Raw genomic sequence first — 67,337 nt, 5'->3', positions numbered from 1 at the left:
AGGGTTGGTGCCACAGCCCGAGGCAGGCTGTGCAACTCACTCTGTGCTTCCTTGAGAGCACGCAGGCTCCCCTGAGGCTCCCACTGCCCCACCAGGCCTTCGCATTTTAGTTTAACTCTCACCATTTTACAGGACTTCTAAGTAACTGTTCCTGCTCCTCAGCACAATTCCAGTTCACATGCTCTTCTTTAATCTCTGCTCATCATTAAAGATCCCTTCCCCCAGAAACTTCCTAATTTCCTCATTCTTGTCCTCTCCAATTGCTCCCTCCAGCCATCACTTCTGAAGACAGAATTGCTGAAGAGATTGCATCCACTGGGACTGAATTCCTAAATGATGAGGCTTAACCATGTTTGTTTCAATTTCTATACCTTGAAAAAGAACGCACTAATTTCCCACTGGTGTCCCAGGAGAAGGTTAAGATCAAGTAAACAATGTTTGAAAAGCTTTTTGCAGATGGCAAAAGGAGTCCAAGCATTTCCAGAGATCTAGTGAGAGGAAACATCTTGTTAAGCTGCATGTCTCAAATCTCAAATAACAATTTTTTTTTTCTCTTATGGTTACAAGTTTATTTAAAGGCAAAAATAACGTTCAGGTTCTTTGGCACTTGCTGTTTGAAATTCATGTCTCTGTCATACTCTTTCAGCTTTTCTCTTGTGCTCATTACTATGCTCTCTAAGTGCTTAAAAAACATGAGCTCCTAGGACAGTAGAATTTTTAAATTACTCAGAATGTGATGTTCAGAGGAATTGAGGGATCTGGGAACTCCTTGGAATTTATTAGATGCCAGATATAAATGACACATCCAAGCTAGATTTTCACATTTCGAAGATTATTTTTTAACATATTTAAACAGAGCATTCAGGACTGAGGAAGGGCAATCCTCAGAGACTCTTTTAAACAGGAAATGTAGAAAAAGAAAGAATTGGGCAGAATTATGTTGCAACTGGCTTCTGACACTGATTAGTAATTAAATTGGTAGAAAATTAAACTCTTGAAATTATTTAAAATGCATGCACAGAGCATCCTTTCCCAAGGAGCTGGAGTGCCTTTTTAAGGATCCTGCAAAAGGCTGCAATGGTAATTCATTTGATTTAACTGATTTTGCCACTTTTCTCTGGGAGGTGATAAAGCAGGTTTGTCAAGACAGATAAGGGTGCTGTATTGTGGACTGTGTGCTCACAACGTTTTCCAATTTGAGCTTTCTATCATCAGGGCTTTCTCATCTTCAGGCAAACTCAAAGCATAACAGATTGCAATACTTTCAGTGTCTCAAAGTGCATCAGGCACATTAAAGATAGAGAAAGCAACGTGTCCCGAAGAGAGGATTTCTTAATTACTATTTTATTATGTACCTTATTATTTCCTAGAGGCTTTGCTCAATGCTTTGGCCACTGCAAATACAGAGGAAGTCTCTGTCCTGGCCAGGTGAGTTTATCACCAAAATTGAATGCAGAAGTACAGCACAGAAGAAAAGGAAGTTCTTGAATGGGGACTGGAGGCAAACACAGGAGTCCACACTGTGCCGGAGGCAGTCTGATTTCTATGTGTGATGTCTTCCCTTGCATTGGGACTTCTGCAGGAAAGACACTGAGCAACCTCATTTGGTCAGTGTTGCAAGAGCAGAAGGGATGGCAGGAACAGGAGGCACCAAGAGATTTGGCACAAGTCACAGCAAGAAAGCATCATTTGGGCCAAGAACAGATTTGTTAAGGGAATGGATTTCAAAACCCATCAAAAGACTTTTGAAGCTCATTGATATCCAATGGCAAGTATTTAAGAAAGAAGAGCAGTTGTGTATAAAATGGCCCAGAGAGAAGAAAACATGGGATAAATGCAGAAAAATCTTGAAATTGCTCAATTGAAAAGAAGATGCTAAGAAGTTTCTTGACTGAAAAGTTTTTAAGTTTAATAATTAAAAACCAGCCTATTGCCAATGATTCCTCAAGTAGGCTTTTTCTTCTTCAGAACTTGCAATACTTCACAGTTGTCTGGGAAAGCAAGGGTATTTCTCTTTTAAACTCTGATTGCTCTTTCAATACATGCTAGAGAAAGCTAGGCATGACTAAACTATGATTTGAAGAGTTTGTAGATGATTGTGGATCATAATTATATCCTTTTTAAAACATCCCTTGAGGTAGGGATGGAATAGGGTAATTTGTGACCCTTCTCTTGTCTTCAATTACCAATGACAGCCTGAACAAAAAAAAAAAAAGAGGGGAAGACTTTGGGTTTCAGCCACATGAAATACCTCTCTTTGCTAAAAAAATCACAAGCACCCCACTTTTACATTCAAGTTCAAGGTAAGCATGTGCTGGAGTGCCCTTGCTGAACCAGAATGGGAATGAGGTGAGCACCCCCTTACCTCATGGGTACAGGAGATAGCCTGTATTCTCCACTTAGAAATTGCTCTTCTTCCTTATGGAAAAGAAACACAGCTGCTCCTGAGCCTGGGCACCACTGCCAAAACAGCCAAATCCCCCAGCCAGGGGAGGGCTTTGTGGTGGGAGTCTGTGCTGCCCCAGGGGTGAGGCTGAAGCCTGGCTGAGCTGAGGGCACTGCTCTGGTAACTGCAGGCACCCAAGCTGCTCTTCAGTGCCCAGACATGCTTTAGATATTTTCTGTACTGCAGTCCCCTACTTCAGATTTACTTGGGATTTGAGATGTTGACACTAAATAGCAAACCTGATGCCTTGGACCATTAAAAACCACCAAAGTGGGGCTATTAATTTCAGTAGGAACCAGACCTTATGTAGGTTCCTTTTTTTCTTCTGTAGGAGGTATCCACTCAGCTATTCATGGAATTATTTATTTTTTCCAGAGTAAATTTTGTGATTTTTTTTTCAGATTGTAAGACATCCTGCTTATATGCTATAGTTTTAATAAATACAGATCAGACTTAGAGAGCTTCCATAAATGTCATTATTTTGAGGCAACCTACTCATTCTTCAGAAGTGGAAAGCCAGAAACACCTCCAGAATGAAACACCCACATATGGAGAGATTTCCAATTCCTTCTTTTATTCCCAAGATGTTGCCAAATGGAGAACTCCTGCTTTATAAGCAGGGATTCACAGCTCAACTGAATACTGGACATCCCCAAAGAGCAAACAGGAAAACTCTCAAGGACAATTGAACTATGGGCACCTCAAAATCAATACATGTATTGTGGGAGAGAGCATGAGGAAAGTGAAGGTTGCTTCTTTGGTGTTTCTTATTTTCACAGTCTACCATAACTGAACGTCAGTGTGTAACACCTCCTCTGGTGAGCACTCCTGCACCGTTTTCAGGTTAGCGCATGCAGTGGGTACAAACAAACAGCAACAGTATACCGAGTTGTGCTGAGGCTTGAAGACTTTTTTTAACAGTGATGATGTGTGCCCTGAGGAAAAAAAAGTGGTGTGGAGCTGAAGACAAAGAGAAGGAGCAGACAACCACTTCACACCTCCAGTAGCACTGGGCTGTGCAGCTGGGGTGGTCATTTTTCCACCAGACCCAGTCTCATCCATAGGCTCATGATAGCAATTCCCACCCCAGAGGGAGATCTCTCCTTTTGCCCTTCAGCTGGGCTTCCTGGCAAAGACCTACAGGATCCCAGCTTTGTCGGTTTGTCTCTTGCAGCTACAATTCCTCTTCTGAGGGCATCAGTGGGTCAGAAGCCATTCTTGGCACGAGGGGGTTCCCTGTCTGCAGGTGAGATGCTAAGCAAGGTTTGAGCTACGTACAGCACCACACTCTGAGCACTGTCGGCGATGGCTTTGCTCAGTGACGGCGAGAGCTGTGTGTCTAATTTGGGCAGCAGCAGATGGATCATTTAAGACAGAAAGAGACTGGCACTACCAGCAGAGCAAAGGGATAACGTGTTCCTTCTGCAGCACAAATCTCACAAGTGACTCATGACTCTTCTACAGCTCACGCTGGCATCCCTTGGTCTCTGTGACTGTAACTGCACATTTAAAGGTCAGGACATAGTTCTTTCTCCCTGGTACCTTGGAATCCATACAGGTGAGGGTTTTGCTCTGAAGAACCTCCAGTGTACATGGTGGTTTCCATATGGTTTGATCAGCAGGTTGCTCTTCTCCTTCTGGCCCAAGCATAGAGATTATGAAATAATCTAGCCAATAAACCTCTCAGTTTGATTCCCGGGTGCTCGTTGCATACATAATTATCATGTACATGACTAATATCAGGCAGGCCTGGTGCCTGAGCCACACCCACATTCCTTCTGCCAGCCCTCATTTCAGAACAGATTTCAATTAACTTTCATCAGATGTTTAAGGTGGCCTAAGTCTTTTCTTCTTTGTGTAGGTGTTTATATTTCAGTGCTTTATACTTAAGGATGTACTTCACTGCTAACTGGAACAGAGACTGGTTTGGGCATGCGCTTAAATGGTCTTTGGACTCCTGGTCTTATTTAGGTGGTATTTCCTCTGACAGCAAAGCCCTGGCACTAACTGAGCTGTGTGTGCAGGCTGCTCACGTTCATGAGTTAGTGTGCTATAGCTTGTGAAAGCACACACTGGTGGTTCACCTGTGCCAACCTGGAATCACAGGAATTTCACCACTGTCCTTGCTGAAACATTAGGAAGCCTGAAGCTGAATGGTGTTGAAAAAGCCCATTGCTTTCTTGCCCAAAATGGAATTGCCATCTAGATTGGGCAGTAGCTTTCTGTGCAAATTTCAGTTCTGGGTGCAAGGTGTCCTGATACTGCACAGATTATACCAGCCTTAACTCAGGCAGACTCAAATCAGTGCTGATGGTAAAATCCCACGGAGAATTACAGTCAGTGCAAGGAAACCACTGGCCAGAAAGAAGACCCAAAATATATGAAAATACCAGTGCTTCTGCACATTTAACTTTCCCCAAATTCTCTTGATAACTTTACAAGGAAAAAACAAACCAGTACAGACGGCCATGTGTTTCACAGGCTGGAACACTGCACTGAAGTTGAAATAGGCCTCCCTATTTTAGCAGCTTGGTAATGTTTCCATCTTTCACAGGTTTCTGAGCTGGATCCAGCTGAAAAGAGCAATAACTCACCTTTGACAGTTATGTAAAAGGTAGACTGCGGCCTCAGTTCAGCTTCCCTTGAACGGGGAGCTGAAGCTTGCAAGCATGTTTCATAACAGTACCTTCATTGGCAACCTTGCCAAACAGGCCTGGGATAGGTGACCTTTGCAAATGAATAACCAACAACTTTGACTTTAGAAACAGTCTTTCATAATGAAGCTGATCCTGGGAAAACACCCTCTGCCTACACTGAACTTTTTTTAAAGTAGCATTAAATCCAAAATTATGTTTAAATAATTTAAAATGTGCTTAAAGTTATATGTTTATTCTTACACTGAATACTAACACAATTAGGACTATGGGTCATCTTCTGCATTTAACTATTCATATTGAATATAAAATCCTAAATGTCTTTAATATGCAATTTTCACTGCAGACATGCATATTTAAAAAAGCGCTTTTTAAAACCTATCTTCAGTTTTCAAACAAAAGCTTGCTCAACTCCTGCTCAAAAAGTTTGAAAGAATAAACCAGCTTGAATATTCAAAATCCACCACAGCAATAAGAATTAAAAATCATGTAATAACAACCTATCCATTTGACAGGCTTTATTCTTTTTCAATTTCGAGTTGACACATTCTCAAGGCTTTTTCTTCCAGATCCCAGGGCTAAAAGGTAACTACCTCCTATTTAACGAAAGGTAAGTTACACAAAAAATCCCAGCTGTCATGAGATAAAGGACAAATCATGAGTCAGCAAAATCATTCCAGAGCTTTAGCAAGGAACTTATCTTTTCTTCCAGGTTGTTTTCTTTTGTGTGACATTTGTCTGACATTGCCTGAAATGATTTCCTTACACCTTGGGAGTTTGGCTGGGAGACCTGACAAGATTACTGACAGTGGATTAAACACATCTGCAAATTTGGTATAAAGAAGCAATTGATCATCCTACAGTCTGGGAAAGGGAAGAAAGGGAATAAAGGGGGGGGAAAAAGGGAAGAAAGGAAATACAGGAGGAAAGGAGGATAGGAAGATTTGTTTCCTTATTTATCTATCTTAGAGCCCCTAGTATGGGCATCTGTGCAAAGACTCTCACTGAGGATTTGTTACAGCCTTTGTTAAAAGTGAAAATACTTAGTAGCAGAGACACTACCCGGGGAACAGTATTAACATGAAAAAAAATATCTTGATATATATGAAATATATATTTACTACTCAACATGAAATATATATCTACATATCCTACAATGTCCCTATCTGATTTTTAAATGGGCCACAGATCTACTTCATTCCTGTTTTTACAAAACAATTTTAGCAGGTCCTTAGTAGCAGTAAATGTACAAACAAACAGAGACTATGAAACTGATTATTTTATATGTTGCTAAAAGAGAAGTCAGTATTTTCTTAAAAAGGATTAAAAACAAAAACCCAAAAAGAAATGTATGTTGATAGAGCTGAAGGTTGCTTTGTTGGTTCCTCCCTTGGCTTCAGCACTCAGTCCAGTTTCCCACTGTCTTAGTTTTAATTTTTCTTAATGGTTTTTCCCCCACCTAAAAGCATTGCTGGGAAGTTTCAGGCCTGCTCAACTAAATCCTGCAATATCAATGACCTCTTTGGAAGAATTTCGTGAGGAAGGAGGTGTCACTCAAAGGACATTGTGGCTGCCTCCACTCGGTGTGGTGGCACACGAAGTACGGGAAGGGTTTGTGTGTCCCCTGGTGCTCTGCACAGCTCATGCATCCCAGCAGGGGTGGTCACAGCCAGGTGAAGAGCTGAGCCAGCAGGCACAGAGAAGGACCTGTCTGTAAGGACATTTCCAGACTGGCAATGGAGCCTCTGTGCACTCGGGAAGCTCTGAGCCTTCGGTAAACAGGGGTTATGATGTACAGATGAAAAGAGAGCAATGGGAAGATTCAGAAAAGTCACTGCTCCTTTTGCTGCAAATCCAGTGGTGGCAACCACAGCTCACTTGGACACGGCTTCTTGCCCTTTGTCCTGGGGTGTCAGACCAGATCCCTGCTGTACTCTAAAGAAAGCCATTTCCCAGAGAAGAGGCTGCTCCTGAACCAGCAGCACTGTCCTGCTGTTCCTCTGCCTGCTCTGTGTTGCATCAGAGTTCATCTGGCTCTCAACTCCGACAGATTACACACATATTTTTCCCTCTAAGGCTCTGTACAGTTGCTCACCCTAAGTCAGCATGACTGTGGGCCCAAGTCATTAAGGACCTATGCAAGCTATGCATTTTTTTAAAGAAAACCAGGTTGGAAAACCTCCAGGGCACTTGCACTAGGCAAGATAATTTTATAGTAGCTTTTCCCATTGTACTAGCTTGTCAGTGTTTGAGCACTTCCCCTCCGTGTTCCCATTCCATTCGAAGTCCAGAGTTTCACTTTCATTTCTCTTGGGCACTTAAGTTTCAGTTCTCTTTCAGCACTGCCCTCTCCCTTGCTGACACCTCCCTCAACTACTGAATTACTTGTAAACCCACATGGAATATCTCTGTCTTCTTTTTGCTTTCTCATAACATTCCTTATCCTTTTTTTTTCTTCTTTCCTGACTTTGCATCTTTCTCATCTGTTTTCCTCAAGTATCATAGTATAAGCCATTAAGAAGGGAAAATTAAGAAGAGCTGAGTTAATTAGGTTCTTAAGCTTATTTGTGAAATAAGAATCAGCTTGGGAACTGTCACAAATAGGGATGGGCTTCAAGCATTTTCTGGATGAGGAGAGTATACATTTAACCACTACCCTCGTGATTTACCTTACCTTTGTGGATTTTTGAATGGACCAGCATACCTTATCTTTCTGCCCTCCCCTTCCACTCATTCCCACAAAAAATAAATTCCCTTTTCACTCTCCATGGTGTGATCTGTTTGGAACTATGTCACGTTTTATTTGAATCACAGATTGTTAAAGTAGGAAATGCTATTTCTAACATTTGGATCATTGCAATTCTGATCTTGCGAATTCTCTTCAGACTAAATATCTGTTCAAATTACTAAGCAGAAACCTCAAGCCTTATTTCTGTGCTTCCACAATTCCAGCTTGGCACATCCCCCAAGACAGTCCCAGTAATTTTTCTTTGGGAAAAAAAAAACTCAAAAATTGCTGTAATTCTAGAATTACTGCTTCACAATGACAACATAAGAAAATATTCTACTGTGGCATTACGATAGCTGCTTTGATGAATGACTGCAGGGATCCGGAGTGATTCACAGGTCCAGCCCAGCCATAACCAGCAGACAGAATCAAATAAAAGAGGATAAAACAAGTTTATGAGACTTCACAACACTTTCTTCACATCCCTTGTCCTGGGACTAGCAAAGAACTGTGGCAGTCTGGGATGGAAGGGTAAGGTCTGACCCACTTCCCACTCCTGAAGATTTGGTGAGGCCAGTGCCAGTGCTCCTGTGATGCCAGTGAATGAGGAGAGCTGCTCTGAGTCAGGGTCAAGTCCATTTGTGCCACCAGAAGAGGACTGAGCAGCCACCAGGAACTTATAAACCCAACATGAGCTACCTTCAAATTAGTCATTTAATGTTTAAAACTAGAATACATATGTTTGCTGTACATACATAAAAATGCAAGAAATTATATAGTCTGTAACTCAAGACTGCTCTGTGGCAAATCTGAGTGATGCAGATAATACAAGAGTATTATAATCTGCACAACACTTTCTTAGTTGTTGGATAAAGCTCCTCATTGTAGCACCATCGGCTTCTGGACAAACAGGTAAGGGGCAGTCAGCTCTGGCAGTTCCTACTCTGTAAGCAGCTCAGAGATGCTGCTCTGCATAATTGTAATTAAAATTAATTTTATTCTTCATTGTGCTGTTAAGCAAGCCACAGGCTTAGTTCTCCTTTTAAATACACTTCCTTTATGTAACTGGGGGAATCAAAGTGAGGAGCAATGCAACTTTCTGACTACTCAGAGCACTGCTTAATCTTGTAATTGTAGGCTTTTCATCGTGGAACTACAACAGCTGGGGGAATGAGAGCGCAGCCAGCATGCTATTTCCTAACAGAGTATCCCTAAGCCATTTCACTCTATTTTTTCTGCAATTTTTCCTTTATTTCTCTGTTGTAAAAAAAACCCTGGATGAAAAGACATGATTCTAGAGCAATAGTAGTTTTAAAAAAGGAGACATCTTACAACAGCAGAAGTTTCAACTGCATTAGAATCCAGAAAATAGGAAATAAGTTTAGAAAGGCCTGTAGCAGCCATGTTTCTACACTCAGCATTGTTCCAGCACCGGCACGGCACAGCTCTGGGCCCGCTACCGCCGGCTTTGGGCAAACCCACGTGGCTCCGCACACCGGAGCCACCAGTCAGCGCACGGCCTCATCGCGGGGAAGTCTTTCATTCGGGGGACAGGAAGGCTGGCTCGGACTGCTCCAGGCGAACTACTGACCCGTTCCCATCGGCGTGTCCACCGGGACTCACCGGGCAAACCCGGGCCCCCGCCCGTTCCCAAAGCGGCCGCCGGTCCCTGCGCCGCGCGTGCCCGGGGCGCGCCGCGCTCGCAGCCCCGCGCGCAACGCGCCGCCCCGCCTCGCGCCCCCCGGCCCCCGGCCGCGGGCGGGCGCGCGCGCTGACGCGGGCGGCGCCCATAGGCGGAGAGGCGCGCGCGCGCTCCGCCCGCCACCTCCCCCCTCCTCCCCTGCCCCCCGCCCCGCCGCTCCCCCGCCGGGAGCCCGGGCCTCAGCCGGTCCCGCCGCGCCGGCACAGGGCCGCGAGTGCTCCCCCGCCGGCGCCTACCGGCTCTGCGCGGGCGCCGGGCACAGGCGGGGAGAGGGGGAACCGCCGCGGGAGCGCGCCGGGGGGAGGTGGAGACGGGGAACGGCCGCCGCCGCCGCGAGCGAATCGAGCCGAGCCGAGCCCCGCCCCGCCCGCCCACTCCCCACTCCCCGCCCGCCGGGACCGTTTCGGCCGCCTTTCCCCCCGCTCCGCGTGCGCGCGCGCCGCTCCCGCGCCGGCCGGGCCGCATGAGCGGCATGAGCGGCTCCGCCTGAGCGCCGCGCGCCGCCACCTCTCCGCTGCCGCCGGGTCCCGGCGGGCGTCGCGTCCCCCCCGCGCCGCCTCCGAGGATGCTGAAGATGAAGCTGCCCCTGAAGCAGACGAGCCACAAGGCAGCGGCGGCGGAAGATGCGACGGCGGCGGGGTTGAAGGAGCCCGGCGGTGCCCTGGACTGTCACCTCTCGCTGCAGCAGCAGGTGCCCCGGGCTCGCGGGGGCGCCTCCGCGGCGGCGGGGAGGGGGTGCGGGCTGGAGAGGCCGAGCCGGCTGCACGGCCTGGGGCCGGGGCCTGGGCCCGGCCCGCCGCCCCCCCCCGCCTCGCTGGGCGCTCCGGGCGGCGGCGGTCCCGGCTCGGCGGCCGCTCGCACCGACAAGGAGACGGTGTACGAGTGGTTCGGGCTGGTGCTGGGCTCGGCGCAGCGCCTGGAGTTCATGGTGGGGCTGCTGGACCTGTGCAACCCGCTGGAGCTGCGATTCCTGGGCTCCTGCCTGGAGGACCTGGCCCGCAAGGACTACCACTGCCTCCGCGACTCGGAGGCCAAGGCCAACGGGCTCAGCGACCCCGGGCAGCTCGGCGACTTCCGCGACCCCGCCGTGCGCTCCAAGCTCATCGTCTACCTGGCCCTGCTGGGCTCCGAGAACCGCGAGGCCGCCGGCCGCCTGCACCGCCTCCTGCCCCAGGTGGACTCCATCCTGCAGAGCTGCCCGGCGGCGCGGCGGGCCCCGGCCGAGGAGGAGGAAGAGGAGGAGGAGGAGGAGGGGGACGTGGTGGTGGTGATGGACGGAGCCGCCGAGAACGGGCAGGCCGGGCTCCCCGCCGCCCAGGGCCTGGGCTGCGGCGCGCAGGAGGAGCTGCTCCTGCTCTTCACCATGGCCTCGCTACACCCGGCCTTCTCCTTCCACCAGCGGGTCACCCTGCGGGAGCACCTGGAGCGGCTGCGGAGGGCCCTGTGCGGGGACCAGGAGGAGGAGGAGGAGGGCTTCGGCCGCCACCCAGCCCAGGTAACGGCGCGTCCTGCGCCCATCCTGCTGCGCCATCTCAGCGGGTGGTTTCGTCCTTCTTGCATCGCTCCCTCCTGTTTTTGTAGGAGCGGCCGCTTGCTTTTCCCGAATCCCCCCCAGTGGGATGTGGTCCCTTCCGACCTCCCCCCACCACGGCAGTGTCAGCCCCGGCCGCCCCCACAACCTCCTGCGGAGTGTCTACTACAAATTTCTTGGCGGGGGGAAGGGCTGATTTTCCTAGCCTGCCATGCTTTCTGGAACGCTGGTTTTTTTTCTGGAACTCTGCCGTGCTGGAGTGCAGGGTGCACAGTACTGAACTGGCTGCCTTGTACGCTGTAGGTCACTGCACGAAGCAGGAGTTCAAGCAACAGCAACTAGCAGCTTGATTAGACTTGTAAAAATAGAAATAATAATAATAATGCTAGATAGAAACCAGATTGCCTAAGAGCACATTCTCTAGGGGCTTCAAACCAATAGAACAAGTTGAAATATTTTTTTATATGGCGTCTGCTTCCTTGCCCCTTCACAGAATGAGACACAGGCTTGAACTTGGCAAGAATCAGGGCAGCAGTCGGGTCACTAGCTCTAAGGCTGGTTCTCTGAAACCCCAGGTTCAGTGAGATGGCTGACAACATTAGGAAAGGGGTGGTAATGATTCCACTAAAGAAACATTGTCACAACTGGAGCTTCTGTCCAGAGAAATACTGATTTTTTTTTTTTGGGTGTCTGTCAGGAAACAGCAAAGCTCATCGTGAAAGCAGATGTGCCACTTGTTGCTAGGATGTGGCTGTCACCAGGGATGAGGACTTGCAGTGAGTGACAAGGGAAGCATTCTCCTGTGCAGTAGCTCTGTTTAAGCAGAGGTTTTCCTGCAGTGCCATTCACTGTTGCCCTCTTGATGAGCATGGGCTTTAAAAATTGCCCCATATTTACGCAGCCAAGCTGTTCTCATGGAGCTCTGCAATTTTTGGTCTATAGATGGCCTCTCCTGCAAAAGGGGAAGGAAGGGCTGGAAGATGGGTGCTTATAGTGCTGTTCCACTGAACCCATCAGGTTTTCATTAATTACTTGACAGAAAAGGGTACAAAGCAGTAAGGGTTGGGGTTTTGGGATTTTTTTTCTAAGTTTGCTTGCAGTGCAGTCCATTTCAGCCACTTGTAAAAAACTTCTGCATTGCCTGCTGTGTGAAAGGAATGGCTCCTTGTTTGCTAAAGACGGGGTATGCTCTTGAGGAGTACCCAGAGGAGACAGAGATCAATTTCTTAGCCTTCTGATGCTATATTTATTAACTAAATGTTTATATCACTTAAAGGCCAAAACGCAATTGGCAGGTCATAAACTAATGGGCAGATGTTACAGAACTGAAATCACAATGAATTTGGAGCATCAGTCCAAAAATGTGTATTTTGGCTCATTGGCCTGCATCAAGTCTAGTTCTATCCCAGAATTAATCCTGAAAATCCATCTTTCCGGGGAAGAGATTGAATTGCAGGAAGTGGTAAGACTGGACACTGTCCCTTCTGGGTTTAAAGTGCTAGGAACCGGAAACATACTTCCTGCCTGGAACTGGCACAGCAATTGTAGCTGCTCAGTGTGTCCCACCAACTGCAGGCTCCCGTGAACTACTGGATTGAAGTCAGTTTTGTGCGGTGTTCTGGCTTAAGCATAAAAGCAGCTGTCCAAGTTGTGGTGGTTTTGTTTACTCGGGGAACACTGAGAGACCCGAGTCAGCTTGGCTGAACATGCACATCACATACTCCGTACTCGACACAGCAGTGAAACGGCAGCGCTTCCGTAGGCCTTCCTTCCCCTTCCCCTCTTTAATGGCTAATTGTAAATACAGCACAGCCTTTCTGGGAAATAATGGCTGACAGAGAACCTACTGAGGGATCAGTGGGTTTCTGCTGAGTATTTTCAGTCAGCGTCCCACGGGGACAGTGGGACCCTCGCAGATAAAACGCTGGAGGAGATGGAGCCAGTAGCAGAGTTAAAGGCTTCTTTGGCAAAATGCTGCCGTAGCATTACACTGAACTTGATTTAAAATCCTGTCGGGTGTCCACAGGCCTTTTCTCCTCCTTTAACCTCTGAAATTTGAGTGCCTTCAGGGCTCTGCGTTTGTGAACTGGAACGGTTCATAAAGACCTCTCTGAAATTTTATTCGGCTGGGCTCGTGTCAGAAGGGCTGGGCTCCATCTCCGGGAATAACCCGCTCCGTGCCGGGCAGCGCAAGCAGCTCCACTCGGGAGCCCTCGTGGTGGTCCCGCGGCCGCACGGGAAGCGCTCGGGCAGGCGGTGCCGGGGAGGAGGACGGGACGGCTCTGTTAGAGGGGCACAGCCGGGCGCGGCGAGGGCGAAGGACCGGCGGGAGGGGGAGCGGGGTGGACACGGCGCCCCAGAGCACCGAGCACCGTCATGGCCCGGGGAAAGGGGGTGACCCCTCTCTTTGTTTGCGGGGAGGACGGGTGGGTCAGGGATCGCCGGCGCCCCGTGAGGGCACAGCCCCGCTGCCCCTCCGCGCTGCCCGCCGTGGGGCGGGGGCGGGGGGCCGGCCGGCAGCGCCCTGCGCCGGCAGGGACGCGGTGCCTGATGGTGGCCGCCGCTTCCCGCCCCGTCCAACATGGCGGCGCTGGCTCCCGGTCACGTGCCCCTGGGGCGGCGCCCGGCCCGGCCCGGCGGGAAGGGGCGGTGCCGCCATTGCATAACGGGGGGGCTCGGCCCGGGCCCGTCCCGCTCCGCTCCGCTCCCCGGGCGGGAAGCGCGTGTGCGGGACTGCGGCGGGCCCGGCTGTCGGGCAGCGAAAGCGCAGCAGCGTTCTGTGCACAGAGGCTGCCAGCTCTGCTCTGGTCTTGCCGTGCTTAGCGCTCCCGGCTTCTGACCCGTCGGACGGCGGTCACTGAGCTGTTGTTCACCGGCTGGGCCGTGAAATACCAATGCATTCCTATGGCTGGCAGCAGCCAGGCGTAGGAAAGCAGCCTGCAAACTGAGGGAGTTCAGAGCTGGAGCAGAATCAGGCGGTTTGTCCGGTCTGAATTCTTTAGGGCAAAGGCCTGTGCTGTTGCACGTGGCGTATCTAACTAAATGGCCCCGTTTAAGGTTTTGAGGGGCTGTAACACCTGGCTTCAGTGAACACAAACGCTTGAGAGGTTCACCTGCAGAGAATTTGTGGGTGATTTACTAGAACGTAAAGCAATTTGCTTTGCCCATTGTTGGGGTTCTGTTTTCTGGTTAGGATCTGTGTTGTCTGATAAAATTGAGCTCACAATAAAGTTGCTTCATGACAAAGGGTTAATAAAATTGTTGCTATTTTTAGTGTCTGATTTCAACGATTTTGAAAAATGTAACTTTTTTAGTGATACATGTTAACAAATTCAGCTCAAAACACGATTTTGAAAGTGGGGAGGTAGGGCTGTTGCAGTGGGATGGGCAGATCTAGGATTATCTTACAGTTGATAAATTTGGTTTCTTTATGAAGTGTTCTGAGTTAAGGTTAGGGAGTTTTTATGCTTAAAGTAGAAACACTTGATACTATTTTCAAATTCTTAATTTAAGGTGTGATTTATAAGAACATCTTTTGGAAAAAAGTCATTGGTGTGTTAAACTGTGGAATATCAACTTTGTATCTAAAGTTGAAGCATAAGAAGAAATCAGCAGTATTGGCTGCTGAATAAAAGAAGCGTTAATGTGCAAAGATCCTGTTGATACCTCTGTATATTGGTTTAAGTAACAGAACACATAGCTTAACTCTTGCATTGATTATTTTTGTTTAATAAGTACATCGTTATCAAAGCAGTTTGACTTTATTGTTTATCTTTCTCCATCCCATCGCATGTCTGGGATCAAAATGCTGAAATACCGAAGAAGCTCTGTATATCCACGAACATAATAAATGTAGCTTGCATTAGGCACTGGAGTATTTAATCAGGCATACTTGACAGGAATAGAACCAAGGTTCTGTTGAAATAAGCAATCTCCTGGAGATAATAGTTGTTGAATAGTAATATAATTAGTTGGCTGCAGGATTCTTCACAGAAAAATTCTTTACTTACAAACAAAGGGGAAGTTTCTATTTACAGAGTACTTTTCTTAGTGCACTTCTATTTATAGGATATTTTGTGTGCAAATTAGAAGAGTGCTTTTATAATTGGTCTTCAGTCCTTTGCAGCAGAATAAAATAGTAAAATTTAATTTTAGAATCTAAGAGCTCTGTCTGCAATGCACTGTTTTTACTGTCATAGAGTTGAGTGTAAGGAGAAGTGTATCTTCAGAGCCTGGTTTAAATAAGAGACATAAAGATTAAAAATGTAATTTCACTCTTGGCAAAGATCTTTTAAACGATGATGCACTCCAGGGAAATACAAATGTTTTAGAAGTTTTGCATACTGAGATGAAAAGTATTCCAGCTGCCTCAGAGAACCTAACAGCCTTGTCTCTGAACAGGAATTTCTGTGTTTTCAAACAGGAGTTAAGAATTTCCAGAAACATTACTGGAAGTCTTCTGGAAAGGAAGTCATAGCTAGATAAAAAACAATGCCTAAAATTAATGAGTTCTATCTAGATGTGCATGCTGATGTTCCTGGAAATTGCAGAGTAAAAACTTTCACTGCTTTGAGCTGTTTTAGCTGTTTAATTCTAAACATGAGGTGTTAGTACAAATTTGTAGCTGTTCCCAGACCCATTATACCGAGTTAATCAGCCTCTTTGTTGTCCCTGACAATTTGTTGTCCAGCAGAATAAATGAATACCAGGAGTGTTGAAAATACACCCCTGACTTCCTAGTGCTTGTACTTCGATTGCTGTAGGTGAGCTCTGGTCCAGTTTTCAGGGTTGCCCAATGCTGACTTATTTATAGGTGGCAGGATCTTGCTGGGCTTGGAGTGCAGAGGACTCTGAGCTTTTTCTAAAGAGCTGCAGAAAAGGGTGCAGACAGCAGCAGTAAGATGGTTGTGTCTGTGAACCCTCTGAAGTCTGTAGGCTTCTGCCTGCTTAAATCTGTCACCTTGTTTGTTTGTCATTATCATCTCTAGCCATAGCTGTCCTAGAAAGCACTACAGCTGATTCTTCATTACTGTAATTAAAACAAAATACCTACTTTTCCTTAAAGAGTTGGTGAATTTCTGTAGTATCCTCCAAGTCTAAGGGTTTATTCTTCTGGAGACCAAAACTGTAAGAGGTCTGACTAGAAAGTGCATTCCTTTGTGAGTTTATTGCCTTTCCTCAACCTCTTTCCTCAACCTCCTCAATCTTGTCTTATTGGGAGAAGAAAGTAAAAATGTTTTGAACAGCTAAAGAAAATTTAGTGTCTTGGGAAGTGTCTTAGGAGCAAGATAACCCCAAGACAAAGATTTTCTGTTATTTGAAAATGCTGTGCATAAAAGAATACTTTCAAACTATGCTGGAGTTCAAGGATTGGACAAAATGATATATTGCCCTTTGATGATAATTAAATGTGGTAATGAAGGCATTGTCCCTTCTCAGTACTGACTGTACTTCAGTGAACTACTCTTCAGGGGCAAATGTTTTTTTAAATCTTCCTATCACGCTAGAGTGTTATGAGAATATTTTTTTGTATTAGTTTGAACTGCTACATTCAAGTAATTTTATTTTTATTCAGTCAGCTGACAATAGCACAAGTATGATGTTGTAGGGTTGTTGAAAGAGCAGCCACCTGGGGATAGAGTAACTCTTGAACTGGTGCTTGGCTGGCTCTAGCTTCAACTTCCCTGCTGTGTCATGGACTAGCTAGGTTGGACTGAAACTGATTTAGGTCCTGTTGGAAGCTCGGGTGAGGCGAGAGTTAAAACACACTGTGTTTCTAGCAAACACGAGGTGCATTATTCTCCCAGCACTGTAAATCATAGGTGTAGCCATGTCTAGTACTTCAAATGTAATTGCCACAGGCTGAATTTGTTCCTGTGATGTAACAGGGTTGGTTGCCCTTTGTCTCAAAATTGTTAGGATTTGGTAATGCTATAAGTTAGTCAGTATGGGATTGCTGAAGTTGTCACGTGGTGTCATTTTCTTCTCAGAATCAGCTGATGTTTTGTCAGGTTTCTGTCTCCACTATAATGTTTTGTTGCTACGTCTTGCAGGCAGACTCTTAACATAGTTTAGCAAAACAGGTATGCTTCAAAGTACTTTTAGGCCCCTGTGCATACTCTCTATGCAGTCCAGCTTACTAGATATGAGTTAATAGAGCAGTTGTACATAATCCATTTGAACTGTATGTTCAGCCAGTCAGGCCTTTACTGCACATATTATGGGATTTTATGCCTGGTCACAGAACCATGGAGGGACTGAGATTGGCTGTGACCTCTGGAGGTCATCTTGCTTAAGCAGGGCTACCTACAGCTCATTCCCTAGGACCATGTCCAGATGGCTTTTGAGTGTTTTCAAGGATGTAGACTGCACAGCTTGTCTGGGCAACCTGTGCTCAGTCACCCTGACAATGAAAAAGTGTTTCCAGATGTCCAGAGGGAACCTCCTGTGTTTCAGCTTCTGCCTCTTGCTTCTGTCACTGGTCACTGCTAAAAAGAGACTGGCTCCATCCTCGTTGCACCTTCCCTTCAGATGTGTGCATACACACACACATTTTTATAAGTATAGATCTTTTTCTGCAAAGCTACTCTGTAGTCTGTTAGGTCCCCAAATGTGTGGTGCCTGTAGTTCTTCCTGCCCAGGTGTAGGATTTTGCACTTTCCCATAGTGAATTTTCTGAGGTTCCTGTCAGCCCATTTCTTCAGCTGAGGTTCTGTGTGGAATAAGCATTATTGTTCTGGAGTATTATTGATTCTATTTAAAAGTTGACATGTAAACATCTAAGTTGTATGTTGGTTTGGCTAAAAGAGAGATAATTTGGTGGGTTTTTGTGGTCCAAGATCTTGAGGCTCATTCTGCTTTAGTCTTGTAGAACAGAACAGCATCTCTCCATCTTAGAACAATTGGATGGTGCTTTTGCATAGTTCAGAGTTTGCAGATTGGACCATGGTTTAGCAGCAATGTCTGTTGGGCATTTGTCTTCAGTCTTGGTCTTGCATTTGCCTAGCAGCTTGTCTGAGACTGTATTTTTTTGGTTAGGGGACAATCTGTTGTCTCAATGTGGTAAGCATGAAATAGATTTTGAAGCATTGCTGCTCTAGATGTGTGCATTTGTGAGTATTAAATGCATATGCTGGATTTCCATTTTAAAATGGCAAGAATGTTCTATCCCTGTATCCAAGCCGCATCCCACAGTGGTGGGGTGCAGGTACAGTTGCTCAGTGTTGAGTAAGGCTTCATCTCAGCTGCTGTAGTCATCGGGAGAGGGTTCAGCAGCACACAAATACTCAGGTAGTTTCACCTGGTTGTTGCTTTGGAGAGGAAATGTTGAACCTTTATGCTACCACAGCTATGTAGTGATACATCTGCGTATCGCAGCTGTGAGGCAATGAGAGCCTGCACGGTTTGTTATAAACAAATCATGGCTTTGGTCTTGTAATTGGCACCACATCTGTTAATGATTATTCTGACATCACTCAATTTTGTTGAAGGTGCAGATGCTATAGTTGATAGCTCACAATCATGAGTTAGACCTTGATTTTTTCCAAAATGCCTTCTTTCATCTGGCTTTGTTTGTCGGTTCCCACTTTTAGTTGAATGAATGAGCTGTGCCAGTTTACATCTGCACAGCCTGCAAGGCTGAGTAGTGCTGTCCCTCATAGCACATTTACTGTAGTTCTTGCAGAAAAATAATATTTCATATTTGGGCATGTAGAACTAATCAAGCTGTCCAGCTGCTGGAAGTGTGTTTCCCTTGTTAGTGCTCATCAGAGCTGATGAATGAATAGTTCTTTTATGAAAGTGCAGTGCAAGCATCAGAAGACTTATGTGCATCAATTGCTTGCTCGTGATGATTAGTAAGCTATCCAGTAACAGATTTCACTGCATATTGCCAAAGCAATGCCAGCATGACATTGTTTGATCAGTCATCTGCATTGATAGAAGGCAGAGTTTGGACATCTGTCATGTGTAGGTGAGCTGAGATCTCAGCTCACATGGCATCAGGCAGAGCAACATCCTTCTCAGCAGGATGGCTCACCACTTTAGATATTTGGTGCCTGTGTTACAGACAAGCACCCCTGGACCTTGGGGCATAAATACTTCTGGACTCTTCTTCAGGAGACTGATTGGTAGAGGAGCATGAAATAAGCCTCAGAGGGAAGAGGGGCCCCAGAAAATTGATTGATATTACAGAATCGCTGCTTCTGAGCTCATTAGTGATGCATCCCAATGAGGAGGAAGTCAGGCAGAAATACTGGGAGGCCTGTGTGGATAAGGAACTTGCTTCTCGATGAACTCAAACATGAAAAGGAAGGCTATGAAGGGTGGAAGGCAGTGACAGATACCCTGGGAGAAATACAGACAAACTGTTTGAGTAGCCAGGTTAGGAAAGCTAAAGCCGTGATAGAACTAAATCTAGCCAGGGATGTCAACGGCAACAACAAAATCTTCTGTAGATACATGGGTGGTAAGAGAAAGACTCAAAGTAAACGGCGTATTTGGGTCACTTGGGATATGGAGAGGGCTGAGGTACTCAAATTTTTTGCCTCAGTCTTCACCAAGTGCTCCAGCCCACACCATTGAAGTCATGGCAGCAAAGGCAGGATCTGGGAGAATGAGGAACCACCAGCTGTAGGAGAACATGTTGAAGACTATCTGAGGAAGGTAAGGGTGCTCAAAACAATGGGACCTGATGAGATGCACCCATGGGTCCTGGTGGAATCGACAGCTGAAGTATCTCAGCATCTCTCCATCATATTTCAGAAGTCATGGGAGTCTAGTGAAGTTTCCACTGACTGGAAAAGGGGAAACATAAGCCCCATTTTAAAAAAGGGAGATAAGGAAGACCTAGGGAATTAGAAGTTGGTAAGTCTCACCTCTGCCTGGCAAGATCATGAAACAGATCCTCCTGGAAACCATGCTAAGGCAAATGGAAAATAAGGAGTCATTTGATGGCAAACATGGCTTTGCTGAGAACAGATAATGCCTGACAAAATGGTGGCCTTCTACAACGGGATGGTAGTGTTGATAGGAGGAGTGACTGTCATTATCTCCCTAGACTTGTGCAAAGCATTTGGCACTGTCCCACATGATGGCCTTGTCTCTAAACTGGAGAGACATGGATTTGACAGATGGACCAGTCGGTGGATAAGGAAATTGGCTGGATGGTCACACTCAAGGAGTTGTTTTCAAGGGCTCCCTGGTCCAAGCAGAGACCTGTGACAACTGGAGTTCATTGGGGTTGGTCCTGGCACTGGTTCTGTTCAATATCTTTGTCAGTGACATGGACAGTGGGATCAAGGGCACCCTTGGTGAGTTTGCCAATGACAGCGAGCACTGTTTTGCAGTTGTCACACTGGAGGGAAGGATCCTCAGGGACCTTGGCAGGGTTGAGAGAAGAATCTCTGTGAACCTCATGAAGTTCAGCTAGGCCAAGTACAAGGTTCTGCTGGTGGATTGGGACAATGCTAAGTACAAATACAGACTTGGCAGAGAATGGATTGAGAACAGTCTGAGGAGAAGAACTTGAGAGTGTGGTTTGATGAGACGCTGAATGTGACCTGGCAATGTGTGCTTGCAGGCTAGAAATCCAACCACATTCTAGATATTAGGAAGAAATTCTTTACTGTGAGGGAGGTGAAGCACTGGAAGAGGTTGCCTGGAGAAACTGTGAATGCCTCATCCCAGGAGCTGTTCAAGGCCAGGTTGGACAGGGCTCTGAGCAGCTGTTTCTAGGGGAAGGTGTCCCTGCCCATGGGAGAGGGATTGGAACTAGGTGATCTTTAAGGTTACTTCCAACCCAGAACATTCTGTGATCATACGATACAGTCCTGGGAGGTGTCTCAAGTGATAAGCTTTTTTTAACATAGTACTTGCTTTCAACCATATGAGGATAGATCTGTTTAATACAAAACTCTGGTCTAGGTTGTAAAAGGAGATAATTTTTAGGGTACTCTCTTAGCTTGTTTCACTTTCAAGGAGAAATGTAGTTAATCCTTCAGCCCATCACTGAGATCTGTGTGATTATCAAATTAATTATCTGGCAGCTGGTTTGGGGCCACCCACATTTCCTGCTTCACTGTATTTTAATCATTAGCAGCAGCACTGTGAGTTGCAGTGAAGTCTCACAGTGGCAGAGGCTTATGTGAGAGTTAACCTTACACTTGTGTGTGTTGTGTGAACACGGATAATATGCTGTATTCACTGACAGGAAAGGCCGAGCACAGCTGGTTCTCTATGGCATGCCCTTCCTCAGCAGTGTACCAGGCTTTAAAGGGCTTGTGCTCCTGGTGTGACTGGCACCACGTAGCGACATATGATGCCACTCTTAATATTCTATGGCCCTTCAGACTTTGCAGTCACTTGCCCTAGAGTTGTCTGCTCTGACAGTGGCACCTGTGTTTCAGTTACTTGTGAGTTTGATGTAGAACTGTCACAGCAGGTAACACCAAAAGTGAAGAGTAGTAATGCAGCTTAAGACAGGATCTGGAGCTTTGCAGGTTGTAAGATAAAGGTGTGACTGCTCTGGATTTCCCACTGTCTACCTTCTGTGTTGTGAAAGCCAGCAGTCACAGAATAGATATTACTGGTTAACTTTGGACGTGAAGAATTCTGCAAGTGAATAAATTATAAATTTATTATAGTTATTTTATAATAATTGGTATAATTATTTAACTAAGGTTTGAAACCTTAATGTAATATTTTGCAGTTTAGAGGGGGCATTCAACTGTGGTTGTAGTTTGCCTGTTACAGACTGCTGCCATGGATAGAAAAATAACCATTCTAGAATAATTCACTGCAAAAGTATTTGAATGCTGTTACAGAGATGATATATGTGCTTCGTAAGAAGCAATTTTCTAGTATTAGAAGGTGTAGCAGCAGTATTTAATGCTTCTTTGACATGAGCTGAACAGAATACTTTTTTGAAGTAAGTCCTATTTCTATACATCTCCTAAAAACTGCTCACAGTTTATTTGACTTTTAAACTAGCTATTTTTTAGAATGGTCTGTAATTTGTTTTCCATTAATCAAAACATATATCCTGGCTTTGAATGCAAGAGAAGGTCTGACCTCAAATTTGATTGTTTTTAGATCAGGAGTTAACACTTAACCAAACCAAAGTACTTCCACTTTTTATGCCCACAGTTGTTATGAAATGTCTGCTGAAACAGTATCGGTGGGTTTTTTTGAAGTGTTCTGCAAGTAGTTCTCTCCAGAGCATGCTTGTGTGGTGGCTTGTTTGAGGGATTATTTTAGTAAACTAAACCTGAAAATGTGCTAAAGCTGTTAAAAATTGCAGTCTCATTGACATACAGCTGTTTTCCTTTCTTACCCTATATCTGACATTGAGCTCATAATTTATTAGATGTTTGCTGTGATTATTTACTGAGTGACTGGGGACTGGTGTGAGTTTTATCTTGAAGAAACAAAGCAGGCTTTATATTTTAAATCTGATGGCTTTGAAACCTGAAATTACCAATGCTCAGCTCAGAGCACAAACCATACACTGGTTTGATGAAACAGCTGGAACAGCTTTAGACTGCAGTGCAGTTGCTAACTGTGCTGCTGTTGGTGTCACTGACCAAAGTTAGGTTATCAGCGTGCCCAGGGCAGCCTTGGTGCCTGGACACTTCTGGGTCTGCATGTGTTGGATGCACTGTCAGGAGCTGCCACAGGTCGTGCCCGCACTGTAGATGAAGTAAAGCTGGTTCTGTAAGATGAAGCCAGCTTTAGCTGGTATATCTGTCATATCTGAAGGAGTTTGTTGAAGAATTGGCAGGAAATTCCTATGTCTTTTGCTACCTTTGTGCTTTCTCATTCTGGTCTTTCTGTTGTGACAGTCTTGGGGTCCTCTTCAACAAATACAGCAACTAATATTGGTTGATGATTTGTCTCATCACATTGCACAAATGTGATAATAACCCAACCAACCACATATATTCTGACACTTATTATGCTTCCTGCATTTAAAAATAAAGAATACTCTCTGGAGATTTATATTTTTTCTCTACCCATCTTTTACGAAGGTCTTTCAGTGTTCTTCATCCCTTATGAATAAATTTAGTTTTCATGCAGACCAGTTCGTAAATGTTTGTGGTGCATTCAGTTTTCCCGAACTTGCTATTTCATCAGCTCATATGTTATACTACTTGTTACAGATAAACAAAGGTTTTTTACTTAAAAAAGATTAATCCAAACACTTGCTAGTAACTTCCTGTATTTCCTAGTTCTTTGTGCACGTACCTTTCAAAGGCAATATGTTGTTTCCTTGAACATGGAACTAAATAGCTGCATTTAATGTCACTGTATGTTTCAAAATATTTCTGAGTTTTAACTTGGTTGTTAGTTTGTTTGTTTGGTTGCTTTTGTTTTAGCAAGACCAGGTCATTGAAGAATGTGTAAATTGATACATTAGTGTTTCATCCTAATTTGGAAAAAATTATATAGGCTCTTGTTACCCTAGGGAAACCACTTGTAGTCCTTGCTATTCTAATACTTTTTTCTTATTTATCGTTGTTAGCCCAGATTATTCTTTTTTCTCTTACTTAGCTATCTGTTATCTCCTTCTTGTCCACTGTATTAATATGTCTTGGTATATAATTTTGAAGTCTGCCTGTAAATGTGGGGGAGATGAGCTTTCAGTCTGTCCTTTTCTCTGTCAAAGTGAGGGTGTTGGTGGCAACTGCTTATGTTCTGAATTTTAGCTGGTAAGAGATGCATGGATTTAGTTGATGAGAGATGCATGGACTGCATGTCCTCATAGACTGTCCAAGCAGTTACTCATGATTCCCTACATAGAAGAGGTGGCAGACTGAAGGTACAGGGCATGAATATAATTGAGGAGAATATATTTAGAATGTAGTGAGTAGATGACTGACGTGTTAGTAGTTGAAAGAGTTCATACTAATTGTAAATTATCACTGAAGTTCTGAGCTAATGGTTTTGAATTGTCCAGCTTGAGATACCCTGTTCCTTACCATATTCTGTTTTTAAAATAAGGTCAGTGAAACATTGGAGGTTATAGATGACATTTGATAAACACGTAAATAAAGTAAGAACTGAAATGAGCACCTTTTTGCCACTGTCAAGAGCTTAATGTTTTTGTCGTGTGGAATAACAGATAAAGGGTTTGTGGGTTTTTCTGCAATACCTGCTGAGTAAGAGAGCAAGCTTTGGTAGCAGTCCTTCCACTAAGACGTGTCTTTTTTTTTTTCTCTTTCTTGATTTAGAATGACTTTTCCCATGGTGACTGCATGTCAAGTAATGAGACCAGTTTGCTAGAACGAACCACAGCACCTCATGATGGACTCCCAGTGGCTTCCCACAGACCTCAGAGAGAAGGTATGTTGTCTGAGCTTCCTTTTGAGGAAGGCTTCTAAGGGTTTCCTTGAACATTAAACTCTCCTTGGAGTTGTAGACATCTTGTATCTTTCTTGCTGTTACAAGAAGCTGCAATGATTGGTAAGTAAAATAGCTTCTCTGCCACCTACTTGGTCTTTTCTTTGTTATAACAAGTTGTCATTTGTGTTAACTGCTAACTGCTAGTGAATGCTTGCATGAAAATCAGCTGCAAATGGGCTTCCCACTGAAAAAAGGGTCGGTCAGGATTTGGGGGAAAACAAGAACATATAATGCAGTTGTATTAAGAGTATTTGAATTTTTAAAGCAAAGCTAAACACAAAAATATTGAGAAGCAGTCCATAGATTTTGCTGCTTGATTCAGTTGTATTTGATTACATTAAAAAAAAATTAGCAAAGAAAACCCACATTAGCAGGTGTTATAGAAATGGCAGTTTGGAGCAGTGAAAGGCTTAATAGGAGTCACTGTTTTGGCTTGGGAGAATAAGAACAAGGCTTCTGAGCATAAACAAAACTCTGATATGCCATTGCCAACACAATATTTTCTCTTTGAAGAAGTAAGCATTATTGAAAACAGATTTATTCTCACCCTTTATTCTTCAATAGGATTAGCAAGTTACTTGCCTACTCAAAATTAGTCAACAGATAGTGTGCAGATAGGAAGGGGCCAACAATATGGAAAAACGATTGCTATTCATTTTGTCCTCATAAATGTCCTTTTGTCTCTAGTGTGGAGATTTAACTGCACTTTGAAGACAGGCAATTTGAGAGATTTGATTCCTTGAAAAAAAAATACAAGAGGAAGATAATGGCAGATTACAGACAACAAACCTGTTTCAAATCCTTTTATGGAGTTCAAAGTGTTCGTATTCATGAATTAGAAACATTAAAGGGGGAATCTCTTTAGTAACACTCAAATTGAGTAACAGAAGCACAAAAAATTTGAATAACTTAATCTAGCAATGAGCTTAAATATTTTTCCGCATTTGTATTATCATAGTGAGAAACCGCAGTGAAGGATAAGAGTACCTTTGTGATATTTGCTCCACAGTTATGTGGTAGAGATTCCCTGCTGCAGAAATCTCCTTACTGGTTAGAAATACCACTGATAGTAAAACTCAGGTTTTATTCTCAGCTGTGATGAATATGGATTTTTAAAATCTTGACTTAGAATGGAAGCAGTGTCATGTATACATGCTTTACTTAATCATCCTGGATGCATGTGCTGTGTCCAGAATAGAGGTGGAGATGTGACATGCCTCATTGGCTTGTGTAATCAAACTTTTCTTCCAGCCATTTAGAATATTTAAAATGTCTTTATGGAGACAGAATTATAAAGGAGTCTGTTGAAACTGTAGAACTAAAGCTGTGCAGCAACAACAGTGTAATTACCTGTTGTATCATGCATTACAATGAAGCGTGCAGCAGAAAGAAGTTAAGGAAGTTGAAGGTACTGCATTGTGTAATAAATTTTTTTATACCTGAGGACAAATTTTTAGCATTGAGAACACTCAATAGTTTAAAATAAGCAGTCTCATGAGGGAAAAAAGCTTGTCTGTGAATGTTAATGGTCTTAGTTTCGTAATTGTGTATGCTAAATATATGCATGTAGTGGAATGCAATTTAAACCACTATTCTCAGTTCCAGTCATGGGAATCAACTTCTTAATTAACTTATGAATATTAATTCCGATATCAATTTGAATGTTAGCCATTAAGAAATTTTTCTGCAAAAAAACTTTGGTTGTGCCATGTTCCTCCTTCTAACAGCACTTTAATCTATACCAGACAGGTAAAAATTAAGGTCACTAAACATTAATCTTTTCATGAAATATTGTTATAGTCTGGCATCCTTAGCTCATCTCAGATTTCTTTCCTTTGTAATAATAAATCTTCATTAACTGGTAAAAATGAAGTGCTTGTCTGTTTTCCTAACTCCCAGCTAGAGGATTACAACCATTGTATAGCAGCACATTCAGTATTTATCTCTCTACTAAGAAAATTGGAAGCTGTAGCACTATCACTAGACTTATTTGCTGGCTTATTGTTCCTTTATGGAAATTGCCAATGCTTAATTCTCTTAAAAATGGCTTGTCTGACGGGGATGAGACTTGATTTGTAACTGTAACAAAATTAATTTTAAACTGTTTACATTATATTAGATGATAATTAGCTAATATCCATTAATAAATTTTGCAACATACAATTACAGGAGGTTTAATTATTTTTTTTCAGGAAAAGACACTGTTGTTATGAGTAGTTCCCAATATATCCCATGTAAACATGCATTTAAAAATTGAAAGGAAAACATTAACTGTTAAACCACCCACCTCCCTCCAAAAAAAAGTAGCTTCTAAAGCATTGAAAGGAAGCATTGATGGGGTAGGGCAGGTCGATCTGCTTTTAAATATTTTTTTTCTTTACATGTAAAGATGTATTCAGGCTTGCACTAGAATAAAATTCTCTTGAATTCTTAGGCCAGCATAGCAGCAAAACTGGAAAGCCCATCTTGGCTATATAAGGGTTTTTATATGGAGTATTACCTGAGCAATGCTGTGTGCCCTCAAGAAAGTCTCCAGGCCCTGAAAGCCATATGGTGCTGCAGTTTGCCAGGTCACCGCCAGAACTCCCTATTGTTCTACAGTAGGCTCTGGGGAAGGAATGTGAAATTAGGCAGTACTTACAGTACCTTTGTTCAATGACACTCTTTGCAGTACAACTGTCAAAGCTTTCTGCTTCTTCTTTGTTTTCTGTTTGCTGACACTCATTTCTGTCTCCTTCAGGCCTTCCCTAACTAATTCTTGTCACCTAAGTACCCTCAGAAATGTGGGTATTTGGCCTTAGTTTGCCCTCATTTACTATTTTGATGCTTCTGATGCCTAGGTGTAGAAGGTACTGGCTGGTTTTTATCAGCACTTGTTACTTCTTGAAGTAAAGATACCATTTGACTTCCTTTTAGTGTCTTTTCACTTAGAGTGGTTATATTGTTGTAGTAGTGTGACATTTGGTGTAAATAAGCTCTTGGGTAATGCATAGATTCTCATGATGTGTGCCAAAGAGATTGTCATTAGGCCAGAGAAATACTTAGAGCAAGGTCCTACCTGCTCCTGGCAGTTTGTTGCAATACAACAGCTCCTAAGGAAGAGTTGCACTGTGTGCATCAGGATTTAGCCTACAGGCATGCTCTGAGAGCCTGGGAAAGTAAGGAATGGTTTGCAAACTGTCAGTTTTGGAGTGCACAATAAGGTGTTTTTCTTTCAGCTGTACACATTGAGAAGATAACCCTGAAAGACGTATCAAGAAAAAGGGCTGACAAACATTTGGAGTACACATTCAAAGTAAGCAAATAATCTCTAGGATGTTAAAATTATTGTCTATATACTGCAGATACATACAACTTGTTTCAAAAACCTTCACAGGAGGCAATTTTGAGATTCTTTGGATTATCTTGTGATTCTTTTGAATTCTGTGTACAAATCAGGTGTTTTACGTAACTGTGGGCGTAAAGTGTGAGGGCATAAGGTGGGAACATATAAAACATCAGCCATTGCTAGGTGTGTGACATCAGTTCAGGAAACTTGACTTTTTCTAACTCATAAGAAGTCTAAAACTAGAAGTTTTAGAATGCTCAAGCGGCACAGGAGCGCAGGTGTGTCTGCACATTGCTTGGAGTCATATGGTCGTCTTGGGTCTTGTTTCTCGCTGTTTACTGTATGAGGGTGGAGCCTGTGCTTTTTGAGAAAACTGGAGATTGGTGCCTTTGTTTTGGACTTTGTTTCTTAAGGCAAAACCAAACAAGCTGGAAAACAGCCAAAAACTGGACAGCCTACCTAGTGTAGTCTTCATCTATGGTAGTAGCTAAGGGCAGCACGTATTAAATGATAGTTACTAAGGCTGGTGGTGGTGATGCTCTAGTTGAATCAAAGTAGTAATTTTCTTAGCAAGGGCTGACTAACACCATGAGTCATTGTGCCAATAGATGTGAATCTGGTATTATACCAGATTTGAAGTTAAAGTTAAATGTTCCCCTTTTTCACCCAAAAAAGAATGGTTCACATCAAACATTCTAACTGATCTTTTGAATGGGGGATGTTTTTGAAGAAGCAAACTTAAAAAAAAGCCATTTTGAACTGAAAGTTGGTGTGTTGATCACAGAATTTGGTATTGTATTCTGTGATGTTGTATTCTCTAAAGAGATGCACTCTTCTTTTGTTGAGGACAGTAATATGTGGAAGGCAGCCTTCAAAGTCTTTAAGGTTAACCTGGCCAAATATTTCAACCACATCACAGATTTTTTTTCCAAATAGTCTGTGAAGTGAGTATGAAGTAAACTACAGTAGGAGATGGGGAAAGTTTGTACAGAATGTCTATAGGGATTATAAAAATTTAAAATTAAAAAACTATTTCAAAGATTCAGCATGTAGACAGATTTGACAGTGGTTTTGAATTTCTTTGTTAAAGGGGAAATGTGGAGATATTCTGGCGATTATTTCAGTAATCTTGAAACTCCACCTCAGTTCTTTTAGGAAAGAGTTTCCTTTCCTCATCTGTGCAGGTATATTCTGTGCTCTTCATGGTAGATAATTTTGTACTTGCCCAGACACTGCTGTTTTTAAGGTTATAACAGCAATTGCAGTCATGACTTCCCGGCTGAGGACACTGGGGGTAGTTGGTATTTTTGGGGACTAAGTTGAAGTGACATTACTCTATCAACTTCTGAGAGTAAATGAATGTTTGTAATTGTTGTGTCCACTCCTGTTACCCTGAATCTTCCCATGTAACTAATTGGAATCTTTGGCCCAGAAGTGGGCTTAAAGCCAGGCAGCACTCATCTAACCAAGCTTACTTATTTTTTACTCAAAACATGCATGTGAAGGTGCTGTTTTACTACTTGCATGTCATGTCAAAACAGTAAGCTACTGAAATTTTATACAGGCATATGCCAGAATGTTGTCTGATTCTTGAGTGCCTTCTTCAGTAACTTGCAGTACTTTTTATGACTTGTACCTAAAATAACTGCTATATGATTGTGTAAGATTTGAGTCTAAGGCAGATAAAATTATTTTATAGGTAATATAAACAGATTTTTTGTTTCGTTTTGACTCCTGGTAATGACAGTGAGAGCTCAATGCAGTATATCTGACCAACAGTCATTTTCTCTGGTACCTATTTTTTTGTGGTTAATTATTTCTGTTTGATACAACTCCAATAATTACAGAGCCTTCTGCCTGGCTTCTTTGTGAGTCAGTAATCTTCAGGGACTTCATTGTATTTCCTTGAATTTGCCCATGCTCCCTTTAGCCACAAATAACATGAAGGTGATCCTAAAATACACACTCAAAATAAGTATGTCTTTGAAAAAGTACAGCCTTATCCCTGTTTTGCCTGGTGTTTGCTTAATTGCGAGTGTTAATTCTGAGACTGCCAAATTTATGAAATTGTTCTGACAAGCTAATTGCTATGAAACTGGGAGAAAGGCACTTTCCTCATTCTTTTTTCCTTCATTCTAGGTAACCTGGTCTGATTTTTCTGTAACATGTGTAACAAAAACACATCAGGAGCTTCAGGAATTCCTGCTAAGAGTATGTATTCAAATATGAAAGTAGTGTTTATACATCAGGATTATAACTTCAGAAGTAGTCTAGGAGAGCTATGATTTCTGAGGCGTAATTATAGAAACAAAAGCATGCCAGCAGATTTTTCTACTTCACAATTGTATTAACCATTTAATTATATATATTGGAGTTAAGGATCTTGACAGAAGCAGCAGCCCTGGAGAATATTTGGGGAGTTTCCCAGGAGGTGATTGTTTGTCCCATCTGAAACGGCACTTAAAATTTTAATTGAACTACCATAAAACTACCAGATGAGGTTTTAATATTCCCCACAGATCTCATGTATAGGTACAACCACTGGTTGTTTGCTTGTGTTCCTGCTAGAAGGACCTTAAAGAATATAATTTGTTATGTTTAATTAGTGGGACACAGCCATAAGCATAATAGTTTTTAATTTAGCTGTTGTATTCTTCAGTAGCACAAAGGCTGGCCTGTTCACCATCACAAGAAGTTCAACTTGAGGAAAATCTAGCACTATATATGTGTGTGTATCCATGTTTAAAAAAACCAGAAGTTCACTCAGTTGTTTTCCCCTCTGCTCTGATCAGAGAATACATTTCTGTGCATAGGCCACATGCAGACCCCATCAGTGTGATGACCTCGAACTGTGTGTTCATTGTCAGTGTCTGATATTTTGGGTTCCACCTATTCTGGGAAATTATTCTATATTTAAACTCTTCCCTACTCAGGGCAGTAATGAGGGATCTGTTTTGGACATGTTTTGATGATATCTGGGGTTCTTAACTGCAGTGTTAATTGCAAGTGGAAAGCCAGTCACTGTACAAAGGTCATTGTCTTGTTCACTGTTTAAATTATCAACACTGTTTTCTGGTATTCTAGAAATTAAGCAGTGAATATTAATCTAGTTGAATATCTGGTTCTAAGAGTTCCCAGAGCTTGGTTTTGGGGACTTTAAATTATGGATGGCATGTCTGGTTGCAAGTGGGTTATCCCACAGCTTAGGGTACATGCATCTGCCCCTGAAGAGAGCCCTAAAAACAGCGATTCCTACAGGGTCCTGTGCAGCTCTTGGATGAACATTCGCATGCATGCCCCCGTTCTCCCACATGTGTAAGACAAACATCAGTGTCTGAAATGGACCTCCTAGAACATACTTGCTTCCTGGAGGAGCCAGGAAAACAGACATGGTCCAGTGTGTTGAAGAGTTGTGCTGTTTGGCTGATGTAGGGTGTTCGATGTGCTGGCTTGCATGTTCCAGCAGTGTCTAGGACATGGCAGAACAAGAAGAAGACAACCACAAGTTGCTATGAGCTTCCTGAGGTCTTCTGTGGAAAATGTGCACAGCTGAAAAGTATATTTGGTTTGATAGCTGTAGGTATAGAAGTAAGAGAGCATTGTTAAGTAAAGCAGGACAGAACTTATTTGCATTAAAAGGCATAAAGCACAAACATCCACTTCATATGCCCTTATGTTTTGGCTTTTTGTTGTTCTTGTTCCAATCTACATGGCATTGTTAAGTAGTATACTCAGGTTCCTGGGGACAGAAAATAATGGTCAAAATACTTGATGGAAAATTCCAATGCTGCACATGATAGAAATAAGATAATGGTAAAAATTGTTTCAGAATAGAGGCATTGTTGGGAAAACTAAGGTAGTAAATGGCATAACTTGGATGCTTAAATTAAAGGCTGGCTTCTCTTAGATGATAAGCCTAAAATCTTTTTGCAAGTAAGAAATTACCCACATATGTGGAAGGACTGATAAGCTTGTAAGTAAGTAACAAGGCTGTCCCATTACCTTCAGCACCTAATCTTGGGTTGGAGTAACTGAATCTTTAACTACAGAAGGAATTGCATTCCTTTTAATAGAAGTTTTAAAGACAAGAAGGTAACTGTTTCCAGAGACAAATCTACGTACAAAATACTAGGATAGGAGATTTGATCATTCCTACACTTCTGCAGTAACTTCCTGACACCTTTTGGCTAGCACTGACTAATTCTTCAGTCAGAGTTCCTCAGTAATGCTTATTAAAGCCAAAGGGTCTGTTAGGAGCAGCTGCTTTCAGCCCTTTGTGGTTTTAGATACAAGACATTTCAGGTGTTGCAGTACTGTACTAACATAATACTAACAGCACCTGTCTGTCTGGATTCCAGGAGTTCCTCTTATGTATTTTATCAAGCAATTATCTGCATCAGACACAGCATCCCTCTGTTAGTATCACTTGATTCAGTGAAAGAACTACTGAGTGCTGGGCTGCTGTTCCAGTAGCTGGATGCAGTGTCCAGCTGGCACTCTGGGTCAGGTGTATTCCAGATATACAAGATGAAGATGCTGCTTTAATGTAAATTGCTGAGTGCTGTTGATCATAATTGGTGGCAGATGTTAACCACATCAGCAATAGCTTTGAACTTCAATTTTAAAAAAAGGCTTTTTCAGTGGCAATTTACTCTAAATTGCAACATATTCAAATATTTTTTTTAAATGTAGATTAACAAGTTTGATCAGCTTTGATGTACTTTAGTACAATATTTGAAAGTTCTAAAGGTGAAAAGACTTTGTTCTGGGGAATAGTCTTCATTTAAAATAGATGTGCTCTTAAGTAGCAAGCATTTTGCCTTCTCAACTAGAACATCAGAAGACCTCACTTTGTAGTATTGGCATTGGAAAGTTATAATGAATTTTGATAAGGTGTTTCAGTGTTTATAGCAACTGGGGAGGGACTCACTATTGATTAATCTCAGTGTTCCCTGCTGAAGTCTAATGTATTAAATAACTGAAATGGTTTCCTTTCTACTCCCATTTATTTAAAATAGTTTAGTCTAGCTAAGTGATGATAGTGAGTACAGTGCATTCAGTCACACCTGGTTATTTTTTTTTGTGTTTTCAGAACTAATTTCTATATGTGAAAGATTTAAAGAAATAAATTATAAAAAAGGCTATAAGCTATCCTGAAAAGACCATAGTATTTTGTAGTAATTCCTTCAAATAGAGCTTTAAACAGTTTTATGCCTGGATTTTCTGAGAGGATTTACAGCAAAGTGTTTCTCTTGCAAAACTAGATGATGTTGATTTGTTGTACCTTTGGTTTGTAAAACACATCACTCAAACTGAAACAATTGAGTTTCTTGTTGATACCAAAAGGTATAAAGACTCACAGTGAACAAATACAGTCTTTAAAATGTCAACTACTCATTTTTCACATTAACCTTTTTCTCAGCTCCCAAAGGAACTGTCTTCTGAAGCATTTGACAAGGCTATTTTAAGAGCACTAAATCAGGGTTTTCAGAAGAGGGAAGAACGAAGGCACGCTGATCTTGAGCCCATAATCAGGTAAATGTTATAGCAAATAGCCTGAAATGCAGCACCAGAAAAGTGATTGAAGTCAAGCTAGAAGACTTCTATGGACAGTGGAAATTCTGCTACCTAAACCAAATTTGCAAAGAAAATGGAAGGCAGTGATGAAATAGATACTCTTGACTCTTAGATTTTCTTTAAATTAAGACTTTTAGTAAACTTCATAGAATTACTTCTTTGGAAGTAATTGCACAATTATGAAAATATTTGTCCTAAGCAGCGTTATATAGTAATGATTGGCATTTGTGGAAGAATACTACCTCTTTTATAAGGGTATATTTAGAAATACTAGAAACAGTAACTCAGAGCCCATATGTTCTACTTTTTATGACAGGATAGAGTGAGAGACAGAACGGAAATGCAAAGGTATAAACTGTAATAGTGAAGTGTGTATATAAAATTAAAAGTAGCTCATGTATTTATAAGAAAATGGCCCATATCTCATGACCTGCTATTTAGTGATGAGAGAGCTTGGTGGTCAAATTCTGTAACTCAGAACAGTAATATGAATTTGGGTTTGCCTACTTGGTTTTGGTTTTTTTTTTCCTGGTTTGGTACAGATACCACGTTATCTTTGTCCTTTTCAGTCAGGATTGTTCAACCTTGTTGAAAACAAATTATTCATCATGTTAGGCAGTGTCTCTTGAGTTGGGGTAGTTGAGGAATCAGGCACTGCTTTTCAAACTCCTACTCATAATGTTCTGTTGGTTCTAGCATTTTGTCCTAATATTTCAGTTAAAGAAGATTTGGAGCCACTCTGAACTTCAACTACCCCCTTGCCAATTTTTTAATAAATCTTGATCTGTAATATTTGTCTGTCTTTATTGGCTTGATTGTCAAGCCAGAAATTAATTTCTGTGAACAGTTTTGGCTGATAAACATAGTGGTTTTAAATCAATAAACCTGTTAAACAGAGGTTGAAGGAAATGTATTGTAATACAGAAAGGTTGTGAAGCCTCACTGCACAGTAATTACAAACCCAAGAGACTCACTTAGAAGATAACCTTTGAACATACACAACTGTGATAGAGTAAGCAACTGTAATTATTACCATTTGCAGGTTGTGTTGTGACTATACAGAAATGCTACACGAATAATATCAAGTGAATAGCATTACTGTATTCAGATTCCTTTTTCTTTCAGTATCAGTTTTAACATAAATATATACTTATTTGGGGGTTTCAGTATGTGCCCATTTGCCAAAAATTGCTCTCCCCTGCCCCTCCGCCAAAGAAATAGAGCTGGGTAGTGCCTCTTGGCAACTAATATCTGAAACCTTTGTGTGTGGGCAATGAAAACCATTAATTGTTGTCCTATTTTCTTATTTGAAGCTAATAAAATTTGTCATTGACATCTTGGTAACTGACTCAGACCAGTGCAGAGCAATGTTGAGCATCCCGCCCTTTGCTCTTGGAGATAATTGCAAAATTCAAATACCAACCTTGTAGGTGAACTCAACTTTGCATTTACCCTTCAAATGTATATAAGAAAGAGGTGCATTGTTTTGGGAAAATAAATGTGTTCTCAGTTTAAAAATAAAACAGTTAAAATACAGAGTCCAGTGCTTTTGGACTCAATCCAAACTCCTCTTTAAGAAAATGTTACAAGCGGCTAAAATGTTTGAATTAGGATGACTCAAAAGCACCTATCTTTTTAAATTCAAAAAAATCATCATGCCAATTGCTTATATTGTCTGTCTCCAAGCTCACACTAGCACTTAACAGCAAAGCTCAAAAGTAGCTTTTAGCATTGTTGAATGTGCAATTTGAAGGGTTTGGACTTCTTGAGAACTGCCAATTTTGCTTTTAAATGGTACTGTAGTACGTTTTTGTGTTTTTCCTATGATTCTGTTACTTAGTTTAACAAATTCTCACTTAAATTTCAGGCAGCTATTTTCAAATACATCACAAGCTTTTCTGCAGAATCAGAGAGTATACAACTTCTTCCAATCAATTTCATCAGAATCTTTGCACACTCACAGTAAGAAATATCCTAATACTGTTTTATATTATGAAAAATCTATAAAAAGCTAATCTTGCTGCTGTGCCTAAGTACAGTTTTTCAATTTCTTGTTTGTGTGTTATATTCCACTGGTTGTATTTGAACTCCTGGTAAAGGAATAGTTTCTCGAGCAGATACTCATACTTTTGACAGAGGGAACATGCTATGTAGCATCAGCCTGTGTTCTTTTTGTTCTTTCATTCTTTCTTTCATTCTTCTCTGCACCGTCATGCTCTTCAAATAGGCTGTTATGAATTGAATATGTTTGAGTATGAGTATGTTTGACATTTCTTCATTTCACAAAATTTAAATTTTGGAACAAAAAGTTTGAACTGACTCGAAAAATCACATCTGCTTTTTGTTTGTTTTCTTTTGTAGATAAGCATCTCTCTTGATATTTAAACTGAGATTTGTTTTGAGTACATAAATGATGGGATGTCCCTAATTTCAGAACATACAGAATTGTGTACCATCATTTATATTGCAGAGATTTCTTTGGTGGCCCTCTTAACCTACTTGTGTATTACAATTTGTGTAACCAAAGCTTGACTTCCCTGTATGAATGCCTTAGTATGATGTTATCTTTGTTTCAATTGAATCTTTCCTTATTTCAGTGCATGTTACACACATGACAGTTGAGGCACTCACTGGGAGGCCACTGCCTCAGAAGTTGCAAAAGATCTTAGTAGGAAATTGAATAGATTGGAGATTCCAAATAGACAGCTCATATTTGTTTGGGAAAAATAGAGGAATGACAGCTGACTTCAGTTTGAAATGATGTGTGTGATCTGTGAGTGGTGTATTCTTTCCATGATGAGATAGAAGCACTGTGGTTAGGGCAGAAGCTGTAGGTCGCTTTGTAACATTTTTTAGTAACACTTAGTACATTCTTACATGGCAATTTTGTGAAAATGCTCAACTAATTACAAGGTAATTGTGGAACTGGCTGGAAATTAGGGCTGTAAAAATTGACACCTCTGTTGTACTGTGCATGGGGAGGAAAGAGTTTCCGAAGTCCAGAAAGATTCATATTAATGATGGGCACGCTGGACAGGGTGTGCATATTTTAGACTTCAGACTTCATCTGGTTGGGAAGTACTTGCAGATGCATTGTTATACATGGTAGTACTTTGAAATGGTTTCAGGAATGAACCAGTGCCAAGTTCCATCAAGACAGAGTTGACTGGGCAGAAATGATCTGCAGGGTGGATAGATCAGAAGGAGAACAGACAAATGTCAATTCTGTCAGAAGTCTTATGGATTACAAAGTGATCTTAAATGTGAGATAATTTTTATAGTAATAAATAATTGAGCACATGAAAGTTCATGAGGATTTGTCAGATGTAGAATGTATGACAGACAGGATGAGGAACTTAATTGTTTAGTAGAGTAGAGGAAAGACTCAAATGGAAAATTATTTAAGTCATCAAATACCAGAGTTCTAATGTAAAGGGGATGATCTGTTCTCTCTGGTGGATCAGACAGAAAGCACTAGGCTTAACTTCTTATGAGGAAGATTAGGACCAGGGGCAGGCAAGAGCCTTGTGATTGCCAGACAAGTTCAGAGTAGTGAGGCAGGTCTGAGGTCAAGGCAGAAAAACAAGTCAGTAGGTCATGGTTAAGAACAGGATCAGCAAGATTCATGTCCAGGCACAGGTGTGCCGGCAGTGCACCCTAGGCAAGAGCCTGAGCTCAAATGCAGCTCCTGAGCCAAAGGATGGAGGCCCTGGCTGAGGATCTTCCAGTTCTTTTCCCAGCAGTCACACCCCAAATTGCAACACTGCGGTGTATGGGATTGGATCCTCACTGTGGGCAGGTGAATGAAGCCCTTGGGAGAGCAGGGAAGAGTTGCAAAGCCCATTGGCATGATTCAGGCCCTGACATTGAGTTAGATATTAAGAAAACATTTGATGAGGAGAATTACTGTGTTAGCAGTAATTAGCATTAGGTGTTTTTCTTTTCAGAAGGGGGACTGGTTGACTTGTCCATGGTAGCTCACAGTCATATTTCCTGTGGTGCAGGCTAATAGAAGCTATGCTAAGACAAAAGTACTCACCCCACCTGTTGCCAAAATTGCCCCAGTTAAGTGGCCCTTGAGGGTTTTTATTTTTATTGTTGGTTTCTGTGTTTTTCTAGGTTTCCTCTTTGGGATTCCTGTAATCCTGCACCTTGTTACTGCAAGTTAGTCATAGGTGCACGTTTTGCATGTGCTGACAGCGTTGGGAAAGGAAGCAGTATTTAAGAAAAAATCTCATCTAGTTCTCAAATAGAACATGCAGAATTAATTTACAGACAAAGCATTTGTGGCTTAAATTGGTCTTCAGTTGCTATACAGAGTCAGCGATAAAAATATCTTTTCACAGAAATACAAAGTTATTTAGCAAAACCTATGTGGAAGTAAATTCTGTGTTTGTGAAAAGTCTTCATACCTTAAATAATAGTGGCTTTCTCACACTGAATATTCAGTAAGCTTAATTATGCTGCTATGGTTCCATTAAGGAGGAAATCAATTACCTCCCTCCTGATTCATAAACTCAGTTGTTTAGACAATTTTTCAGGTTGGAGTAGCCTTTGACTCCAACGTGATCTCTGGGGATGTAGTATCTTCAATGCAGATGATATTCAGAAAGATCTTATCAATGTTTCAACTTCCTAAGCAGCAGCTTTCAGATGCTTTTACCTGCACTAACTTGAAACTTTTTGAGAGAGGAAGAGTGAACTCTTAGATTATTAAAGAAATTAAGTCCTTTCTTGGAGCATGGAAGTGGTGTTTTTGCAACAAAACTGTTAATATTATTCTTACTTATTTTTCATCCTGTCTGACATAAAAAGGCAAAAATGGTGTGTGAAGACTGTGCTAAGGGCACTAGAAGACTTTATCCCAAATTAGGTTGCTTTTGGCAGATGAATGATTTGACAGTGGAGGAGTGTAATTTGTTGCAGAAGAATGCTAGTAACTATCATTGCTCTCCTCCCATTTCCTGTTGGAACACAAAAAGATTATAAAGAAAAATCTGAAGTGCAGCATAGTAGGAATATCTTTAATAATTATCACAATCACAACCTTTTGAAATTGTACCCCATAGCATTACAATTATTTTCGACTCTATGTTCTTCAAAATAAAAGTATCTCTTAAGAGCCTTTACTCTTGGAGATGGCCTGCTTTGACAAAGGCAATATTTAAATTGCTGCCACATGCCAACCAGTAAGTTCAGTCTTCCATTTCCCTAGCTTCCAGTTTAGTGCAAACATTCAGGAACTGTCCAATTGTTCAAGATCTATAAAGTTACTACGTGAACTTTATTCTCTGCAGGTAACTTACAACCCTCTTTGAAGACGGTTAAGACAGCAGAACACTTCAAGGAGGACAGTTCAGAAGCTTCAAGTCAGGAGGAAGGTAGTTGTGTACTCAAAGGTGGTTCTTGGAGATATTTTACCACAATCAGTTCTGAAAATCATACACTTGACTGCTTTCTCCATTGGTATAAAGTGGTACAAAAATTGAATTAAATCTGCTATGCAAATGAAGAATTTTTGTGTACTTTCAGCAGTTTCCTTAAGAGGTTGTTCTATAACTCAAGAAGTGGCAGCATTCATAGACTGCTCAAAGGCAGAAGTTCACAGCTGTGTTGAACAACCAGGAATATATACCTCACAATTTACATGAGCCCAGATTATGTATAGACTTTCATGTCTTTACCTATTTATTCTTCAGTTACAGGGTTCAGAGTTAAGTGCAGTATTTCAAGGGTATTTCAAGAGTAGTTCAAGACTGTTTTACATTAAATATGCCAAATTTGTGTAGCTTGTAATTTTACACAGAAGAGAAGTTGAAGTTTTCCTTTTCTTGTTCTTAACCTATGTTGCTTTGATACTCTGGACGGTTACTGAGGTTGGGACTGTAGTGAATGTTGATTACAGTCTGAAAGCTTGTGTTTTTCAAATGCCTCAAAAACAGTTCACACATGGAAGCAGCAGCCTGGTGACTGGTCAGTAATTTCATTCTGAAAGGAACAGCAAGCCAGTTTTGCATTGTTTTTAGAAGGAAGCAAGTACAAGCTCCTGGTAGGTGGAAAGAACGGGAAAGGGGACTGATGGGTGAACACAGACCACTGAACACTTATGCTGGCTTTCAAGTAATGGCAGCACTCTTATCCTCTTTCACATTAATAATTCATTAGAAGTTTGCTGTTGAATTTCTGTGGATTCAGTAATCTACATATGCAGTTTGAACAGCTTTTTCTTGTGTTGATAATCATTGCCATATTCTTAAGAGTTCAGAGCACACCAAGTAAATTTACAATCTATTACCCAAATAGTCTTTTAAATACCGCTCTTAAAAATACATAAATCTCTTCATCTGGTGAAACTACAAATGCATTTCAGAACACCTTTTGTGCTATTTTAGTGGTTACCAGAAGTTTAAAAATAAATTTTTTTCTCAAATTTTTAAACTAGAATTTGAACTTAGGTGTAGCATTGACAGGAGTTCAGGCAAAATCCTAAGTACCAAGAATACTAAGATCATCAATAGTTGGAATTAAGGAAAGTTGCCTTTGTTAAAATGTAACAGTTACCTTAAAAAACAGGGTAGACTATATCACTGAAATTCTCAGTTTTTCTTTGTAGACTCTTAAAATGGTTTGGGTTGGAAATCTTAAAGTTCCAAACCATCTGCCACAGGCAGGGAGACTTCCACCATACTGGGTTACTTGGAGCCCCACCCAGCTGAGCCTGGAGGCTGTATCTCTTTTTGCCAGGTGTAATTTGCAAAGCTTTACTTGCCTAGTGAATTTTCAGGTTCAGAATGCAGTACTTTAGTGTAGGACTTGTCTTCGTTTGCTAGTCGGAATGTGTGACATAGTTTTGAGATTAATTTCAGTATTCAGAAGAAATAACAAAATGTTGTATTTTTTTCTGATTCATTCCTTTCTTCTCTCTCTGATCTTTCATTCTGGGTGATACTCAGTCATGCATTCAGTGCTTAGAATTAAATACAGAGGTGAGCAAACATTGGCATTGTCATAGTTCCTCTCTTTCTGTTTCATTCTTCTGTGAAATGGAAGGTAAAGAGTCTTGTTTATATAATCTATACAAATTGATTTCTCTTCTATGCAACACTTGCTAATTTCAGCACTGTAAGTTAAGCCTGACCTGTTTAATGGAGATGTCTTCTGCTCTGTGCCTGGTAGTTATGGAAAGATGAATTTGCTAGATTGATTTAAAAGATTAAATGGAATGAAATTGAAATTATGCTTTGGGTTTTTTTCCAGATGTAATGCAGCACACAGCAGTTCACAAGAAACATAATGGAAAAAGTCCTGTTGCCAAGTAAGTACTAGGATGTAATGTGAGCATGTTACATTACATTGGTGCTTTGAGAGTATGTGTCCTTCTAGATTAAAGCTTCTTTGTGGAGCTTTTCTTTGTTTGTGGTGGGCTGTTCTGGTCTAATTTTTATAATTTAGGAGGTTTTTATTAACTTCTGAACTACTAGAAAAATAGTTTAGAAGACCCTATTTCTAAATCTGTAGATGTAAGTCATTTGGATAGCTCTTCTTTCCCAAATTTTGTGGATCTTTGCAATTTGAATGGATGTTTGATTTGTGTTTATAAGATATGCCGTAATTTGTATGGCGTGTATCTTTGCTATGTGCACATACCCCCATGCTTGTACTGAAACTCTCCAGTGCTATTGATTTGAAGGCTAGGAAACCTCAAAGAGGAGCTTATAGGAAAAGGCAGTCCATTCTTGCCCTTGCTTACTGGCAGGTGCACGCACACCTCTCTGGTTTGTGTCCATTGTAAGTGGAAGCAGTTCCTAACCATATTAAAGTAGTTTATATATGCCTTCAGATTCCTGAAGTACCTAATGTGAATTCACTCATTAAAGTATTTTGATTAAAGACTTCAGGTATGTTTGCACATAGTTGTGCGTAATTCAACTAAATCAAGGGAAAGGAATGGATACAGAATTTATTGTGATTTACAATTTTGTTCACTGTTAATTTGCCTGTAAAAGGTATTTATCTTGTAGCGAAAGTTTACCTGGAATTCCAATAATTAGATATAAACATAGCACAGAACAGTGTTGGTTAACGTCTAGAGATCTTTACCAGACAAAATTCTTGTGAACTCACCACAAGACAACTTACTGCTTTTTGTCTGTTTTGGTTGTAAACTGTCCTACTTTCAGCTTATATTTCCTCCAGAAAAAAGTGTAAACTTGACAAAATCTTATAATCAAGATGATTATAACGGTGGATATACAGTCTACTACAAATTTATCAGATCAGGATCCAAATTTACTAGCTTATGGTTATTCATAAAGAAATTCTCTTTTTTTTTAATCATTGTATAATGAATTACACTGAGGCTTACCATGGTTTAGGATCTGTCTTTCAGGTAGGAAGAGAGGGACCGACATTTTCACAAAGTTCTGATAAAGAAGCTTCTTTAGCTAACTATTATTTTCTGTTTATCTAAGAGGGGGAAATATATGTACTCCTTGACTGCTAGAGGTCTGTTAGTCCTTTCCTGTTTGGTTATGTGTCTGTCTCCTTAAAATCTATGCCTTTTGTTTATGGGTTTGTAAAGAAATGGCACTGAATGGAACTTTTCTGTTATAAATACGCATAAAGCTGTTTAGAGTCACAAGCAGTTCATCTCAAATAGCATTGGTACATTGTGCATCTGTCTGCCTCTTGTTTTCATTCAGTATTGCAGCCTTACTCTTGAAATTACTGGTAGCAATGAGATCACACATAGAAAACAAGAACTTTAGTAATGTTACAGTTTCCATTAAATGACTGCAAATTTGGCAGTGAAATAATTTACCTCCACTTGGCATAAGTTTCTAAAGTGACCTTACTTCTGTCTTTGCAATCAGGGGTTTATGTCTGTCTTTTGGGACCTTGGGTTCTTGCCATTTTCTTAATTTTTTAAAAAATATTCTGTTGTGTGTCTTTTAAGTAGTTTGAGCCCTTACTCACAGAGATATTTGGTACTGGAATTTGAGCATGTCTTGTGCTTTCCAGTGGGCTGGATTTGTGCCATCATGGAGCTGAGTAGCATTTCATATTGCAGTAACTTTTGTGAAGCAGCTTGCCAGCAGCCCTGAATTAAAAGGCACTTTCAATTATCAGTATAAGTATTTAAATAAGAATTTAAAAGTGTTAACTCCTTTTTTCTTTTTCTCTTTTGCATCCAACCTGCAGTAAGGCATAATTTTGTATGAGATATGAAAAGGTTATAGGTCCTTGTGCCTTACTGACTTTGTCAGGACCCTGACTATTTTCCAGCAGCTTTAGCTGACCAGTGGTCTCAGACCTAGTTCAATATTTCTTCTGACTGGCTGCTGTAGAGCAGAGCTTCAGTGGAAATCACTATAAAGTCCAAAGTAAATGCCAAGTATAACTCCCCTCTCCCAGCACTACTCAAAACTAGCATTCCTGGAGGTAAAAATGCAAAGCAAGATGACCATTTCAAAATTTAAACAAACACAGCTGCAGTGTGATCTGTAGTAACTGTGTCTCCATTCTTTAAATATCTCATGAATTCTGAAACAGGGTTTAAAAAGTAATTCCAGCTTTGTCATTAATGATAAGGAAGAAAGAAGATGAATTCAGACTACATTTCTGTCTGGAAAATTGCCACATGTCTGGTATGAAAATAGCAAAGTTTTTGTGTTATAGAAATATCCAAGGAACCTCTGCCCTCAATTACTGTTTTCTACAACCTCTGTTGTTATGAATTTTGCGTCAAATTATAGTAGACAAATGAAAAAAGAATTCCAGTTATGATCAGATCATAACTTTAGAGCACAAGAACTGCTGTAATTTAGGTCTTTTAAACCTCTTGAAAATTCCTACGGTTTTCTGAAAGCAAAATTTCCCAACATGATGCAAAATATGTATGTTGGTAAGACAAGCCCGCAAGTTTGTTCACATCAACATAACTTTTGGGGCATTTTTTTTTCTTTTCAGCAGCACTAGCAGTGCGAAATGTTCTTCACTGGATAGCCTTAACATTCAGCACTCGGAGCAGAATGGGGTAATGGACTGGAGGAGGAAGAGCTGTATTGTCCAGCAGCACCCAGAGCACTGTACTAACCTACTTGACCAGGTGTGTTGCTGTTTATTCTTTAAAACCATATTCCGAGAAACTTGAGAAGATTGTCCACTACACGTGATGAGATTTAGCTTTAAAAGATGACAAGTGCTCCTAATATTGTACAAAATAAGTGTTGAAGTTGCTACTGACTTACCTTGATTAGAAAACCCTTCATAATTCCTTACCACACTCTCAGAAAGCTGAATATTTTGTTTATGAATTGGTAAATAAATTCCCCAGGAGAATGTAAGTAATCAGAAAAGTCTAATGCTAATTTCTGATCAGGCACTTTCCTATTACTTTAGCATTGTCATCAGAGAGGTTTCCAGAATGCCTGGGCAATTTCTGTTATTGCAAGGAACAAACTAGAAACAGCATTAGTAGCTAAACTGTATTAATGCTACAGTAGGTACAATAGGTTAAACATATTTTTTCTGTCTTACCTGCATTATTTAAGTAATAATCTTTGAAAAAAGTTAATAGATCGATGCATATACACCTTTTCTGGGATTTGTGTCTCTTCAATGCTCAATCTCATTATGACTATAGATAAGCAGAATAATTATTTATAAATAAAATTATCTACTACTGAATTTGGGGAAAGGAAGCTTGCTCACTGCTTATATATGAAAAACACTGAGTGTTAGAATTATTTGATATTGCTCTCATTTATGTTTGGAATTTGGCTATTGATTGTTATGTATGGAATAGCAAGCCAAACAAAAATAGTTTCCTTTTTTGATAAAGCAGGGTAGTGAATTGAGGTTGGCTTCTGAACATGAAATGGTAGGCTGCATCAAAGTTTGAAACACTGCAAATTTGAAGCAAGAAAAAGCTTAATTTACTAAAGCAAAGGAAAAGCTATTTAAAGGAAGTCCAAATACAGTGATTTGGACGGTGATTATTTCAGAATTTTCATAAATTTTATTTCCTTGCCAAATATGAGTTGTTAATGACAGTTATTGATAGCATACTTTAAAAATTGTTTTTTCTTATGTGTTTGTATGCTGTATTCTGGAGTTCAGTTTAGCAGCTTAAACCTCCAGTTTAAGGCTAAGTACCTGCTTGTCACTATGTAGAAATAATTTGTCACATGTATTTCCCTCACCCAACTATCAAATAATTCCATTTATAACAACAAATTTTATAGCTCCTTAAGGTTGGTGATTGGCCTTTTTAGCAGGTATGTGATGAAACACATTTGTTTTTATCCTCTGGAGGAAGAACAGCATGCAAACAATAATTTGATTGACATCTCTGGCCTACTTGCAAGTAGTAATTTGCTGAATGTTTTGCTGATTCTCGTGTAAACACGAGACATGACACATTATTTTATAGGCTCAGATGCACTGAGCAAGTGGTTCTTTGAGTGGTTATAGCACCGGTGAGCCCACTACTCTTGGACTTGTGGACCTGTCAGTCTAGAAGAGGTGTTGTCTTGGCTTTCATAATTGTTTGACTGGTGTCTTTCTGTTTTCTGCCTAGCACACAGTGGAAAAACGAAGTCTGTCTGCAGTAAGCAAGAAGAAAGGAAAGCCACAGCTGGAAAAGTAGGTTTCTAATGTAACTGGTAATCCAGAAATGAAGTGTAGTGCATTCACTCTGATAAACAGTGTCTGCAGTCAATTAGGTGCTTTCATTTGCTGTGCTGGCACAAGAGCTGGCATGGTATGAGGCAAGGCTGCATAAAAATCCTTATTTTATATTCTGTAAAGAAGTAACTTGAAAAATAGAATTTTAAGTGAATGCATTAATTTCTCAAAATAGCGCTTGGCATTTAATAAAAAGATGAAGTGGAAGTATATTCCTAATCATATTGCCTTTTCCCCTTTATATTTATTTGAAACTCAAAAGATGTAAAGCTGTCCAGAATATACTGAAAATCAAATGAGGGTTGACAGCAACCTTTAACATTATGAAGTGGGTGATAACTGGCTGAAATGTCTTAATGAACATAATTTGCACATCAGAGGGCTTCAGAATTTCCTGCAGGCTACACAGCTCTGCACTGTGAGAAGTGAAAGCACTTCGACCCTTACCGACTGCTCTGCCTACTTCCAAGTTTCCAGATGCTACTATGCTAGACCGGTGTAGGGCTGCATTACACACATCAGCTTTCAAAAATTACTTTACTGTTTGGTGCACCTATTCCTTTTCGGTATCTTTTCTTATATAGATCTTCATTCATAGTGTTTAGTAATGCTGCTTGTAGCTTAATTGCTGGTATATTGCACCAGCAGCCTCCATTTAATTGTTTATTATTTGTTGTTATATCTATTAAATATGCATTTCTGGCTTGGAGTCACTGCCTTTGTTTCCAGTGTCATTCCATGTTCATTCATGGTTGGTTATTTGTGTACTCATGCATTTGCAAAAAAGCAATGAAATTATTTACACAGGGAGAAAGCAAAGAAAACTGACTGCAGGTTGACTAACAGGAGCAATGGAGTTCGAGTTGCAGCATCGCAGCACATCCGTACTGGGACAGCAAAAGGTAAGGTGCTTTTTCCAAAGCTGTTAGTAAGAAACAGAACTTGCTGCTGATTTATTTGAGGCATTCTGTAAAGGGGAAAGCACAAGTCTGAAAAATGTTCTGGTGCAAGTTGGTATATTGGCAGCCTAATTTGTGCTCTGACTTGCTGTACAGAATGTGCTAGGCTCAGTCTTCTGTATCCAATTGCTTGGAGTGTGTCTTCTGGTGCATAGGTGGCAAAATACTTGTCAAGTCTGCGTAAGTCAGCTGATGGGGTGGAGTAATTGCAGCAACAGCTACTGTTGGGCTACTTCCATATGAAATTCAGCAGTCTGAGTGTGTGGACATGGAGCATCTTGCCATTAGTGTGCTCTTTGCAGCCTACTAGTTTGTTCATCTGTTGTGCAATGGCCAACAAGAAACCTGTCTAAAACCTGTGGTGTGAACCATTGATGAACTGTAGTGTTTATATCAGGTGACCACTGAGCTACCACACAGAACTGTGTATGCTGCCCTAGCAGGGTCATCAGTTTAGGGTAATCCTAAATGGAGTGTCTAGGCCAAGACTTGTGTACATCAGTCAGTTGTAAGAAAAACTTATATTTGTGTTCCTTTAGTAAATTGAGTCTTCAAGCTTTATTACAAATTTCTGTAGTCTGTGCTACCCATTGACTTCGCCATCTTGATGTTTTCTGAATTCCCGCTATCAGTTGTGACCTTGCCTGTCTTACGTGTAGTTCTTGTGATGGAAGGTTGACAAAGAGTTTACCTTTTTTTACACCACCTAATTGGCCTAAGTGTTGAAAGGACTCTTAAAAGTGCCTTGTCTTTCTGTTGCTTCCATTTGTGATACAATCTTGATTAAGCTTTCATTCTTTCTTCTCACTGCTTCTCACCTTGGAGAGTTCCAGCTAGATCCAGTTCGGAGTTATTGCTGTGTTTTATGGGCAGGTGTTTTTACCTTCTACAAACAGCATTTGAGTAAAACTTTTAAGAACTCACTGTTCACAAACTTAGCAAAACTAGAACCATTTTGGAAAGCTATAGTTAAGGGCCGTTAAACAGAAAACATACTCTACAGCAGAGCTGTGCTGCATGCATTTCTGATTGATTACTGTTTTTGTTGTCAGGCAAAACGCACTGAGTTTTATGAACTGACAATGACTTTAGGAGGCGATGCAATGGTGTGTAAGGGGAGACCTTATCACTCTCTACAGCCACCTCAAAGGAGGCTGTAGCCAGGTGGGGATCGATCTCTTCTCCCAGGCAAACAGCAACAGGACAAGAGGACACAGACCTAAGCTGTGCCAGGGGTAGTTTAGGCTAGGCATTAGAAAAAAATGAATCACAGAAAGAATGACAGGGCATTGGAATGGGCTGCCCAGGGAAGTGGTGGAGTCACCATCCCTGGACGTGTTTTGAAAAAGACTGGATATGTGGCATTTGGTATCATGGTTTAGGTGGTGCTAGGCATAGGTTGCACTTGATGATCTCAGAAGTCTCTTCCAACCCAGATGATTTTCTGATTCTGCAAAGTTAGTAGGGAATGTTTTTCCATAGGAGTTCTGTTTGCTCACTATCCATCACTCTACAGATGTGAAACTGCCTCCTGTGAAATGGTTGGCCAGTTCAAAAAGAAGCTGTAACCCACAGAGGCTGGAAGCCATTAAATCCTGCTCAAAGACGAGCTTTCAACCCACATATAAACATCAAACCGTCTTTTGAGATACTTATTGGAGAAATAGTCTATGGGGAAAAATAACGATCTTAATCTCTGCCTAGGTTTATATATCCAGGCTTGGTTTGAAATGCCCTAAATCATCTGTAATTCTTAACTGCATCATGTTTTCTTTCATTTTTAACTCCCTATTTTGAGCTTGTCTGAAGCATTAGTTAGTTACAATGGTAACTTTTAAGACTGGATACTTTGTGATTAGCACTTTACACTCTGGCTCTTAGTGATCCCAGGTTCACACAGAGGCTCCAGTTTATATTAGATGTTCAAAGTACTTCTTAAAATAATTTAAGCAATTATGAGTTTAATATAGGAAATTATTTCAAGAATTGAAGCATTCAGGCAACTTTTTAGTGAGCCATCCCAACCTGTTAAACTTCCGGTAGCAATAAAAAATGGGGGAAAATTATTTTATTTATAAATTATTATAATAATTAGTGGTCTAATTTTTGTCCTGAGGTTTTGCTAACCAAGGTTTTGTGGGCTGGGGTTTCCAGCTTGTGTCTGTCACAGATTGTGAGAGAGGCTGCATTTGTCATTTTTCTTCCCCTCTGAGGCTGTGCTTGAAAGCCAAACCATAGTAGCTACCCACCCTGAAAGGTGGTTTCCAGCAAGAGTGTCCCATGATCCATTCAGAATTTAGAAAACAGTTAACCACATTTCTTTAAACAGGATTTGTTGTTGATAGAGTTTGGTTAAAGCCTGTTCTAGAAGAGTGAGTTGTGAAGTGGTGCATTGTTTTGCCATGTCCTGCTGAGTTAGCTTCCTGCCTGTGCTGGTGTCACTGAGGAGCGCTGCCAGTGGAAATGCTGGATCGCTACTGTTCAGAGGAAATCAGTGTTGTACTGCAGTCCAGCATAAACATCACAGGAATCATTCAGGATCATCATTCTTTTCACTGCTATGCATAAATACCAATTTTCAGTATCACCTTCTTTAACACCAAGGATTCACTCATCACAAATTTAGGGAAGAGACCAGTCCTGAGTGCTGGGAATGGAAATGGTAGGAATACAGGGGGCAGATGCAATTAAGTAGAAACAGGCAAAAATCTCAACTAGTGGGAAAGTTGAGAAAACCAAAATAACCTCACTTCCATACACTGAGATCTGACAACTTTTATTTGTAGATCTGAATTTGGATGCTGGATCTGGTCATGATACGTGTGGAGAAACATCGTCTGAAAGTTACAGCTCTCCTTCTAGTCCACGACATGATGGGCGGGAAAGCTTTGATAGTGAAGAGGAAAAAGACAGAGGTTGTATTTATGGAGAGTGTGCATGAATGCCTTTATTCCCAGACTAATCTCTTTATTACATTTATTTTAGTTAATTTTTTAGTTTGATTAGGTACTTTGTTTTCTGAACTAGCCACAGAATACATTTTTCTTTGTGGATTTCATGACTGGGCATTTTGAGGGCTTCTAGCACTGTTTTAATACCACTGAGTTCTAGGTAACTAAACATATGTCATAATTTTTTGGCCTCCGTGATATAGCTCTCTTGAGAAATTTCCACAGTACAATAATGTGGAAAACTTTGGCCTGAAAGGGGCTGGGTTTGTATGAAATTATGGGTGGCATGTCCGGGAGCTCCATCTTTTTGTACTGACAGTTTGCCACTCCTTCCAAATTTAAATAATCTCTGTTAATATCTTTCTAGACAGATGCAAATTCCTGATTCATTCTGTGTCCTGCTCTTTACATTTGCAGATGTGCACGAGTCAAAGACACAGTAGCTAGTTGGGCAGGGAGATATAGACAAGTCATGAAGATGGACCTAGCTTAATTTGGATGAATGAAAAGAATCTCGAAGTTGTCACAGTTTGGGAAGACATAACTATCATTCATGTCATCAATCTCAATAGGTTTTATATGGGTAAATGGGTCCAGGGCATGATTCTCTGTTGCTTGAGGTTCATTCTTGTGACTGACAAATGCTTTTGTCCCCACAGATACAGACAGCAATTCAGAGGACTCTGGGAATCAAAATACAACCAGGTTTACAGGCTACAGTGCTGTCAGTTCATCAAATACGAACAAATCATCTGCTCAGATCTCTTCAGTGAATAATGAAAATGGGAGCCTTTCAGAAGATCCTTTGAATGCAAAGTTTCAGCATATTTCCTTCATGCCTGCCTTACACTGTGTGATGCACAGCGCTGCCCAAAAGCCTGAAGCAGTTGTCCCACCACCCATATCTGCAGATGGTAAAACCATGGGAATGCTGGTCACCACACCTGTCGCTGTCTCGCCGGTGAGAGAGGCTGCGAATTCCCCTCCTGCGGGAATGGGCCCAGTGACCTCTGGTGAACCTGAGAAACGCCTTGAGCTCATGGCTTCCCCTTTGCCAGTCCCATCCTCTTTCCTTCCACATTCTGTCCAGCCTGGTAGCCCTGCTTTGCATTTGGCAATACATAGGTTGAAAATCCCCTCTCCACAGGGATCATCAGAAAGTTGCACAGTTAACGGACCACAGCAGCCGACAGGAAACTTAAGTATTGGATCACCAAATACTGCCTTTATCCCAGTCCACAATCCAGGTAGTTTCCCAGGATCCCCAGTTCCTACTACAGATCCCATCACAAAACCTGCATCCCAGGTGGTAGGACTGAATCAAATGGTGCCTCACATTGAGGGAAACCCAGGAGCAATCCCTCAGCCTGCCAATCTCAAGGTAGTTCTTCCAGCAGCTGGTCTCTCCACAGCAGCACCACCACCTCCACCAGCTTCGTACGCTTTGCCAGGCAGCCCTCACGCTACCAGCGTGTTGCCCAACCAGAATACAAACGTGCTGAGCACTGGAGCAACTTCCTCACCTCCTCAGTCCGCTGGCCTCGGTGTTGGTCAGGTCCAGTCCACTGTTCCTCCTGCAATCCCGACACACACGCCAGGCCCTGCCCCCAGCCCGAGCCCCGCTCTAACACACAGCACTGCACAGAGTGACAGCACATCCTACATAAACGCTGTTGGGAATAATAACACTAACGGGACAATGTTACCTCCGCAGCAGCTGGGATCTGGCCCTTGTGGTTCTTGTGGACGTAGGTGTAGCTGTGGGACCAATGGCAGCCTTCAGATTAATAGCTATTTTTATCATAACCCACTTCATGGACAAGTCTACAGAGTTCCATCTTTCTTCACTCTGCCATCACTTTGCAATGGCAGCTACCTCAATCAAGCACATCAAAGCAATGGAACACAACTTCCGTTCTTCCTGCCTCAGTCTCCGTATGCAAACGGGCTTATGCATGACCCAGTGATGGGAAGCCAAGCCAACTATGGTATGCAGCAGATGGCAGGATTTGGGAGGTTCTATCCTGTATATCCAGCACCTAACGTAGTTGCCAACACGAATGGGTCGGGACCCAAGAAGAATGGGAACGTTTCATGTTACAATTGTGGTGTAAGTGGACACTATGCGCAGGACTGTAAGCAGTCATCCATGGAGGCCAGTCAACAAGGTAATCATGATAACTCCCAGAGGACTTGCTTTTGAGTTTGGTAGTTTCTCTTTACCTTTCTGAATGTGCTGTTTCTGGTCTTGCAGAAAGGTGTGCGTGCGTGTGTATGTTTCGTGTAAATGGTTGTGCACTAGTGACCTGCTCTAAAACTGCAAAGTATCCTATCTCTGCCTGAAAATCTTGTAGAACAGTGCGAGGGAACGGGGCTCACAGTGTGAAGTTAAAAATGGGTTCAGAGCTGGAAAGTAAAATGATACCAGTCCTAAATTGTCATTGTTTTTTCACTGGTTTGGTTTTGGCATTATGTCGAGACTTGCATGTTGTTTCAATTTTCCCATTCCCATTCAATGGGGTGCTTTTTGAGGGAATTCATTGGCAAAAAAAAATCAGTTGTTGTTTATGATATGACCTTGGATTCCTTAAACTTCTGAGAATTGAAAGAAAAACCAATAGACTGGCCATTTGATATTTAGCATTTCTAGGGCTTACCTTTGCACAATCAGCCATCCTTCTGTGCCCCATCATGCAATACATTTAACTTTTCAGACAAGTTGCAGCAAAAAGGTAGAAACTGATTGGAGCTAAATATAAAAGGAATAGCTCCCATTTCTCTCTCCGTCCAGAAGAATGGGGAAAATGCAGGGTTTGCATCAAGCACAATCTATTTTTGATTCTTGCCCTTGTTCCCATTCTGACTTTAGTAGTTTGATTGGACCGGAACAGGAAAGATGAACCTTGAGGGGACCATCTTTTCATTTTTCCAGTAGAGCTCAAGTACTATATCTACACTCTATCTTTTTTTTTAAACTTACAGTTCTAGCAAGAGGATGAAAGAAAATAGGATTGAGTCTGAGGACCTACTTTAAAAGGACTGGAGGATGATAGTGCCTTTTGAAGAGCATGTCCATTTTGATACCTTGTAGTGGTTTTGTAATCCATTTTAATTGTGAGCAGTGACTTAGTAGTTCTCTTTCCTGTTTTAGGCACTTACAGACTGAGATACGCACCTCCCCCTCCCCCTTCCAATGATACCTTGGATTCTGCAGACTGAAACAAGTAAACATTGCCTACTTAAAGTGAAGCTTGGGAAACTGGGGGAAGGCGTGTGTGGGAGGGGGAGGTTGGTCTTGTGTTTTGGGACATTCCCGGTTTTATATTCTTTTGGAATTTTTCATTGCTTTTGCACCTCTGTTCCGTACAAAAGAAGAAGGCTGAGTCCCTGGTCTCCTCCTGGTTCTACAAGAGGCTTGCCTAATGCATGTAATTCACACACACAGCCAAACAATCAGACAGAGCATTCGAACCATGCTTTTGCACTGAAGACTTGAGACATGTGCAATGTTTACTGCAGTTTTAAAAAAATTCCTCTGACCTCTGACATCACTGGTGGAGCAGTCACATGGTGAAAGAAGAAACTTGGTCATGTTCCCCACCACAATCTTCTTCCCTCCCTCCCTGTTCTCCTTATGCTGCTGTTTTCTTTACTTTCCTTGGTTGTCCACATGGATTCATTGGACTTGCATGAGTGTTTAGCAGTTCATACAGACCCTACCCGTACTCTAAATTTAATGCTCATGAATTGAGAGGAGATGTTCAAACATCCTATTAGCAGAGTCCAAAGGAAAACATGACAGTGTATGTGTACTATACCTGATAATAATACAGATACGCAGCTCTCGAGGGGCCCAAACAAATGAAAATACATAGAGCAGGAAGGGGCTGAAACTGTGTGGACTGGAACAGATTTAGAACAATGAACGAGCTTAAATTGACAGATTTTTCTTCCCTTGTAGCTTTTTAGCCTGTATGTTCAGCAACAAAGGTGAAAAAATGGTATGAATGTTGTACTCAGTGTGTTTGCATTTGTAATGAAAGTTGACAGCATTTTTTCCTTTTTTAAAGCTATTCTACATCGTGTCAACACAGAATGAACATTACTTGATTGAATATTTTTTTCCTAAACTATTACAGTGTTGCATTGTACTTAGAATGTAAATGTTTTATTTCAAACTGAACAAAAGCTATGGTTTTCTACAAAATAGTCAGGTATTAGTATTAGAACCTGTCTACCAAATAGGAAAGTCACTATTTTATAACAATTTACCACTATGCGTAATTACGGTATAATGTGAAAGACTGAAATGAGTGTTAAGATGGTATTAAACATGTCAGTATCATGAGTAAGTAAGTTTAATGCTGCTGTATTTTTTATTTTATTTTTAAAAGCCAATATATGTACTAAATTGCTTCCAGGTAATATTTGATTTCCTAAAGTGCACTGAGGTTATCTGGAAGACGAGTGTGTTTTTTGACTGCTGCATTCAACACCGATGAACAACTACCACTGTATATCCATAAGGTTTGGCATTCCTCACAGTTCATGGCAGAAATGTTTTTTTCTTAAAATCAGACCCAGTGTCCGGTAGAGGGATGAAATAAAAATCAATCTTTGGTTCAGCTGTCTAATAAATTGCTAAACAAACAAAAAACTTGAAGAAAAAAAAAGCTTGATTACTACATTTCTTCATAGATAGCATTTATATTTATAGCACCAGTGTACATTTTGAAACTTTTTTCTTGGAGGGGGGGGGGAAGGGGAGGGAGGTAGATGAAAGCTTTAATTTAAAAAAAAAAGTTTAAGTAGTAAATGAAAATTATTTTGATTAAAATTTTTATTTGATCTGGGTATTTTTGGACCACTTGAAATGACTGAACTGCGTTTGAGTTGAAGTGAGGGTGTTAAACCACCAATGGACTTGTATTGTGAATTACCTGCCAGTTGTACTTTATGGAACTTATTTTATGATTTAAAATACTGTACTGTAAATAGGAGGTATGTTACCTTCTCTTTATTTGTATGTTTACCATATACTTTGATATTTGAAATGTACTGGAAAGGTCACTTATATTTCTAGAAGAGATTGGATTTTATGCAACCTTTTTCCTTGAATTAACAGCAATAAAAAAAAAAGAAAAAAAGTACCTGTGTGAGTGTACTGTCCTTTATCACTGAGAACGATGAATCACGGCTGCTGGGTGTAGGGATGGGATGATGGAGGTTTTGGCAAGCTACCATTTTGGGTGAAATTTGTCACTTTTGAGACAAAGCCAAGAGTATTTGACTTAAACTGAGGTCAGTCTTGTGTCTGAAGTCAAGATATAATATCTTGATTTAAACTTCTTTAAGATATAGGAAATCTCCTGGTTAGAAACAGGTTGCCCTTGTGTGATAGGCCCAGGACTTGGACCTCATCCCTTTCAGATCAGATAAGCCTATCCTAACCTGATGGCTCCTGGATTTGGGCTAAAATCCAGGTTAAATGTGCTTTTTTGTTGTTGTTTTACTGCATGCAAATCATGTGTGTCCTAGTCCTGTAGTGAAAAAAAAGTGAGACCTTTAGTGAAAAGTGAGATCTGTAGTGAAAAGAAAGTGAGATCTTCTATTTCTAAAATAAATGGAAGGGTGCCAGGAGTTGCCAGGAGTAGGAAAGAAGCTTGGAAAAATTTGCCTGATCAGGGCAGTGGAAGGGTCTGCTAGGAATGCGGTGTCTGGATGTACTCGGGTTGTGCTTAGGAAGAGAAGAGTACTGAGGACTCTGATCTCACTCTGCTATAAGGAGAACTTCCAATTCCTACTACTTGGCTGCAGTTTATCCATGGAGCCAAGTGCCACAGACTACCTTGGATTTTTATCCCAGATTTTTTTATTCCCTTGGATTTTTTTATCCCAGAACAACCTACTTCTGGAGAAACCAGTGCAGGTGATGAGGAGGCTGAAAGTTGCCCATGACCCCAACCTTCCTGGTAATTCCTATAATCACGGTGGTGTATTGAACCCAGGAGTCACACAGACACCATCACTCAGTTTCCATTACTGCAGGTGGCCCATGTCCCTTCCCTGGACTGCAGGGAGTGCAAATACCTGTCCAAGGAGTTTGTAAATGGTGATACTACTCTGAAAATGCCATCTCCTGCTTTCAGTGCCATCTTGAGTTGCTGGTACACTCCTTTGTCTCCATACTGCAAGCAGCCTTGCCTTTGACAGATCATGGCTGGACTCAACTCAGAAGTGTGAAAATACATTCCCTGTGGCACAGCAAACACCAGAAACACCTCACACTTGTGGTGCTAGATTTGCTGGAGAGCTGACAGCACTTGTGCCTGGCTGTCCTCACTTCTCTGGCTGCACCACTGCTGTCTGTGCAATCAGGTTTCACTCCAGCTGCAGCTCCAGAGATTCTCCCTCCCGCGGAGTGGCTTGGATGCTGCTGAATGGCCGAAAGATAAATGAGAAAACCCACTAGTTGGTTGGCCTGAGCAGCTATCCAGGCTGTCCAGGAGTCACTTCTGAGTACTGTGCTGCTCCTGGTTTGCAGTGCTGCTCTGGATTGGAACCATTTGGTTCCTAAAGCTGGAAGAAAAAATGAATAATGAGGCCGGCCTGGGGAGGATGGGAAGGAGGGAGCACAAGGGAGTGTGATGGTGCCGCTTGCTGTGGCTGAACAGATGGCCTCATTTTCCCAGCTGAGTGACCTTTGGATGGCGGGGATGGCCTAGTGCCTGTGTCTTGGCTTAGCTGATACTGCTGGAGAGGTGAAGGAACAGAGCATCTCTGTGTTCTGCCAAGGCAGAGGGGGAAGTAAAAAGGTGGGGAAAGGTACATTGAGAACTGCAGAACTTGGCCAGTGCCGAGCTACTTCAGTTTTAGAGAGATGTAAGTACTCTTGTAGTTTGTTTCAGCTTTGCTCATGGTGTGAAGCTCTGGAGGTGTGCTGGACTGGGCCTCCTGAGGCTGCTCTCCTGAAATAAGTTTGCCTAAATTCTGCACGCAGGAAAAACAGTTTCCTGCTCAGGGCTGGTGACTGCAGCTGCTGGAATCGGGCACAATAGATATAATGGCCACATGGACTGCCCTTGTGCTTGGGGGAAAGAAGAGGGGCCCTAAAGGCGCAGTCATGTGTTTATACTACAGCTCAAGTGCTGTCCCAGTTTTGTGGAACCAACCTATAGCCCTGTGCTCCTCACATGAGGGAGGAAGGAAAAGTACATCTCAGAGCAGGAGCACTTTGCCTCTCTACCCATGGCTGCATTCCTCGACCTCTGATCCAAGTAGAGAAGCAGGGTTCTCATTTTGGACCAGCTTTTGAGCTGACAGCAGCAGACAGAGCCAAATTAAACTCTGCATGTGGTAGATTAGAGATCAGAATGTATGAACACCTATATTTGGTCCAGCTGAAAGGCCACCTACGCCTGCAGCCTCTCCCCAGCACTGATCAGTAGCAGATATTTCAGAATGAAGTACTTCTAATACAAAGAAGAGAAGGACTAGTGATGATTATTGCAAATGTTAACTAGCAAAGTAACGTGTGTCAGGTTTATCCTCACAATAGGTGGCAGCATAACTCCACCAATGGAATATATGGGAACTTCTGAGGTACCACTTAAGATCACAAAAATCACAGAATTTTCTGCTTTGGAAGGGCCTCACAAGGATCGAGTCCAGCTCTTAAGTAATCAAACCCATAACCTTGGTATTATTGGCACCATGTTTTAGCAACTGAGGTAATCTCAGATGCTTCAGTTTAACTTGGTTTCAGCATCCTCATGCCATCTAAGTAAGCTTTGACTTGTGATCCTGTAATGCTAGTTTCTGCTGAGTTTTCTCATGCTTATGTATTTTCTCACATGATGAGCATACTATTGTTACCTCTCAAAAAAATAAGAATGGTAACTGTGTGGCCAGCAGGTTGAGGGAGGTGATTCTCCCCCTCTACTCCTCTATGGTGAGATCCCAGCTGGAGTACTGTCCAGCTCTGGGACAGCTCCCTAACTTAAAAAGGATGTGGACCTTGAGTCCAGAGAAGGTTCATGAAAGATGATTAGAGGGCTGGAGCGTCTCTCCTGTGAGGAAAAGCTGGAAAAGCTGAGAGTGTTCAGCCTGGGGAAAAGAAGGCTCTGGAGAGACCTTATTGTGGCCTCTGATACTTCAAGGATGCCTAACCCAGGAAGGTGGTTTTAAACTAAAAGGAGGATGGTTTAGAATAGGAAGAAATTCTTTACTCTCTGGGTGGTAAAACACTGGCATGGGATGCCCAGAGAGGAGGTAGGTGCCCCATCCCAGGAAACATTCAGAGTCAGGTTGGGTAGGGCTCTGAGCAATCTGATCTAGCGGAAGGTGTCCCTACTCATTGCAGAGAAGTTGGAATAGATGACCTTGTGTCTTCCCCAAATTTGCTCTAAACCTGGACACCTTGAAAGGTCCCTGCCAACCCTAACCAGAGCTAGAATAGCCCAGGTGTCATAAGGAATATTGAAGACCCAGAGAATTGCAGCTGGATGTGGAAGCTGTGTCTTAAGAACTATTGAGGATTAAAATTATTCTAGAATCTTGCATTCATACAATGAAAATTGCTTTCTGAGCACTCTGAAGGTTTGGGGGGTTTTTTTGGTTTTTTTTTTTTTTTTTCTGGGAGTAATTCCTGAGGCAGTCTGGTTATCTTTGAGGGTAATGTCTTATCTCTCTCTACTTAGCCTGAAGGTCCACAGATCAGACATTATCTGGAATATCTCATGCTCAGGAACAGTTTGCCCTTGAGACAGAACATAATAAAACTATTATTTTTAATATTGATATGTGTTCCCTGACTGGTGTACAGGGTCACTGTTACATGAATGAGTCAATAGCACAAGGTACAAAGGCAGAGGCTGAAAAAAGTGCTGAACTTGAAAAGCTGTATCTTAACCACTTGTGCATTTATCTTGGAACTTTCCTCTGATCTAAAATGTCCATTTTTACTGACTTTTAAAGTATGCTTTTATCCTGAGGCAGAGGATGTTGAAGATGGATACAAAGATAAGAATTAACTCCTACCCATGCTCATTGGTGTGCCTATGGAAAGATGGAGATTGTTGCATTAAAAACTTACTTGCCACTTAGCTTTGGTGTTAAAATACTGCTTAGGAACTTCTTTAAAAAATATGGGATACATAATAAAATATAATTTATATAATCAAGCATTACATTAAAATAGTCTTTTATATCATTTGTAGTTTGATGCCATTTCAACATCTTCAGATTTTTTTCTTGTTTTTACCAAAAATAAGATTTGAAACTGATGGCATGTCTAGGCTGAGTAAATATAATGTCATAAAAATAATTGTGTTGCTATCAGAATGCTCCTTTCCTTTCTTTAAAATGTTTTTTACAGGATATGCACATGCCTCAACAAAAGGGCAGACAGCTTAGCAGTCTCAAGATTTCTGGATGAAAGCATCATGGGACTTATTTTAATTGCTCCTTTAAGACCAGATTGGCTCTGAGGTACATCTTGCCAAGGCCTCCTGGGTATTTCAAACCAGGCATGTAAATCCTGGCCTCTGTCAGTGTACAAAATAAAGATCACAGATGAAAAGAGCAGTAACATGAGGAGAGGAGAGCAGGGGAAAGCAACAGCAGCACCAAAAAAATAGGAACAGGCATTGGGGAGAGACAATTTCCACACATCACTTGATTTCTTACCACAGCTCAGATCAATTTCATAGCACAGAACTTCAAAGAGCAACTGCATCAATTTGGTACAAAACCAGCTGAATTCTGCATGTCACCACAGTGCAGATGGCCAGATGAGACACATGACAGAGGAGATGAGCCCTTCCAGCAGTCTGCACAGGGCTGAGCTATGTGGGCATGGGACAGACTAGAACAATACATTCAAAACCTTATGATGTGTTCATAATTGCTTTGGCTACACAGAGCTAGCTAAGACACTCAGAAGAGTGTTGTCTCCCTTTGATTTTTTTTTTCCATTTCTCATTTATGTTTGCTGGGGTTTTTTTCATCTCACTTTTGCCCTGCTTAGCCTTTCTAAGTCTCTTACCCATTTGTGCTAAAGCCATGCACATGATGAAGGTGGCAGAGACTGTAATGTTAGGGTTCATGGCTTAAACATTGTTATGAAGGACGTGGAGGGCTACTTGAAATGCTTTAATCTGTGATAGGGAATCTCCCAAATGATAGTACAACTTGCTAATTCAAAATAAAAATAACCAGTGCAAGAGGGTAGCTATCAGAGTCTGAGCCTGTGCCAGTGCCTGCTGTTGCAAATGCAGCTAAATGGGAGCTGGGACTTTGCACTGCACACTGAAAACACATTTTTTTTCCTTGCTGAGGAAGGATATCTCATTTCTAGCACGTTCTTAGTTGGAGGAGGCAAAAAACAGGATGTTAATTCAGAGTTAGACAGGAAAGCAAATGTGCTTGGATACTCTACAGCTAAAGCTTGATTCCCAAAGGCTGTCATGCCTCCAGCACCACTGGGGAGAGCAGCTGCCCTGAGGTGACAAAGCTGCCACTTTGTCCAAGCCAGAGATGTCTAGCCAAGCTGCTGGAGACTAACCGCAGCATTTTCCTATGTTTAGTTCTTGACTGTGGAATATGATAATGCTTTTATTGCCATCTATTGCCAGCAGGTTCCTAATGCTGGTGCCTGTGTGGGACAGCTGGTGGGAGGTGCTGTGCTTCACAGCCCAGGGCAGACTGGCAGGAGCAGGGCTCTCATGCCCTGAGCAGCACTCTGCCCTTGGGCTCAGCATGCAGGGACTGCTGCCCAAAACCTGGCAGGGAGCTTGAAGGAAGACAATGCTGATGTGCCATTTCTGAAGCTTTTTCAGGCACCTGTGTGAGCCCTGTTTTCATTTGCACCAGCAGCCCCATCAGAAAGACAAGGGGAGCAGGAGGTGTTGAGGCCCCTGTGGCTTGCAGGATACACCTCAACCTGCATTTAGCTGGTGACCTGCCCTCACTTTCGGGCTCTTTCCAGAGCACCTGGGACGCCCTCGGGCAGGAGGATGCCACCTCCTGGCCAGTGGCAGGCCACATGCACAGCACTTGAGAGCAGGTTTTGACTTGCACAGGGGTGGGGGTGGGAGCTGTGATCAGGAGCCACCGGGGGACCACGACTGCTTGCTGGTGCTCCGTGCTACAGAAGCTTCATTTACAAACTTCATTTGTTTCTGGTTTTGGATCCATGTTAAAAGTACCTAGCCAGTGGTCTTCTTGCAAACAAGTAGAGCCTGGGCTGGGATGCAGTAGGGTGAAGCCAGCCTAACATTTCCAATGGTGTGTATAGGCAGAGTGTGGGCTCCTAGAAAGTTTAACCATTTATTTGGGCCCTTACTTTCTTAATTGCCAAAAAATGCCTTCTTGATTACTGCCCTAAAGTTTCATCTTTCAGTGCACATCTTTAACCAGTTTTAGACAACTTCCATATTCAAAAGACTTGAGTGCTTCAGGCTTTCTCACTCAGAGGGAAGGCGATGGGAGCCCTCTCCCCTCCCCACTGGGTGTTGTCACTCACCCTGTATTTTTCAGCCTTTTTTTTGTTCGAAAATGTATCTAGTTTCCTTCTGAGCACTTTAAAGCTCCTTTCTTCAATGACAGACATGTGTAACACATTCCATATGCTCTCTTCCCTTTGGTCCACGAGCTCTTCCCGTCTGTCTCTGACGGAGGGACATGCCAGGCTCCTCCTGTTGCCACTTAAAAGCTGGGAAGCTCCCTTGGTTCTTTAATAAAATTAAACAAAATTAATTTTGCTTTAAACGCTCGCGCCGCACACAGCCTCGCTTTGCTCTGCTGAGGTGTTTGCATATTTTGCCATATTGCTCCATCCATGCCAGGATATTATTTTTACAGCTGGCCGTGCCTTTGATAGAGGGAAACGTGAGAGTTGAAAGGCGGCGGAGGGAGGGAGAGAAGGAGGGAGAGAAGGACGGAGGGATGGATGGCGCGGAGCCACGGCCGCTGCCTGCGCTGTCCCCTAGCGGGAGCTGCGCTGCCCCGGCCGCTGTGCAAGCCGAGCTCCAGCGGGGCGGCTGCTCGGCAAAGCAGAGGGGAGAACGAGCCAGAGCTGATGCAAAATGCACGGCTGGGCCCTGGGGGCACCGATGGGCCTTATGGGCCCGTCCAGCCTCCCCCGGGCCCAGCAGCCCCGGTTCAGCTCAGCCAGGGGCGCTGGTGCCGCCTGTGTGCCTCAGCCCGGCTCGGTGCTGGCCAGGCCTGCCCAGGTGGCTCCCAGGGCCATGGTTTGGGTGCTTCCCTCTCCTGCCCAGACCCCAGGGAGGTCCTTGGGCCTGCCCCATTGCTGCTCTTGGGGCTGGGGCTGTTCATGGACCTGTGTCCATCTGGGGGCTGTGGGAAGGCTGGGGGCCCTCTCCCTGACGGGGCAGCCTCGCTGTCCTGCAGCCCCCTGGCAAGCACCTCCTCATCTCGGGTGAGGGCCCTTCTGCAAGGTGCTGTGTTAAAATCCTTCCCAGGTAAGCCATGGTTTGCTTCTTACTGTCTTGGCTGTGGACTGAAAAACAGAGGGTGGCAGATAAAGATGGAGGTCACCCAGACTGCAGAGGGCATAACATAGATAGGGAGAGGGAAGAAAAGCTTCAAAGACTCGGACTAAAACGTAGCTAATAGAGTCACTCAGTACTGTTTATTTAAGGCTGGTTCAGGTTCAAATCCAGTCCCAGGTACTCTGGAACTGATTTTGGTCACACAACCAATGGAGAGCCAAAGGAACCTGGCGCTGGCTGGGGCCCTCCAGCGAAGCCCACAGAGCTGTGCAGGCACACTCCCACACGAGTGTTTGTGCAGCAGTGAGGAAGCCATCGAACTGTGCAGTGATGGATTTCACTGCTCACCTGAGACCTATTAAAATAAGGTATTACATCGTGTGCCTGAGGCAGCAGGGACAGGTGAAAGAGGGCAGATTTGGCACCAGACTGCAGTTGCCTTATCAAAGAAAGCAAACTAGATTTCTCTAATTTACAAATACTGTAGTCTCAGCTAAAAACTCACTTGCCTGTGCTTGTTAGCACTCAGTGTCTAAAATGTCACTTTTCCCTCCTTGAGAAAAGGAGCAGCAATAATCCTGTGGTGCTGCCTCACAAATGTGAATGCAAATGCACTGAGTGGTGATTTGTTTATTTCCAGAGACTTTCTAATCCTACGGGCTCCCTGTTGCCAGTCTAGGGCTTTGCCTGCCCTTTGTTTTATCTGTGGAGAGCAGAGTGATTCTGGCTGGGCTCTCACCAGTGGGGTGTGCAATAGCACCTGTGAGGAAGAACCTGAGCTCAGCTGGGCACACTTATCCAAATGAAAAAAGGTCATTTTCCCCTTCATCTCAGCTTCCATTGTGCTGCCTCTGTTGGGTCTCATTTAAGTTTTGGCCACAAGCCATACTGTGCTACCACTTCCCATGTTCTTGCTTCACTTCTCTCACAGTGAGGCAATGGGATCAGCCACAAAATCCCTGCTTCCAGACCTGCTGCTGGGTGAGTTGGACAATACATTCTCTTCCCTGCTTTCGCCATTTTCCTGTGTTTTCTCTTAATTTCATCTCCTTGTGAGTCTCATATGCTGCTGTTTATCTGCCTCAGTGTGTCTACAATGACCTTGCTCCATCCTTCTGTTTTGGGTTTCGGTGGCTCTAAGTTATTTCACTTTTAATTAGTTTATGTATTTTTGTTCTGTACTGTTTATTGTAGCATCATGTTCTGTTTGGATAATGTCATGTTTTGGCTCAAAGGGCTTTAAAAGCTCAAAAAATGTAGCTGGAGACAAACTCTCTCTCCAGACTGAGTTTTTCCTGAGCACTCAGCAGGTTGCCTTTGTCCTCACTCCCGTGGTGGGCATCAGCTGTAGTGGGGAGCCAGGGCCTGCCTGTGCCCAGGACATGGGGCACTGGGCAGGAGTGTTGCTGTGGATTCTGTCCCTTGTGGGATTGAACTGGAAACTCGGACATAGGCACTGTGGTCACTTCAGTGGTTCCTGGAGCTGAGTGGGTGGCAGGAGAGTGGCAGAGCTCTAGACTGGAGTGGCACATGGTAGAAGTGCACGTGCACATTCTGGATCTTTCTGCTGCCCAAGGGCCAAAACAGGGCTAGACTTGGCTGTGCTACAGCCCAGGAGAAGCACAAGGCTTGGACATGAGTACTGGTGGGAATCTCACCCAGCACAGCAGGTGAACCTCAGTGGCTCAGCAGTGCTCCTGTCCTGCTTCCCCTGGCTGGAAACTGCCTTCTTGTCCTCCCTGAGGTGCCTGGGGCATCTGCTTGGGCCACAGGGCTCTGAAGCTGCCACCAGCATTAGGGGTTGATGATGTCCTTCCCTGCCAGGCTTTTCTCTTTGTTCCATTTTAAACAAAATTACAACATGTAGTTTGAAGGTAGACTGAGAGTGCTTCTCCTTCCCTCTAAAATTTTACATCTTCATGCTGAAATGACAGCTGAAAAGGGAACAGCAGCAAAAAGCTTCCAGATTAATGTACACAGACAAATCACAAGCCAAGCAACTTTCACTCCTTCCCTGTCTCTGCCTTCAAGAGTTTTGTTTGTGTTTCTTAATGTTTCCTGTTCCCTTCCAACTCAGAATATTCTGTGATTCTGCATCTCCAGCAGCTCCCAGTGAATGCTGGTGAGGTGGGAATATTTCTTCGTCTCCTGCCCCAACCCAGCCAGGGCTGCCAGGTCTTAGAGGTCCCACAGACTGTGCTCCAGCTGGTGGCCTGTCATTCCCACTGCTGATACAAATGTCCTCCTTAAGCAGGCAAAGCAAGAACTATGGGACATGCCCCTTTGGTGTTTATCATTGCAATTCTTTGATGAGTTGCTGTCTCCTCCTGTCCTACTTAATACTGTTTTTTGGTGTAGACAGGGAGCTGGATTAAAGTAGTCCAGCAGCATTTGAGGAACCTGGGTACATCCCAGCAGGCCTTCAGCTGCCTCTCCAGGCATGTGGATGTCTCCTGTACGCCTTGGAGCTTTACTTTCTCTCTCTGCATTGCTGCCACAAGTGGCTGTGGGTGGCCCTGGTGGCAGTGAGAGACCATGGGGCTGAAGGAGGCCCTTGCTGGGCCGCCCTTTACCAATGGGCAAAATGATCAACTCTCCACTGATTGCCAATTTTATCTATTTTTATCAAATTTTCCCTCAGTTGTACTACCTATAAATGGCATTGCATCCAAATGGAGGCACACCTGCTGGAGTCTGATAGCCAAGCTTGACATCACTGCTTCTCTCTGGGGCTGGTGGCTCCTCTCTGCCTCTGGTGCTGTGCACTCCCCTCCTCCTTCTAGTGCTTTTTCCTTTGCTCTAAGCATGTTCCTGGAGAAAGGGTGAATGCAGCCATGCGTGTCATTCCCTGTCCTGATCAGAGGGAAAGCTGTCCTATTCTCCCAGCATCCAGCTCTTTGTGGCATGTTTGGGGCATGGGGACTTTTTTCTTTCTCTCTCTGAGTTTACAGACCATGACTCAAGGAGGCAGCTATACTATGTAGACAGGTCTCAAGATTCAGGTTATCTGAGCACTGAAGAGTTCTCTCCAGAATTACCTCCATGGCTCCATGGGACACAGAGATGCTTTTGTCCCCCATGGCACTGATGGTAAACAGCAGTGTGAAGCTGAAAGCATGAATCCTCTCCTCTCCAACAGGCATTTGCTCTGGGAGAAATGTGTCCAGCTGGTGTCAGGAGCCCAGGGTTACATCCCTGCTCCTGAATCCTGCTGGCTGTGGGATGGGGCTCACAACAGAGCTTGGCTGCACACGGCTGATCCCTCTGCCCCAAGGTGGGCGAGAGAGACTGGTGGGGGATGGCACAGGGGGCCACAGTGATCATGAGATGGTTGACTTTGTTTCTCAGTGTAATGAGGAAAAAGGAGAGCAGAGTTGCCACTCTGGACTTGAGGAGAGCTAACTTTGTGCTACCTGGGAGCCATTTAGCAGGGAACTCTGGGAATCTGCTTCTGAGGGCCTCGGAGCTCACACGTGCAGGTCAATTTTTATGAATCACTTTTCAGATGCACAGGATCAGGGAATTCCACTGTACCTCACCCCTGCAGAGGGTGGAGGGTGTAAGTGGGGATGGAGGGCCACCTGTGCTGGACCTTGCAGGTATTTTGCCACTGTGAGCTGTTCTTGCTCACTTGGTGAGGTTTCTGCTCAGAAAGCTGTGTAACAGATCAGCTGCCCTTGTCCCTTAAGCTTAGTCTCCTCTTGCCCTCTCTGAAACCTGGGTAAATAAAAGCGCCTTTAAGGGTCAAAATGAAAAATGAGAAAGCAGCTGTTTTGTAGGCAGAACTGATGGCTCTCTCTTACCAAAAATTGGTGGTGGCTTCTGCAAAGGCTTCCAAAGTCTTTTCCTAAGAGGTTCTGGGTTGTGCCTATAGGACTGAGGGACAGCTTTGCCTTGTGCCTTGTCTGAGGTGCAGCCTTGGCTGTGCTGGCTCAGCTGGCCAGGAACAGAGAGCAGAGTGAGCCCTGACTTCCTGGATGGGAAATGAGTACAACAGCAATTGGCTTTATTCCCTGCTGCCTCCAGCCTGCCTTGCAGAGGGGTTTTAATGCTCCTACTCATGGCAATCGCTCCTGCAAACCCTGGATTGGTGATTTTGTGAGTGGGAGCCTCAGCATTCATTTGCTGCCCACTCAGGGTCCCTTTGCCAGTGTAACTCCCCCACTGCCAGTGCTGCTTCCTTGGCTGTGTGTGGTCCTTTTGCCGAGTCCTGACATTTTTTATTTTTGGTTTACATCAGAATGGAGCTGCAGAATAATTGCTCTTTCACTCTGCTCTTAAATAGGCCACGCTGCTTGTCTGCATAAATGTTCTCTTCATGCATGCTGCCATTCTGCCTTGCAGGCTTCTTGGAAGGAAAAAAAAAACCCAAACCACTTTATTTTTCAAAAAGATGCCTTTTCTTCTTCATGAATTGCCCCTGCTCTGTATGATAGCCAGCAATTGGCCCTGAAGGATGAATAATAAGCTGTTTTGCCAAGGTGCAATTCCGCCATAAGGCATCCCGTATATCCTAGGCTGCCCTCTGGGACCTTTCAAGCCGGGGATTGAAGCTGGGGCAAGGCCACCTTGGCAGATCCACCCCACTCAAGCACTGGACCTTAAAGCCAAAGCCAGGTTTGAGCCACTGGTGTGCAAATCCCAGGAAGAGGGGCGCAGGAGCCGCAGATGCAAGTCAGTCTCTTCCAGGATGAAAGCTTTTGCTGTCAAGCTGTTCAAAGGGAAAGATCCCGAGGCTGGGAACTGCTGGTGAGCACTGGCTCCTGCTCCAGAGGCTGGCCACGTGCCTCGGCTTGCCTCAGACCTGCAGGGATGGATGGATGAATGGATGGATGGATGGATGGATGGATGGATGGAGACAGACAGACAGACAGAGAATCCCAGGGGAAGGGTACAGAGGAGCAAGCCAGGCTTTGCAAGGCTGGCCACAGAGCCCCTGCCCTGCTCGCCCTGCCCAAGGGCAAACTTTCCTGCCCCAAATGCGACAGGACTTGGCCAAGGAATGCACAAAGCTCTGGCTCTGCCATCGAGCACAGCACCGAGGGTTTGCCCTCCTTGCTGAAGAACTTGCCGGCAGAGCTCATGCAGCTGATCATGTCTGATAGCGTTTATGCAACCTGATTCCTTATCAGAACAAAAGCCAGTTCAGCCTTCAGGGCCGGTCAGCTCTCCCTGCGATGTTTCCCAGGGCACGGAGGCCGCCCTGAAGGGAAGGAGCGGAGGAAAAGCACCGCGCACCCTGCCGGGCTGGAGCCCGGGTCACTCTTGCAGAGCCAAGGTGGAGCTTGCTACGAAAGGAAAAGCAAAAAAAAAGGAGGTGTAAGTCAGACCATGGGGGAAATGAAGCACGTGGAAGAGAGGATGCATGTGGGAGCAGCGCCCGTGCCCGGAGGGGGAGCAAAGCGGGACGCGAGGAGCCGCTGGCTCCCCTGGCGCGGCTCCGCGGATGCGCAGGAAAAGAGGAGCGGCACCAGAGCGGAGCGGGCCGAGAGCGCAGGCTGTGCTCCGCTGTGCAGGCTCGGAGGTGAGGGCAAGCACAGGTTTTGACTTTGAAAACGGCCAAGAGGAACGTAGGGGCTTAAAGACATCATGAGACTCCTGTGCGCGGCTGGCAACCTCTTCCATCGCCCACAGCTCGCTGTAGGCTTCTGTTTCAGACTGCCCTAGCTCTGCTAGAGTGGTAATTAGGCTGAATTTTGTCCTACTTCTCTCAATAAAAGGTTGTTCTGGAGTCTCCCTGCTCTGGCAAATTAGAAACCAGCCAAGAAGAAGGGAGCAGCCACGCGGGGTCAGCTGGAGGACCTTTCTGAGTGTCATTTGCCCAGCATTAGTTAGTAGGGTATTTTAGCTGGAAAAGCAA

The 67,337-nt window shown here is 42.7% G+C and overlaps 1 protein-coding gene across 4 annotated transcripts; it reads left to right on the top strand.

Moving 5' to 3' along the window:
- The first annotated feature begins 9,715 nt into the window (after positions 1-9,715).
- ZCCHC2 (zinc finger CCHC-type containing 2) lies at positions 9,716-54,099 on the top strand. Of its 4 annotated transcripts, none has more exons than XM_064705420.1 (14): positions 9,716-11,025; positions 24,291-24,402; positions 27,681-27,757; positions 29,930-30,001; positions 33,213-33,325; positions 35,235-35,329; positions 38,665-38,748; positions 40,625-40,682; positions 43,340-43,475; positions 44,949-45,013; positions 45,863-45,957; positions 48,801-48,929; positions 49,625-51,133; positions 52,117-54,099. In XM_064705420.1, exons 1-14 carry the CDS (start codon positions 10,096-10,098, stop codon positions 52,182-52,184), a joined length of 3,543 nt encoding a protein of 1,180 aa, XP_064561490.1. In that variant the 5' UTR covers positions 9,716-10,095; the 3' UTR covers positions 52,185-54,099. The 4 variants fall into 4 exon arrangements, with proteins under 4 accessions (XP_064561490.1, XP_064561489.1, XP_064561492.1 ...); XM_064705419.1 differs by having other exon boundaries at positions 43,337-43,475; XM_064705422.1 differs by lacking the exon at positions 38,665-38,748.
- The last annotated feature ends 13,238 nt before the right edge of the window (positions 54,100-67,337 follow it).

Source organism: Zonotrichia leucophrys, chromosome 2, assembly GCF_028769735.1.
Source record: "Zonotrichia leucophrys gambelii isolate GWCS_2022_RI chromosome 2, RI_Zleu_2.0, whole genome shotgun sequence".
Classification (NCBI taxonomy): domain Eukaryota; kingdom Metazoa; phylum Chordata; class Aves; order Passeriformes; family Passerellidae; genus Zonotrichia; species Zonotrichia leucophrys.
This window is presented reverse-complemented; position numbering and strand designations above follow the sequence as displayed.

Bases quoted from the DNA above. Each gene is read 5' to 3' on its own strand.
- ZCCHC2 (XM_064705419.1), top strand. From the start codon at position 10,096: ATGCTGAAGATGAAGCTGCCCCTGAAGCAGACGAGCCACAAGGCAGCG. The intron at 11,026-24,290 runs GTAACGGCGCGT...TTCTTGATTTAG, and splicing joins TCGGCCGCCACCCAGCCCAG to AATGACTTTTCCCATGGTGA. The intron at 51,134-52,116 runs GTAATCATGATA...TTCCTGTTTTAG, and splicing joins CATGGAGGCCAGTCAACAAG to GCACTTACAGACTGAGATAC.